Source organism: Rhineura floridana, chromosome 8 (genome assembly GCF_030035675.1).
Source record: "Rhineura floridana isolate rRhiFlo1 chromosome 8, rRhiFlo1.hap2, whole genome shotgun sequence".
NCBI classification, from domain to species: Eukaryota; Metazoa; Chordata; class Lepidosauria; order Squamata; family Rhineuridae; genus Rhineura; species Rhineura floridana.
In genome coordinates, this window is record NC_084487.1 from 36,828,044 (window position 1) to 36,888,922 (window position 60,879).

Here is a 60,879-nt window from a genome sequence, read left to right on the forward strand (position 1 = left end):
ACGTCTTTTGGCCTTCAACGTCCTGTTCCTCGTGGCGATCACCTCGGCGAGAAGAATCTCAAGAGTTGGAGGCACTGTCCTCGGCCCGCCATCTCTGTATTTTCCATAAGGACTCAGTGGTACTACGTCTAGATCCTTCCTTCCATCCCAAGGTCATTTTGGCATTCCACTGTAACCAAGACATTGTTTTGCCTTCGTTCTGTCTGGATCCTGTTCATCCGCTCGAGAAGGCCTGGCACTCGCTAGATGTCCAGAGGGCCCTCAAGACATACCTGTCTTGCACCCAGGACATACGGTCAATGGATTCCTTATTTGTATCCTTTCACCCGCGTACTCTGGGGCAAAAGGTGTCTAGCTCTACGTTATCTTGTTGGTTGCGTGCCTGTATTGCATTGGCCTGAGTCCCTTCAGCTGTCAGTGCCTCGTAACATAACGGCACATTCCACTAGGTCAGCTGCCACTACGGCTGCCTTCGCAACCAATGCTCCTCTAGCAGAGATTTGCAGAGCGGCTGTATGGTCTGCCCCAAATTCTTTCATAAGACATTATAAGATAGACCATTACGCTTCTGCTGATGCCTCATTCGGGAGGCGTGTTTTACAACAGGTTATTTCTGCTAAGTAGCCAAGAGGCGGTCCCTCCCTATTAGGGGCTGCTTTGGTACATCCCACGTGATGTCAGACTACCTAAGGAAAATGTACCATTGGTATCACCTGAAGGGTGATTTTCTTAGGTAGTCCGACATCACGGCCCTCCCTTTTTGGAGGATTTGGGGTTTTTTGCTACCTTACCACTTATTACTCTTCAGTGTTATAATATTTAAACTTTTTTACCAAGTCAAGACCAATTTGGACCTGTTTAATATGCTTGCAATCTTTGGGTCATGTTTTGGGACACTGTTTCCTTGCTATTAGGCCCGTTGGCCTTTTATGTCTTTTCAGATATGTCTCTCACTTCGGTCTCGTCACGAATGAACTGGAGTGGGAGGGGCTCGATGCCCCAGGTCTTGACTTTGATCCATACTTGACTTCGGACGCTAGATGGCGCTATATCCCACGTGATGTTGGACTACCTAAGAAAATCACCCTTCAGGTGATACCATTGGTATCACCTGAAGGGTGATACCAATGGTACAATTTCTGTACAATAACTGTTGTAATAGTTCTCTGTCCCTACATACTAGTCGCTGTATTATTGACCGTGTTTGTCTCCTTTTGCTTTCCTTCTCTCTTTAACCATTTTAAGAGTTTTGTCAGTCATCCACTGAAATCTTTCTTTTTAACTAGAGGTATTTTTTTGTCATATTGCAAACATATGTTGGATAATGAAACGGACCAAGGAATTTCAGAAGAAAATCACCCTGTGCTTTATAGATTACAGCAAAGCCTTTGATTGTGTAGATCACGAAAAACTATGGAATGCTTTAAAAGAAATGGGGGTGCCACAGCATCTGATTGTCCTGATGTACAATCTGTACTCTGGACAACAGGCTACTGTAAGGACAGAATATGGAGAAACCAAATGGTTCCCTATTGGAAAGGGTGTGAGATGGGTGTATTTTATCACCCTATCTGTTTAATCTATATGGAGAACATATACGGAAAGCAGGATTGGACCAAGATGGAGATGTGAAAACTGGAGGAAGAAATAGCAGTAATTTAAGATATGCAGACGATACCATACTACTAGCAGAAACTAGGAATGATTTGAAACGAATGCTGATGAAAGTTAAAAGGGGAAAGCACAAAAGCAGGACTACAACTGAACGTCAAGAAGACTAAAGTAATGACAACAGAAGATTTACGTAACTTTAAAGTTGACAGTGAAGACATTTAACTTGTCAAGGATTATCAGTACCTTGGCCCAGTCATTAACCAAAATGGAGACAATAGTCAAGAAATTAGAAGAAGACTAGGGCTGGGGAGGGCAGCTATGAGAGAACTAGAAAAAGTCCTCCAATGCAAAGATGTATCACTGAATACCAAAGTCAGGATCATTCAGTCTATGGTATTCACGATCTCTGTATGGATGTGAAAGTTGGACAGTGAAAAAAGTGAGTAAGAGAAAAATCTACTCATTTGAAATGTGCTGGAGGAGAGCGAAAAATACAAATAATTGGGTGTTAGAACAAATTAAACCAGAACTATCACTAGACGCTAATGATGAAACTGAAGTTGTCATACTTTGGACACATAATGAGAAGGCATGATTCACTAGAAAAGACCATAATGCTGGGGAAAACAGAATGGAGTAGAAAAAGAGGAAGACCAAACAAGAGATGGATTGATTCCATAAAGGAAGCCACAGACCTGAACTTACAAGATCTGAAAGGGTGGTTGTAATAGATGCTATTGGAGGTGGCTGATTCATAGGGTCACCATAAGTCGTAATCGAAGGCACATAACATACAAAAGATATCTGCCTTTCCACAGAATTACTAAACTGGTCTATCTAAGCAAAATCTATATATTGAAATTTTCAGGTAGCAGTCTCTTCTAGCCATGCTATGTAAAAATCTTAACCTAGAGACAGAGCATGCTGTAACATCCTCATAACAATTTTGGCCCATTTTACACAATTAACCCCATCCCCTATTTTCAAGCTCTTTTCTGATGTCTTGTGTCAGTTCAGTGGGCTCAGATTTCACAGTGTAATATGAAATACATTTTTATGCTCTGACAACTGTATCTAAACAGTTGTAGAGGGCATAAGGTTCTCTTTTCAGAATCTAGGACAGCTTAAACAGCCATAATTTCAAACATCCACACCACTCAATTTAGTTCAAATAAGATTTTAATCTAACATTATTACTCAACGGTTGTATTGCAAAATGTGAACCCTCTTGTTAACATTAAAACATATTTTAATAAACTAAAAAATCCACAAGGAAAAAAATCAGCTGAACTTTTGTTTAAAGCTGCCTCTGTTCTTACATGTTACTTGAATTTAAAACAGTAAACCCAGAATTTGGTGCACTACAGTATTGCTGGCCCTAGAAGCAACAATGTCTAATTGGTAAAATAATACAGACTATATTGGGCTTAGATTGGTCCTCTATATGAAGAAACATGCTGCCTTAATACCTGCTTTGCTTTCTAAGTTGCAGAGGTGCAAGTCAGTCTGCCTGCATCAAGGTCTAAAATAAACCCTGTAATCTGAGTACCTGCAGTTACTGTTGAGCAAGCCTTCTTTTTCATGTTGAACCTAGAGGAGCACTAACCCAACCTTGCAGATCAGCGCCAAAAAAAAAAAAAGGTTTTAGCTGGCTTGTGTGAATAGCTGAGACTTGGGGGGAGGTTAAGGCATACCACTTCCAGTCTACCTGCCATCTCATTTTTAGGTAGGGGTGGCTGCTTTACCGAATCTACAAGTATGGTCCCCACAATAACAGTAGGCACTTAGAGATTATCTAGAGTAAGCTTTTAATATTAAAGTATAAAAATAGATAATAGGAAAGTGTTTTATCAAATAGTTCTGTAAACTGCCTAGCTCAAAATAGTGTTCCTGTTATCTTTTTAGAAAGTACAACATAGACTAAAAACTTCACACAGAAGTGAACTCCTTTAACTATGAATGCCTGGTGAAGTCTCAGTAGCTTGCCAATGGTATAGTGGGTGGATGGGTGTGCACACTTCCAGTGACCAGGGGGTAGAACTTCACTGGCCTGTGTCACTCCTTGCCCCTCCCCACCAATAGTAGAATCATCAAAATAAGCAGGTGTGTACATTCACATAACTTATGCAGTTAAACAAATACACGCAGCTCTCATTATAGTAGGAAGTTCAAAGTAGGTGAACATTCACACTAGCTGAATTTCTAAAAACTACATGGAGTAAGAAAGTGGTTTAGCATCTCAAGATGCACACATATCTTGCATTAAATCTTTGCTGGTAGCCATCAGTTGATAATGTTCATTGTTGGGGAAGAATTACAGAAACAGTTTACCACACCAAAAATCCAGACCAAGTCCTCCTCTCATGCTATCTTTAAGTACCCATGTTAGATAGCTAAGAGAATCTAGGCTGTTATGTGCAACACCACTTCTATTTAAAGAAACTACAGCTCATGCTTCTGACTCCTCATGGCCATCTCCATGGACTACTGTGTTGTCCTCTTCTGACTGTTCATTCAAGAGCACAAACTTTCCATCATTGGTGAGGGGCACAGAGGACATTAACTGAGCTAGTGCTTCTGGATTCTGTAATGAAAATACAATGAGAGTCAATGGAAATAAGTTAGCCAACAGCCTCCAATGACCTGTCATCAGAAGTCTCAATTGTTTTAATCTGCCTATAAATTAATTCATGACTCTCTTAAGATAACACCCACATTGCTAAAATGTATTGTAAGCAGACTTAATAAATCCAGGTGAATTGACAAGGCTAGAGTAAAACAAGTTTCATTTAAGAATCCTTGTGGAATAAGTCCCTTGTGTGCTTTGAATTGGCAGCAGGGGTGAGGAACATCTGGTCTCTGGGCCAATTATGGCCTTCCAAGGTGTCCGATTTGGCCCGTGAGGCCATTTCCACCATATCACACCCACCTGCTGACAGCACCAGGCCAGGGTTTAATCCTGCCTTAGCTGTACAATCCTGTCCCCAGCAGGGAACAAAGATCACACAGCCAAGGCAGCAAGATTTAATCTTTGTGCGAAAGCGCCCTTTGAAGCAGCTTGCCCAAGTGAGCTACTTCAAAGAGGCTTTTACAAAGTCTTTAAGAGAGCTCCTGCATTCCCATTTGCTCAAACACTATTGTGGGAGCCTTCCTAAAGCCTTTTCCAAGTCTACCCTTAAGTCTCCACAGTTGGGGAGTTAAAGGGGAAGAGGGAGACTTGGAAAAGGCTTTTACAAGTCTCCCCTCCCCCTTTAAATCTTCAATCATGGAAACTTAAGAGAAGTGCAAGGGATTTGACATGTGGGTGCCCCCACCCACCTGCCAATCGTGATCATGATGCCATGTGATTGGCAGCTGGGCAGCCTTGCCTACCCGTCAAATTTGGCCCATGAGGCAGCTCCTGATAAGGATCTGGCCTGTGGAGCCAAAATGGTTTACCTCTAGGCTACAGTATGCTTCAGAAAAGACAAACTGCAGATCATTTTCAACGTACAGCCACTTTTCTAATTCCAGCCAAAATGGTATCAGTAAATTATTTTCACCCTGCTGGGTTGATGCTGCAGCTTTATAGATAAAGCAAGTTCGAGTAGTCACTGCATACATGAAATATGTGAAAAAACTATTAAAACATTTGACTTAATTGTATGTTTAAATAGATTTTATTTAATGCTGGTGCACAAACTAGGATGGCTTTCTCAATACATACAGGAAGAACTGAAATGTATTAGAACAAGTAACAGAGAAAACACTAATGAAAGTTAAGGCTCCTATTTGGATGGTAAGTTAAACAACCTAGGGCTCCGCTTTACATTATCTGTGCCTCCTCTGCCACAATATTTTCATCCTTATTAATCCCTGTCTCTCCCAATTGTTGTCAAGTTCTGAGATCCCCAACATAGCATGCATGGGCAGCATGGAGTCCTCAGGAGCTCACTGTGGCCTCCTGCCCTCCCTTTTTTTTACTTTCTTTTTAATCAATTTTCCCCCTGATTTTTGTTTTTAATCATGGGTGGTGCTGGACTGGCTGAAAAGCAACAGGCTTTCAGGCAACATTACAGCCCAGAGTTCAGGCTTGAGAGTGAGATTCAGTATATCAGAGTTAAGGTTATGAAATTAAGAACAGTGGAGTATTACCTTACGAGCCTCAATGATTTCCTTCCCCAGGTTTATTGCATAACAAATCTGCAGGAGAAGCAGAAATCAGCCTTAGAAAGTTTTTCTGTGACTGTAGGATACATATGAGAACACAGGAAAAGCAGGAGCAATTCCAAAACAGTAAGTTGGGACCAATAAATGGGCTATGTGGAAATTTGACGAGTGGAGGTATAGTGAGACAATGCAGCACAAGGTATTAGCTTCCAGAAGTGACTGCAAATTCTATTGATGGGACTTCTTAAGAAAATCTTAACAGTGTTTCCCTTTCCGTGCTTCAGCGTCTTACCTATCTGTGGATGTGATCACAACAAGGTTATGTGGGTGGGCAATGGATCAAGGAAATTGCTAAGAAACTGTGTGTGTGTGTACAGAATCTAAGCACAATAAACGAACTCAAACCACTAAACTGAGTGCCCTATTATAGGGTAGAAGGGCGGGATAGAAATATTTTAAATAAATAAAATAAACTCCTACTTAGACTTATAACTGAAGGCTACAATTAGAACTAAATATTTTTTTTTTAAAAAATCCAACAAAACCATCTCCAGACCTTTTCGCCTTCGGTGTTACTCTCAAATACATAAGCGCTCATGGAATCTTCGCCTGGAGACTCGGAGTCACAAACCACAAACCCAAACAGCCTCTTGTTTTCTTGGTGAGCAGCAAATTGTGTCACATTGGCAAGTTCAAACTGGAAAAACAGGTTTTAGAATTTTAAAGACTAGGTTGGTAAATATTTAACAACTTCCCAGCTGACAACTTAGCACTGAAAGCTTTGATTTCAGTATTCTGTACTGTGACAAAAGGAAGAATATACTTACGCTTGTTCTTGTAACTTGTGTTTGAGGATCTATTAATCTGTTATGAGTGTGAAGAAAAAAAATCAGATTAGGTCCTTCACAAAACTTAAGAGCAGAAAACTTATAGAGACTCTGATCTGGCTCAAGGAGGTTGGTCCTAAAGCTAGCACATCTTCACGAGTTACTCATGTAAAGCGGGAAAGTGAGTAGAGGGTGACTAAATGGCCATGCATTGGGCCACATTCCCATGGTTCCAGCCAACCATGCTCTTCCAGATTACTCCATTTCTGCTGGGGGGAGGGCGGATCTCTCCATTTTCCCTCTCCAACAAACGTTCTGTAGCTGCTGAACATGCTCAGTGATCACTGGTCTGGATTTTTTGACTGTGCCCCCCCATATCAGGATGTTTGATTCAATTAAGGCTGATTATATCCATGACACTCTTTTCCACATTGATTTTCACCTGGATTGTACATTGTGTTGGTCAGTGAAAACTAGTGTGATGTAGTAGTTAGAATGTTGGATTGGGTCCTTGGAAAACAGATCTCTTGGTCACAAAACTCATTGGGTGACGTTGGGCTAGTCACTGTCTCTCAGCCTAACCTACCTCACAGGGTTGTTGTGAGGATAAAATCGGGAAGGGGAGAACCATGTTTATATGCCACCTTGAGCTCCTTGGAGGAAAGGTGGAATATACATGTAATAAATAAATATAAATTACAAATAATGTATTATTACAATTATCACCAGCAGGTCCCAGGGCAGGTTACAACAATTTAAAACAGGTTTTAGAGCAAGGATGGGGATCATGTGGCCCTCCGGATGTTGCTGGACATCATCTCCCATCATCCCTGACCATTGGCCATGCTGGCTGGCGTTGATGGGAGTAGGTCGTCAATCCACATCTGGTGGCCCACAGGTTATCTGTTTAGAGTTTCTCTAACTAGCCCCTCAGTCCTACACATGTTTCCTCGGAAGTAAGTTCTACTGAAACCAGAGTGACTTGTGATATCTGAAGCTGGATTCAGTGGGACTTACTTCCAAGGGGAAAAGAGCCAAGGACTAAAGGTGATCTAGTCAGTGGGGACCAGGAGTTGAATCCAAAGGTGCCCTTCCATGACTAAAAGGACCTTTGATCCAGCAGAGGTTCCCACTGACAAGGAGGAAGCTAAGAGGTTATTTTTGTTAATACCTCCCACATACACACACAGCCCTCTCACATTGGTCAGGAACCCCCAGCTCCCATACCCTTTTAATAAGTGCAAGTCTGCTCATAGAATCAGCTCAAATCCAGGAACCTCACCTCAGGTTGGGCAAAAAAGGTGAGGACCCTCCCCCCCCAAAAAAAGAAAGTAGGCAAGGTAATTTTGCTTACTTCAGGTTGTTGCTGGTGACCAAGAGGTGGGATTCTGTCATACGGAAAATGTTGTGAATGGCCCGAGCTGCTAGCACCTGCCTCATTGCTTCATAGATCACCTCAATGGTGTGGTCGGATCGGACAGCCATAGATCCTAGAAAGCGAACTACAAATATCTGCTGCAAGAGGGAATCTGGAGAAAAGGAAATAAAAAGAGGAAAGGGAGTATTTTTCCTTGCCAGTTCATCATGCCTCTAAGTTAACAGAAAGCCGAATTTCACTGTTTATGTGCTACTCCAAGGAGAACTCTTTTCTTCAATATGAAAGTTCTAATGGCAGGTTCATATTATGGATGCTCATTGCTCAACCTCAAGCTGTGACAGCATTGTACGACTGCATCACAGAACCTGTGGCCATCCATATGTTGTTGGACTCCAACTCCCACCGTCCCCTAACAGCCATACTATCTGGAGCTGATGTGCAACAAAAAAAATCTGGACGGCCACAACCATCCCTGCTGTAGGTGCAGCATTCAGGCACAATGCTTTTCCAGAGGGCCATTCACCCAGTTCAGCCACAAGTAATCAAGCCCCAGTTGTGAAGTGATGCGCAATCAAGCCATGTAAATGCGTATGTGAACTGAGCCCACACTGTTCAACAGTTCAGCTTGAACTTATACTAACGTGTAGCTGCAAGAGCAGGAAGAGTGGCTTGCAACAATGTTATGAAGGCCATATCCTTTGACTGCCATGTACAGACCACCCATCCTTATTTATTGGATTTGTGAATCACCCTTCCTCCCAAAGGAGCCCAGGGCAATGTACAATAAAGAAGAAAATATGCATGCCATTGACAAAATGAAACAGCCAAATGTAGCTATATAATATCCACAAAATCACTTGAAGCTGTTGGGTATTGAAACAATCTGTGATGAGGCTGGAGGAGCTACTGAGGCTGTTCGCCTGCTTACCTGCACAGTGTGTACTAAAGATGGGTGTGTGTGTGTGGAAGAACAAGCAGGAGAGGGGCCAATTCTGCTTTCAAGCCACAGAGAAAGAGGGAAGACAGAGAGGAGCGAGGTAGAAACCCATCTCTGTGTAGGGTTTGTGGCATGGTTAAAGGTTTGTAGGTCCTCAGGTGTAACAGGGGGCTATGAATGCTCCAAGGCTCGGAGGAGCCTACCACACAACCTAAACCATAAAAGCATGGGTCAACAAAAATGCCTTCAACTGACATCTAAATGTATACAGTGAAGCGGTGCCACCACAGAGAAGGTCCTGTCACATGTCTCCACACCAAGAATCTTTATGGGGACCATGTGGAGAGTTACCCTCCCCTGCTGATCATAAGAATTTGGTTGACTAGTATTGGACAAGGCACTCCTGCAAGTGCTTGGGCCTCAAGCCATTTAGGGCCTTACCATTGCCTTGAATCGGGCCTGGCAGCACACAGGCAGCCTGTGCAATGCCTTTAGGATCTGGGTTGCATATTCTCATCTGAGTGCCCCATCCTTGTCAGGTTCGGCCTTATTTAAAATATTACCAAGTGTTAGGCAGACAGGGTTGCATCACTGTAGCTGGTTCTAGCATTCTAAACATATGTTGGCAACCATTGGTCTCTCCCAGTCCCACACAGACCCCTTTTCTTTTTCTAGCTGCCACATACAGAGGCAGCATGCCGCTGAATCCCAGAAGCTGACAACAAACAACAGGGAAGAAAGGATATCACTTTTTCATCTGCTTTTGAGCACTCAGAAGCATCTGGCCGCCTACAGAAAGGAGCAAAGCTCTGCACGATACTGACCAGGGATGAGCAAACCGGTGGCCCTCCAGATGTTGTATTCCCAACTCCCATCTGCCTCAGCCAGCATCATCAGAGATGATGGGAGTTGTAGTGCAGAAACATCTGGAGTGCCACAGGGTCCCCATCCTTGGTCTGATCCAAAAAGGCTCTTTCCTCTGTGCCAACCTGCAGCTTCGTTCTCTAGAGATGAGGCGGCATTTGTGACTGGAAGAGTCTACCCCATCGATCAAACTGAAATGGACCTTGCGATTTCAAGTTGCTTTCTTCTGGAGCTTATATACCAGTCTTCACTCTGCAGATACCTTTTGCAATAGCACACCAGCAATCTTTGTATGGCACAGCATTGCATAAGCTGCACAGAACAGATGAAACTGCCCTGCCTTTGCGACGGAGAGTTGACCCCAGGTGGCCTTTGGGCTCGGTCAGACTGGGATGTTTAAGAACAGCAAACCACAGTCAGTTCTTACCTGTCTCATCTTCTTTTTTGTCATCTTCAGACTCTCCAAATGGGTTTGTGCGCCTGTTAACACGCAAAGCGCAGGAGTTATTGTTATACAGCCCCCTTCTCACTGACAGTATCTTCATCCCAGTCTGCATCTGTATTGGAACTATTTTTAACTGTTTTTAAATGACTGGATTGTTTTTATATATGAAACTGTTTGTAATTGTTTTATATGTGGAACTGCTCTCTGTTTTGTTTTAAGGCTGTAACTATTTCATTTGTTGTTATAATGGTATTTTTTACTGCTATAACCCGCCCTGGGACCTCATGGTGAAGAGCGGGTAAGACAGCTAAATAAATAAATAAATAAATGGAATCGTTTAAAAATACCTGCCACCCCTGTTCTGATCTAGGAACTCTGTTGCAGGAAGTACAATGTCAAACTGAATGGGTGTTCCAGGTGCAATTAACTCTGTGGATTCTGGAATGCTGGCAGGCTCGTCTGGGACCGTCCTGTCATTCTGCATCTCCACATTCTTCACATCCTGGCTAAAGCAAAAGGAAAGCAACAGAGGGAAGATGGTCTCATATGAAAAAGGTGGTGCTGTGAGAGCAATTTACCAATGAGCATTCAATTAGTGTCTGACTAGACATTTAAAACCCTCATCACCATCATAAAAAGAGCCTGCTGGATCAGGCCTGTGGCCCATTTAGTCCAGCATCCTGTTCTCACAGTTCTCTCCAACCCCTGAGTGCAACCACATTCTCCCCTCCTGCGGTTTCCAGCAACCGCCTCTGACCATGGAGGCAAAGCATAGCCATCATGGCTAGTAGCCATTGATAGCCTTATCCTCCATGTTAAAATCATTGTCTTTTGGGATAGTTAAAAGGTGCTTTAAAAAGAACTAATTGTATTATCTTAAATATATGCCCTTCCAAATTTCAGATGAGAATAAGTATGTATTTATTTTAAAGGATTTCTATACAGCTTGGCTATAGAAAACCTCTAAGCGGTTTACATAAAACATTAAAATTATCAGCAAACCAGCTAAAAACAAGTAATTAAAAACATTGTTAAAACAATTAAAACAGCAACAGACTAAAAATATTTATCGTGTCTGTACTTTTATTAAGTGTTTACATGTTCATTATTATTAATAAGAAATTTTATACTGCATTCAATCTCAATCTTTGCATCAGTTATTGATGCAAACAACATCCGTATTAAAATCACCACAGCATAAAATAAAATATAAAAATATACCTCTGCCTAGGCTAAGATAAAATGAAGTGACATAACCTACTGGAATCAGACACCAGCAAAGGCCTCAGAACATGAGTACATCTTTAACAGGCGCCAGAATGTTATTAATGCTGGTGCTCCCCTAAGCTCAGATGGGAGACGATTCCACAATAAGGCCATTCATCCAAAGGTGGATTGCCTAAGATCCAGTTTTCACATGCCACTGCATGATGCAGGTAGCAGTGTCTACCACATGAAGATTAGCACGTAACAGTCAAACTATACTTTTTTAAACAAACACATGGCACAGCCTCCTATGGAATGTACCATTTCAGAACACATGTCCCCCATGTGAAAAAATCTTCCTGCTTGCAGAAAGGTAGCTTGTCAAGGGTCTAGCCTTCTCCTTGAGGTGCTAATTTCCAACTGCAGGGAGCATCCAAAACATATCTCCAGAGTAAGATGGCTAAAAAGTTACCTGGGAGATAGATTTTCCTGTTTTTTTTCAAAGCTTGTGATTGGGGTCACAGCTTGTAGTGCTGTCTGGTTCAGCCTGATGGCAACTGCCTGAAGTGAAACAGAGTTACAACCTTAAGGAAAATTGTGGGATATGCCCAAGCAAACAATGAATCATAGAGAGCTTATTGTATGCAGAGGGGGGATTTTTTTTAAAAAAAACCTAAAACATACTCACTTCGGGATTATCAGTAAGATAGATCTGTCGAGAGATGTTGTTGATTGCACATATCCACTGTAAAAGCCAAGCAAGAAGGAAAAACACTTGAAGTTCCAGATTCTTTTGCAGAATTAAAAGCATTAACAACATGAAATATTTTTTACCTCCTCATATTCTTTCTTGCTTTCTGCCTGAAGGGTTATGCCCCTATAAAGAAATTCACCAACATTATTTTCTTTCCTTGTCCCATTTTTTTTTAACAGACACATTTCCATTCATGCACAGGATGAGCTTGCAAAGCAATACAGCCAGAGAACCACCAGGTCCAAATTATACGACAGGGGACTTTGACTAAACACTAGGAAGAACTTCCTGACGGTTCAAGCTGTTTGACAGCAGAACAGACACCTCAGGAGGTGGCAGACTCTCCCCCATTAGAGGTTTTTAAGCAGAGGCCGAATGGCCACCTCGCAGCAGACATCAGCTGTTTGAAGTCCCTTCCAACTCATGAGTCTAGATGTCCCATCATGCTCAAGGGGGATTTTAACATGTTGTAAAGTCAGCCAGACATAAGGGTCTGAGGGTAAAGGCAAATGAACGGAAAGGAAAGGAACGCAAGGACAGGCATCTGATGGAACATCAAGCCTCAGCAATAGTTGGATGGCCAACTCTCCAGATCAATTCACAGGATGGGCACAGCAGCAACTGCCATCTCTAGCTGGCATCTTTGTTTTTTGTAACTAATACTTCTGTTCCAAGGGCATTTATCAAGTCTGGGGAACGTGCGGCCTTCCAGAAGTTGTTGGACTCCCATCAGCCCCACCAAGCATGGCCAATGGTAAGAAATAATGGGAGTTGTCATCCAGCACCATCTGGAGAGCCGCAGGTGTTCCCCATTCCTGAACTAGTATCTCATGCCCCCATGTTTTAGTATTCTATTTATTTAGTACATTTATATCCCCCATCCAAGGAGCTCAAGGCACCATGCGGCACCTACCCTGTGGAATTCCGTCCCCTTGAATATTAGGCAGGCGCCATCTCTCCTATCTTTTCGGCGCCTTTTGAAGACCTTCCTCTTTCAACAAGCCTTTTAAGTTGAGACCTATCCCAGTCTGCGTCTGTGTTGGAATTGCTTGTTAATATGTGTTTTTTTTAATAATATGTTTTTAACCCTTTTTTAAAATATGTTTTTAAAGCTTTTTTTAATGTTTTTAATGTTGTTTTGTTTTAATGTATTTTAAGGTCTGTTTTTATGATGTTTTAAAGTGTTTTTAGCATTTCTGTTTGCCACCCTGGGCTTCTGCTGGAGGAAGGGCGGGATATAAATCAAATAATAAACAAGTGATTCTTTACCTTCCACTTTTTTTTAATCCTCATAAGCCACCCCGTAAGGTAGATTGAGCTGAGACAAGACAGGGACTGGCCAAAGTTTCCCAGTGAGCTTCATGGCAGAGTGAGGCTGTGAATCTGGGCCTCACAGGTCCTAATCTGACACCTGAACTGCTACACCACACTGGCTTTCCAGTCCTATGCAGCACTGTGATAATGCAAAACTGCCACTGCCACAATCCTCTCATCCACACAGTCATAAAAGCTGTGTTAGAAAAGTACACAGGTTCATTATTTTAGATGCAAAGGTGGGATATGCAGAAGATGGCATTTGGGCAGGTTCCTAGTGTAATATGATGTTTTTGACACGCTGGTGTAATGGCCAGTACATTCCAATTCAAGCAGCTGTTGTTTGGCATAGCTGTATCTTAGGTCTGGATTATAAACCATAAAATTACATGGGAAAGCATTACCAAAACTGCCCCAGCTGTAATTGTTTATGAAATCCAGAGAAACTTACTTTAGATAACTAGAGACCTCCCCTAAAGGCCAAGGCTAGGCTCAAGGCAGCTTGGTCAATACAGCCAGCCTAAAAGATGCAAGCCCTCTTTCTGGTCGATAGTTGTTCCCTAGTAGAAGCCCTGAGATACATACGGCTTTCCTGTTGGAGTGGTGATCTGAAAGCAGTATCGCCGGTCTTCACAATCGACTGCCATCACAGAGCAGTTGTCCAGATCCTGGATCAGTCCCCCAGCTACAGCTCCCCTGGGTTGGCACATCAGGTTCCCACCTTGAGTGAAGAAGTACAACCTGTCCCATGTTGTAGTCACAAGGCCTGTTTTGCTGCAGAAAAGACACAGTTTCAAGGTCTGTCTCAAGATCACCATCATGCCAGCATCAATTAGCAAGGTCCACCTCCCCCCAATCACTTCCAAAACACACTTTTGGGAAAGAGGAACTGGGCCAATGTTCTCCAAGGCCAATTTCTCTCTCTCTCTCTGTCTCACACACACAAACACACACACAGCATTTTTCATCATCCCACAGTACAGGCGATGTCATGTTAGCAACTAGTTATGGCTTACATTGTCTTTTAGTTCTTTGGTGTTATGACACTTCTTGATGTACACTACAGGAAGGGACCACAGGCCAGTGGTGGAGCATGTGCTTTGCAGAAGCCAGGCTCAATCCTTAACATCTTCAGTTCAAAAACAGGACCAAGCAGCAGGCAATAGGAAAGATGTTCACCCAAGACCCTGGAAAGCCATTGCCAGTCACCAGCAGACTAGTGTTCTCAAATCTTGCTGGACTACAGTTCCCATCATCCCTGACCACTGGCTAAGATGGCTGGGGCTGATGGCAGTTGCAGTCTAACAGCATCTAGGGATCCAAACTTGAAGAACCCTTGAGAATGCTGGGATAGATGAACAAAGAATATGATATGGCATGAGGCACCTTCCTACAGCCATGGAACCTACTACTACCACCACCACCCACTTTTCACCCTGAGGTCCCAGGGTAGATTACAACAGTTTAAACTTAAAAACAATTAAAAACAACTTAATAAATGCTCCACCATTGGCCTCTGGTCCCTCCCCACAGTGTACATCAAGCAGTCTCATAACACCAAAGAATTAAAAAAAAGAGGGGGGGTCCTATTGAAGGTGGAAAGGAAACTCATAAATGTTAAATATAGGTAAAATATTCATCTTCCCTCTTATTTCTAAACTGAAATGTCAAGAAGGCTGCCATTCCACAGATCTTAAAGCAATCATGGGACATTTTTTTCAACTCAGATCTATTTGGCTTGAGGGTTATTACATTTTGGGCACAAAGATTAGATTTTCTGGATGAAGGTATAGTTAACAAATCCTCCAGGAAAGAAGCTCCTTTTATCAGCCTTTTATGGGTGCGGGGGGCACACACATTGATATAGTCAGAATGTGGCTTGTCTACTGGAATGTGGCTGCGGCAGGCAGCTCTCTCACGCACGGCTGGAATGGTGTTTCAGGCCATTGCACAGGCACCTCCACAGTAAACAGCTTTGGGTGCCCTGGAAGCACTGTTTACTGCAGATGCGTCTGCTCAAGTGTAGGGGAGGATGGCAGAGAGAGAGAGACAGGGTGGTGGCGATGGCTGCCGCTTGCCTGCCTGCTCGAGTGTACGGAGAGGAGAATTGTGCTCAAAGCTTTAGATTGCTATAGCAAGATGCTACATGATAAAAGAAAAGAGGCAAGGCAGGCATCCCTGGAAGCAGTCTGGAAGAAGCCTTTAAGCAGTCTCTATGCAAGGCTTACCTGACCTGGTTGTTTCATTTCAGACATGTGTATTGTTAGTTTTGAATAAAATTTTTGAAATATGTTGAACTGCTCTTGTTTTTTGTGGTGTAGGAACCTATCCCTATTATTTCCATGTTATTACTATCTCTGGTACCAAAATTTCTGTTAAAGAAGTAATGTCCAAGAACACATGTACTTCATTAACGGAGGTATTACTGTACACTTCTAAAAATGTAAGCAATTTCAAGAAAATGCACTTTAAGAATGTATAATTGTCACCATCCATCTAGCACTGCAATCTGCCAGCCAGATTAGAAGCAAGGCATGATGGCAACAACAATCCCGTTAGTCTCCATCTACTGTCTCATCAGAGATACAATGACTAAGTATGGTCAAGAGGCAATGTTATATTTATACTGGATCTTATCCTTTATTAAATCAACTGAACATCAGGAAAAACTTCCTAACCATTAGGGAACCAAGGACCTAGGGAGGTGGTGGGCTCTCCAACATTGGAGGCATTCAAGAGGCAGCTGGACAAGAACCTGTCGGGTCTGCTTTAAACTGGATTCCTGTATTGTGCAGCGGGCTGGAATCGATGGCCTTATAGGCCCCTTCCAACTCTATGATTCTATGAAATGTATACAGCGCTATACAGCTGACAGTCATTTGAGTGTAAAACATGACTGGGCGTTGATAATCCTGAGTAATCAAGTACGAAATACAGACTTGGATCCAAACCGCCCCACACTCCCCTTCCTGATGCAGCCCCTCCAATTCTGACTTTTCTCTTGGCACCCATATGCACCGCTCCATCCAGGCAAACAAGCGGCATTATTACAGTTCAGGGACACATTCCTGGCAGGCAATGGCACTTGAGGAAGGCAGGGAGCAGGCTGACAAGAGGCGTGGCCCAGCAAGAGTCTCAAGTGCCAGACAGAGAGGTGTGGAGGGCCACCTAAGGTTTCCCACCCCTGCATCAGATGTAGCATTTTACTTTTTGGCACTTTATGTCCACATTTTGAAAAACCAGCTAGAGTACTAACCAATCTACCAAGTTAAGGCAAGACTCATTCCCAGGTGCCTTCCTTACTTTCTAAGGTTAAGGTAGCCAGCCTTCTGAATCAGATTTCTGTTGATGAGAGGCGAGGCTGCGTCAAAGTCAGGCGTGTACACTGATTCACCAACTGAAAGCAGATCTTGCTGAGAGACCCGCATGGCTTCAGCCTCAGTATCCAATTCTTCCTGTACACTACCAAAAAAGAACAGAAAAAGCACTTCATTGTCATAGCTTACTTATATCCTACAAATGTATCCTACGAATGCAGAGCAAAAAGGTAGTAGTAATACTTTTTTAAAAAAATAAAAAATAAAAGGATTTATTAATTTATAAAACTTTACATGTTTCACCAGGCACATAAAAAGCGATAGGAAGAAATGCTTTCATGGATGTTTTTGAATCCTAGAAGCATCAACAGGGTTCTCCAGATACAGAACTCATGAGTGTGCACGCCACCCACACACCATCCAGTATTATGTTGGCATGAGGCCTAGTAGTTTTCCATCAAGTCTGAAAGTTTTGAAAGTAAAGAGGAGTTATGTCTTTGCCAGTCTGGGAACGGACAGTGAAGGCCGTTGTTATGGTAACCATCAAGATATAGACTGGGAAAGTTCTAACAGAGTCTGTGAGTTGTTCTTCTGCATCAAGCCTCTGACCTGAGAGGCTGTCTTACTTTTGCTTTTGAAGAGAAATGTGCTGTAGAGCTAGAGGGGGGGAAGGAAACTGCTGAAAAGCCTTAATGTCTTTGAATAAAGACTCTTAACATGCTCTAATGCTATGAAGAAGTTTCTTGCTCAACTTAACTCCAACGTAATGTATGCTGTTTCACGCAACAACGCACACACGCCAACAGGGGTTATGGGCCCAGATCCACAGCACATTACACGGGAGTAAGTTGCTGGTCTGAACGGCAGATGGAGTTCCAGAGAGGGCAGCTTGATTGATTGTACCAGACGGAGGTGAGCAACATGGCTGTAAACCTGTCTGGGGGAGGCTTACCGATGGAACGGCTTAATGAAAAGAATTATAGCAGCTGGAAGCCGAGAATGCGGGCTTATCACAGGCCTGTAATGAGCTACAATGGTTTGCAATGCTCATGCAGGAGATAGGCATTGATATGCAATTTCCGATTACTGTATATGAAGACAATCAGACCTGCATTAAGATAGCCACATCAGAAGCTCATACCAAGAGAACAAAACATATTAGTGTCAGATACTTTCACGTAAAGGATTGTGTGCAGCAGGGGTTTGTTAACCTAACATTATGTGACACTAACAACATGGTGACTGACATAATGACCAAGCCTTTGTGTGAGGAGAAATTTGGCAAACTGGTGACAAGGCTTGGAATGAACCAAAGTTTGAGTGAATAAAGTTTTGAACTGTACTGAGATGTAATTTTGAACTGTACTGAACTGAAAATGTATGATGCAATGTACTGAAATGTATTGCAAGAGGTATTGTAGAAATGTATTACTGTATGAAGATGTATTGTTGAGATTTCTTTGTAATTGACAGACATGATGAGAAAAAGGGAGGCTTGTTGGCATGAGGCCTAGTAGTTTTCCATCAAGTCTGAAAGTTTTGAAAGTAAAGAGGAGTTATGTCTTTGCCAGTCTGGGAACGGACAGTGAAAGCCGTTGTTATGGTAACCATCAAGATATAGACTGGGAAAGTTCTAACAGAGTCTGTGAGTTGTTGTTCTTCTGCATCAAGCCTCTGACCTGAGAGGCTGTCTTACTTTTGCTTTTGAAGAGAAATGTGCTGTAGAGCTAGAGGGGGGGAAGGAAACTGCTGAAAAGCCTTAATGTCTTTGAATAAAGACTCTTAACATGCTCTAATGCTATGAAGAAGTTTCTTGCTCAACTTAACTCCAACGTAATGTATGCTGTTTCACGCAACAACGCACACACGCCAACAATGCTATGGCTGCCAGGACTGGTGCCAGATTTCAGGGGGGCTCTGGCATGATGCTGATGATGGGCCCTACTCCCCAAAGAGGAGCCCTGTTTCTGGCCGCCACATGCTTTCACTGCCACCGCTTTGATGGCTAGGGGCACCACTCACTATCCTGCACAGGGCCCCCAAGCGTACTTTAGCAGTGTATCGGCGGCAACACTTTTGAATGAGAGCCAAGTCTTACTCCCATTCAAAAGTGGCACTGCTGACTGCTGTCACAACCAAAGGTTGTGAATGGGGGCATGGTCACTGAGGGGCCCTACCAAACCCCTGGGGCCTTTGGCCAATGCCCCAGCTGGCCAACTGCTGGTGCCAGGCCTGATGGCTGCTGCCAGACATTGTGAACTCATTCTCGTAAGCAGCAGCAAAAAAAAGCAAACACGCAAAAGCAAGCTGGAATGAGCAGTTACCTTTCAATCATGCTTGAAACTGAAGATAAGAAGCTGTCCATTTTTTTGGAAAACATCTCAGCTCCCTTCTTGAAAAATTTAATCTGAAAAATATACAAAAACTATCTCAGAAGATTGCTGTTGGCGAACTACTGTAATAACTCAGGGGGGAGCAGGGAAAGAGGAAAGGGAAAATGTGCTTTAGGTGATCTAGTGGGTTGGTGTTTAATATTGAGAGTCATGGAGTTGTTGGCTAGGAAGCAGGGTATATATTTTAGACGCTGAACAAAACAAGTGGGGCCCAAAACAAAATGTTGCAAAGTATGGGGTACTCTGTTCAGGGTTTTTCCAGCCAACCATGCCTTCTGACAGGATACTCCATCATTCCATTCCTCCTCCTGGTTTCCCTCCCCAAAGTAAGGCAACATTCTGTGCCCACCGAGCATGGTCAGTTCTCACTGGGTTGTTTGCAGTGACTCTTCCCACTTTTCAAGTTTTCATTCTATTTTTGGGGGGGGGGTACTTTGACAAGCCTTGGAGTTCTCCCAAGCCCACCAACACAATAGAGCATTCAGTAGTTTAAAAACAAGTTCAGCTGCAAGGAACGAGAGTTTGATCCACAGGATACCCTCACTTCCCAAGCTGCCGTGCTTAGGATGCATACCTGTGAGCGTGTGTATCCTAGCATGGGCTCCATCATGGCGATTCTCTTGCGGTATTGCAAAGCGTTCAAGGCACAGTAATATTGTAATGATGAGAGATGTTGCTTCCTCCGGGCACTGGCTACCTCTTTTGCAACTTCCGCCTTTAGCTGAACAGTAAAAAGTGTGCAACAGGGTTCAAAATAGGGTCAGCAGTGCAACGCGCAGGTAATTAAATGACACCTACTGTAAGCTGCACAGAAATTGCTGGAACTATAGTTTAGCATGCAAATTCCAGTGATTATGAAGGGACTTGGGTGTCAATAACTGCCTGTGCATCACACCCATCTCAGAACTGCACTTATCATGCAGAAGATGTATCTAAACCATTCATCACTGTATACGTGTGTGTGTGTATATATATACATACACACACGAGTGCATATATATCTACATGAATAAACCCAAAGTAAACAGTGATGATGAATGGTTTAGATATGTCTTCCCCAACTGTGCTCACTGGGATATCCAAACACTTGGATATTAGTTTGCACCCTTTTCCTAATCTATGCATTTGTATTCTTTTATCTCTCACTTCTGTAGAATGCTCTTTGGTCTTCATTTTCCTTCAGATCCACAGCCTGACCAATGATCCTTCAACAGTGGGGGTTTAATCCTGACAATTTGACAGCAACTTTAATGGTTCACAGGTGGAGGCTAATGGTAAGGTAACTGTGTCCTCGATATAGCAGCTTCTTTCATCTGTGTAAACTGGGAGTTTCTACAGCACAGAGGTTGAATACTTATGCAAGCAACATGTTTCAGTTTTTTATGTTTCTTACAAACATTTCCCAACATAAACCAATGTCACCTTACAATAATTGATTTTGAGTTTCAGTGTTTCAAAATAAAACAACATACAGAATGAAATTACAATGTACCATTTGTAATTCAGTAATGTGAGAGCATTGGCCAGGGGTCTGATTACTTTTGCAAGGCACTGTGTGTGTGCGTGTATATATGTAGAAAGATATAGAGAGAGAAACATTAGCTTTCTTCTCCCCCTGCCAAAAAAACCCTCACCAATCTAGTTCCATATTAGCATTTAGGAACAGGGCAGAGCTCAATGGCAGAGCAGGTGCTTGGCATGCAGAAGACCCAGATTCAACCCCTGACATCTCCAGGTAGGGCTGAAAGATACCCCTGCCTGAAATCCTGGAGAGCCTCTGTCAGTCAGTGTAGATAATACTGAGCTAGATGGGACAATGGTACAAAAAGTCCCACTGAGGATTTTTTATTAAATAAAATTCATTGTAGGGAATATGCCAACATATGGTATTTCTTACTTTCTCATTCTCTCTCTTCTTGGGTAACCTGCTGTACTTTGCCATGGAGACATCATGTTCTGCAAACATTGAAGGCACATTTTAGCACCATAATTCATGCAATCGTGCATGTCATCAGAAAATTGCAGTCAAATGAAAGACATTATCGTGAAAACATACCATTGCTGGCAAGGCTGAAGAGATCCTTTAAAGTGCTTACTTCTAGGAAAAAGCAGAAGATGAAACAAACAGCTTGCACATTAGCGTAAAGAATCAGTGAGATTACTGGAGATGTGCTGATTAGGCTTTGAACATTCACAGTGGTTATCTTCTAAAATTCCAAATGATTTGACTATGAAAAGAAATCTCATTAAGTTCAATTTCTTTCTTTCCTTAATCAGCCCCAAACTGCTTCAGACCATGTCCCATGCTGAGTATATTCAGCAGAACAGCATCTTACATGTCCTTTTTGCAGACACTTACTAGACTAGCAATCCTCCTCAAAGGGAAGAAGAGTGGAGCACCAAACAGATCAAGACGGAGAAACCTTTGACCCTCCAGATGTTGATGGCCTGTAGCTCCCATCAACCCTGACCATTGGCCATGCTGACTGGGGCTGGTGAGAGTCCAGCAACAACACCTGGAGAGCCGCAAGCTCCCCAACCCTGGTCTAGAAGCTGTCACCATAGCTCAGATCCACTTCCTTTTATTCTTAGTCCAAGAACATAAAAAGGGCCCTGGTGGATCAGGCCAATGGCCCATCTAGTCCAGCATCTTGTTCTCACCATGGCCATCCAGATGCCTGTGGGAAGCCTGCAAGCAAGACCTGAGTGCAACAGATGCAACCAGATGCACATGGGAAGCCCACAAGCAGGACACGAGCACAGCAGTCCTTTGCAATTTGCCGTGTCCACCAAGTTTGCCTGACTTGTTTCCAAATAAACACGCACAGGTTTGGACTTTTAAGTCCCAATGTGTTCAGTGTGGGTTGTCATAGGAAGTCTGTTTAAGAACGTAACCTTAATTAACTGTCATTAAGGATGTGAAAGCTGCATGGGAAATGGGGGGGGAAGAGTCCCTCTCTTCCTTTATTTCCTACTAAGAGCTTCCTTCTAGAAAACCACATAATAAAAAGATAACCAGGATAACAATCTAGAAAAGCATAACCAACATTTACCTGTAAGATCCTTTTCCCGAAACTGGATGATGGGGAGAACCATCGTGTCTGCAAGCTGTTTGGCCAGTTCAGTATGCAGAATATTAAGCTGAAAGAGAGAAAGGCAGCCTATTAGTTTAGAAGGCAGCGATACCATCTCCGTACCTTACAGGGAGAACTTGAGTTCCCCGTCTGAACTGAGAACCGGCATTGTTTAGTGGGCCAGATAGGAAACCGAACCTGAAACCAGCGTTCAAATTCAGGCTTAGCCATGCAAGTTCTAAAGCAAGAATGGGGAACCAGATGTTGTTGGACTACAACTCCCATCACCCCTGACCGCTGGTTGTGCTGGCTGGGGCTGATGGGAGCTAGAGTCAAACAAGGTTGGGAGAGCCACAAGTTCTCTGCCTCTGCTTTAAAGTGCCTTTCAAATGCTTTGGCGTGTCTCTCAGCCTCAGCTCACCATTATAATAAAGCAAGTTGCCTAAAGAGATTAAGGCTGCAATCCAGTACATGTTTAGTAAGCTCCATTGGGTTCAATGGGGCTTACTCCCAGTTGAGTCTGTATTGGATTGCAGCCTAAGCAAAGAACTTCACTATATTACAACACTGGGCCAGATCAACACTATCTAGGTCTGTCTATTAAGCTAGATTCAGTGTATTTAATAATAAAAAGCACTTATATATATATTTAAACAATATTTCCTTAAATTGTTAAAAGCCATTTGCTTTGAAAGCCAGACTTTTTGTATGTATGTTGCTTCTGCAACAGATTCTTTAATAACCTCTTAATAATTAACCCCGTCACCCTAAAAAAAAACAAACCCTTAAATAACAAGGTAGTACAAACATTGATTCCTACAAAGAATTCTTATGGGGAACTGGAATATCTCACACTGAATGGGTGTACTATATTGGGTACATGCTAAAAATCCAGAACTTATTCCCCTGTCCAGAAAAATTCAATAAGTGAAACCAAGTTTGTTTGTATGGAGATCAGTAATAATCTTAATATCTGTCCATGGAACACGGGTTTACTCTCACTAAAATTAGTTGCTGGACTGACAAATATTAAGGCTTCTACATGCAGCTTCAACTGTTGACCATTGAACCGCACTGTCACTGAGTTTGTTTTCCATCAAGTCTGAAAAACTGTAACTAGGGGGAGTTATGTCTTTGCCCAGTCTGGGACTGCCAAGGCCGTTGCTATGGTAACCATCGCGATAGACTGGGAAAAGTTCTAGCAGCTATCTGTGTTAAGCTGTGTCTTCTGTGTATTGCCTCTGAACTGAGAGGTTCTCTTCTGTGTTTACCTTTGGAGAGAGATGTACCAGAAGGGGGGTGAATGAAGAAACTCTACATGTATTTACTCTTAAGCCTTTGGCCGTAATGTCTTTAAAAAGACTCTTAACCTGATCTAATGCATCTGAGAAGTTTCTTGAGCAACTTAACTCCAACGTAACGTATGCTGTTTCACGCAACAACGCACACACCTCAACAGGGGTTATGGGCCCAGATCCACAGCGCATTACATGGGAGTAAGGTGCTGGTCTGAACAGCAGACGGAGTTCCAGAGGGCAGCTTGACTGATTGTACCAGACAGAGGTGAGCAACATGGCTGTAAACCTGTCTGGGGGAGGCTTGCCAATGGAAAGATTGACGGAAAAGAATTATGGCAGCTGGAAGCCGAGGATGCGGGCTTTGCTGATAACAGAGGATTTATGGGACATTATAGATGGACCACCCCCGGCGGTATTGACCGCGGCCTGGACGCACAAAGATCAGAGGGCGCAGGCGTTTATAATCTTGGCTCTATCGGATTCTCAACTGATGTGTGTGAGAGATGAGCCGTCGGCCAAACAGATGTGGGACGCGTTGCAGGATTTGTCCCAGGAATGGCAGCGGAGGCAGGAGGCGCAGAGAGCCGAGCTGATGGAAGCTGTCAGAAGCAAGGAGGAGAAAAGTGCCGAACCGGAGGAGGCAGCCGAAAGCAAACGGGATTGCAAGCATCAAAGGCTAAAGGCTTGTTATGCCTGTGGCACTTGTGGGCATCTCCAAAAAGACTGTGCAGTCAAGCGCAACTCCAGGGATGGAGGCTTGAAGCAGGGAAGTGTGAACTTTGTTTGTAAACAGAAGTCTCAAGATTTAGGACCTGTTAACTGGATTGTCGACAGCGGGGCGAGCCATATATTAATTAAAGACAGAAGTTTGTTTTATGCTTCAGAAGAAGTGCAGGATTTTGTGCAACTTGAGGATGGATCACAGAAAAGGGTGGAAGCCCGAGGACTGGTGAGATTTAATAAACTTGGGATAATGTCAGAATGTTTGTTTGTTCCAGAATTGGCTCATAATATTTTATCAGTTCAAAAACTGGTGGATTCTGGGTATTGTGTAACATTTGATAGAGGAAAATGTTTTGTACAAAGAAGAGGCAAAGTTGTCTGTCAGGGTTTTATGACACAAGGGCTGTTTAAAATGACCGTGGGTGTGAAGTGTGCTGATGCCTTGAGTTTAATGGGGCGGAAAGAGAATGACGGTCAGAGCTGTAAGAAGACAGCTGTTAAAAGCACACAGCCACAGTATTCATGTAATGCAGTCAGGCTGATGCCTGAAAGAGTGCATCGCAGCCGAGTTTACAAGCCACAGGGTAAGAGACGTGGCAAACGTGCACCTAGAGCACAAGAGAATGCGTATGTGAGAGTTTGGTGTCCAGAAACATAAGCACAAACATTTAAACCAGATCTTGACATAAATCTGAAAGGCACAAAGACAAAGGGTCTGGTTTTGTCAGGAGCAAAGACAGGAGGTCTTGAATGTTTTGTGGATGCAGATCATGCAGGGGAACTGAGCAGTCGTAAGTCAACCTCTGGCATAGTTGTGATGTGGCACGGGTCATGCATTGACTGGAGCAGCAAGAAACAAAATGTGGTGGCAACCTCAAGTGCAGAAGCAGAGTATGTGGCTCTATCACAGGCCTGTAATGAGCTACAATGGTTCGCAATGCTCATGCAGGAGATAGGCACTGATATGCAATTTCCGATTACTGTATATGAAGACAATCAGACCTGCATCAAGATAGCCACATCAGAAGCTCATACCAAGAGAACAAAACATATTAGTGTCAGATACTTTCATGTAAGGGATTGTGTGCAGCAGGGGTTTGTTAACCTAACATTTTGTGACACTAACAACATGGTGGCTGACATAATGACCAAGCCTTTGTGTGAGGAGAAATTTGGCAAACTGGTGACAAGGCTTGGAATGAGTTGAAAGTTGATTGAATAAAGTTCTAGCTAAATGTACAGAGATGTTCTGAAATGTACTGTAATGTACTGAGATGTAATTTGGAACTGTATTGCAAGGTGTACTGGAGAAATGTATTGTTGTTATTGTTGTAATGAGTTACAGACATGATGGGAAAAAGGGGGGATTGTTGACCATTGAACCGCACTGTCACTGAGTCTGTTTTCCATCAAGTCTGAAAAACTGTAACTAGGGGGAGTTATGTCTTTGCCCAGTCTGGGAACGGACTGCCAAGGCCGTTGCTATGGTAACCATCGCGATAGACTGGGAAAAGTTCTAGCAGCTATCTGTGTTAAGCTGTGTCTTCTGTGTATTGCCTCTGAACTGAGAGGTTCTCTTCTGTGTTTACCTTTGGAGAGAGATGTACCAGAAGGGGGGTGAATGAAGAAACTCTACATGTATTTACTCTTAAGCCTTTGGCCGTAATGTCTTAAAAAAGACTCTTAACCTGATCTAATGCATCTGAGAAGTTTCTTGAGCAACTTAACTCCAACGTAACGTATGCTGTTTCACGCAACAACGCACACACATCAACATCAACTGAGCAGGAAGTCTCCATTTCTCATGTTTAAAGAGTGTACTTAAGGCGAGGCTTTGAAGCAAGACTTAACTTTAACAATTATATTTACTCTGCAAACTTCAACTTCTCCCCCACATTGGACTACTTTTCCTATGTCCCACACAAAAGACCCAACTCTAACAATTTTCACAGCGGAGGGTGTCAAGTTTTTTAAAAAAATGTTACTGATGTTATTAATTGCCTGGATGGGAATGGAGGCAAGAAGATCAAAGGAGTGACTCCTAAAGAGTAGTCCCATTATGCATGCAGATTTCCAAACAGGAAGAAGGGGAAATGCTCCTAAAACAATACTTGGATACTCGAACATTTGACTCCAGTCCTACTACCATAGTGGCAAGACACAGACTTAGCTTCTGTGAGGGGAATAGGAGTCTCCTAACAACTCTCAGCAGCCTTTACAAACTACAGTTCCCACAATACTTTGCAAGGCAGCCCTGGCTGTTTAAAGTGGCATAACAGTGCTTTAAATGTATCGTGTGGATGGGGCCTTGATCAGAAGGCCTGACACATGTTAGCAGATGCCAGGTGTAGATAACCTTCTTCCGCCCGAGGGCCATGGTCCCTCTTCAGTAACCTTCTGGGGGACCATATGCCAGTGCCGGGCAGGGCCAGAGACAAAAGTGGGCACAGCAACTGATGCAACTCTTACCTTTGTATATAGGTTACATTCCAGCCACACAGAAGTCTACACTACACCTCTCGGTCCAGGCAAGCAAGAGGTATTATAACACAGATTGAGGACAAATTTCAGCTAGGCAAAAAGCATTCAAGGGAGGTGTGGGACAGGGACAATGGAAGGTGTGGCCTGGGAAGAGGCTTGAGAGGGCCATATCTGGCCTGTGGACTTGAGCTCCCCACCTCTGGGTCAGCCCCTCCCTCAGGCTGCCTTGTTTCAACACTATGAGAAGTAGCAGCAATAGTTCTGTTTTTTTAGAAAAAGCTGTAGGTAAAAAAGTACTACAGCACTTTATATCCTTGGGTAAGGATAAATTTACATCACAGACTTAAACTAGTTTAACGGTCTCTCCCACTCCTCAGAGACTTCTAGTTCTGAGAGCGATGTGGGGGTAGGGAAATCTCAGCACTCTCAAATCCCTGGATTCTTGGCACTACAAATCCCTGGATTCTTGGGGTGAAGCCATGTCAGTTAGCACTGGCATAAAATTTTGTATATAGTTTTAGTTTATAGAGTTTTATTTATACAGTTTAGTGTATTATTATTAACAATAATAATAATAATTGAACTTATCTTGAAGGAGCCCAGAGCGGCAAACATAAACAAAATAATTTAACAAGAAAAAGACACACATACTAAAAACAGTTTAAATCATGTAGATATGCTCTAACATCTCTTGAATTGCGCGTCTCGGTTGAGTGTGGTTAAACAATGGAAACCAGCTGGAAAAGGGTGTGGAAGCCTAAGAGGAAACAAGAAACTGTACCCTGGACTAATGAGGACTAGAGCTCCTGGGGACGGTGCAAATAGAAGAGATGTTATGTGCCTCTAGAGATGGCTGGAAAAAGAAAAAGAGAAGACATGCACACCCCAGCTGTCCCTGCAAAGCTGGATATATTGCATTATCAGTTTAAGAGAGGAGTGAGAAAAGCCTTCTGAGGGGAATGTAAGCCAAGAACTCCATGGACTTTGAATTGGCATTAGTACATTTGCACACTGACCAAAATGTTATTTTAAAGTGCTTTTGAGCCAAGAAGAAAAAGAACTATTGTTATTTAGAGAAGTCAGTTCTAAATACCGACAACTCTAAACAATGTTTACAACAACGGTTTATTACGGTCAGTGACCAGAAGAAAGAAACATAAAAATAACATGTATATTACATATCTAAAATATATAATTGGCTATACAGACAATATTTAAAAGGGGCAAATATAAAATGATTTAACAAATAACATAAAATGTAACCATCCATAGTTTACAAATATTTTACAGAGATCCATAGCAGCAGCAAAAAATTGTGCAACTCTGTATGTGATAGAAGGATCTAAGTCTGCAAATAAAAAACGCATATAGGAGGTTACATCCCTACCTGGCAATTTCTGAAGCAGAGGGGAAATAAAGCGACTGTGGAGTTTATTGTAAAATATGCAGTCTAACAATACATGAGTTGCCGTCTCAATGGCACCTGAGTCACAAGGGCAATAACAATCAGATCGTGGAATTTTATAATATCTACCCTCCAAAAGGGAAGATGGAAGAACATTGTATTTAACCAGTGTAAATGCCTTTCTCAATCTTGGGTAATGGAGAGAGATTAAATACTGCGCTAAGGAAAAAGGCTTTAAACTTAAAGTGCAAACAGAATTATTATCAACAAGAGATAAATGCTGTTGGAATTCCATATCAAGGATTCTCTGCTTGATATCCGTCATGGCCTTTGATGGACCTGAGGCTAGGATAGATGGAGGGGAAAAATCTAGGCGTGCCAGTTTATAAAATAGAGATTTCTTCCATTTTGATTGGTGAGAATCCAACAACACAAGGGGGGGCAATCCTACTGGAGCATAAACCAATTTAAACCAGTACCTGAATTTAAGTATCCAGATACGAGCCTCAATAGAAGGGAGGCCAGCCTCTAGACGGAGCTTCACATTAGAAACACATGGGGGAGTACCAAAAATGCTCCTAAGAAATTTAGACTGCACGGTTTCTAGGGGAGCATAGGAGCCATAAGTTGATGCATACTCGCAAGTTATTATTTTAAGTTTGCCTAGAATTATCAGAAGTTCAGCAACTTAACATGGGGTAGCCATGCTTAATTCTGTAGCAGCAAACACAACAGACTTTACTTCTGTTGCAGAAAATACACAAAACAGTATATTGGCACATTAAAGTCTAATTTATTATGGCAAAGAGAATTCATTTCATCAGATGCAAGTTACGTCCTCGCATGCCAGCCACGCACAAATACACACACATGTGCACACAACATTTGAGGGTGTAGAGCAGAGATGAGAAACATGTAGCCCCTCCAGATGTTGTTGGGACTATAATTCCCATCATTCCCGATCACTAGCCATGAAGACTGGGCCAACAGGAGTTGACATCCAACAATATCTAGAGGGCACCACCTGCTCCCCATCCCTGGTGTAAGAGAGAGAAAGTTGCAAACAGTGGGCCGAAAGGCCACACAACGTATTGTGCATCCAACAAAGGCAACTCCAACCCGCAAACGTTTATGCCAGAAGAAATGTGTCTGTTTTTAAGATGCCACAAGACTCTTGGCAGAAACTGAGCAAGAACTGCTCAATAAGATAGACAGCACTTCAGGATTTTTCCTCTCTCTGCATCATTATACTCTTCTGTGGCACTCCATAGACAGCTCAAAGCACAAACAGCTCACCCTTTGCCATCCTCCCTTTTGTAAATCCCAGGTTGGGCAACAGGTTCAGTGAAATAAACATACACCAGAAGAAACACAAAAATCTAAGAAAAAAAATGTCACTGGTAATTTAGATTACCTCATCCACAACTTTCGAAAAGTACTGAAGGGTAGATATCACTTCTTCATCTCCTTTACCTAGGGCAAAGTTCTGAAAGGGAAATAAAAATAAGAGGTTTGGTTTCCAGTGGCTCCCATAACTATGGGACAAAGTTAAAAGCAGCATGCAGTATCAGGCCCAGATAAGCAAACAGTCTATAAGCACCCCTTCCTCCCATTCTCTGGGGAGAAGATGGTGGGTCAGTGAGCCAGCACTTTGCCTTTTCTGGAGGGGCAATGATGTAGCCTTGTGAGGATTTATCAACTAAGCAGAAAATGAGGTTAGCATCCTAGTGTTTGGATGAGCAGTGGAGCCTCACCTGTCATAGGCTGCCACGCGAGATGAGGTTTGTTGGAAGAGATATTTGTAAACTGATGTTTCATTCAAGCACATGGACAAGCAACATGCTGTAGTCAACTATGATTCCTCTCCTGATGAGCACTTGAAGGATTTAGGCAGTCTAAATGGGACATTTGTAAACAATGCACAAATTGCAGAAGAGACATGCATTGCTCTAAAACCTGATGATAAACTGAGATTTGGACAGGATATCCACTCATGGCAAGAATGTGTGATGTTTCGTGTTTTTTTTAAAAAAAGTTCTTGGACATGTTTGTAAATCAACATGCTAACCTTTCTACTTATTCTTTTCGTAAGCTGCTTTGCGTACTTATTGCAGAAGAACAGGATCTAAGGTTCCATCTGCACTGTACGTTGAAAGCAGTATCATATCCTTTTAAACTGTCATATCTTCCCCCAAAGAATCCTAGGAACTGTAGTTTGTTAAGGGTGCTGAGAGGTGTTAGGAACCCTCTATTGCCCTTACAGAGCTACAGTTGGTTTAACATTCAATCCCTCGTTCCAGGGAACTCTGCAAATTGTAGCTCTGTGAGGGGAACAGGGGTCTCCTAACAGCTCTTGACAAATGAGTTCCCAGGATTCTTTGGAGAAGACATGACTGTTTAAAGATGTGGTCTTATTGTGTACCGATCTAGTGTTAAACAACAACACACACAGGCCAGTGGGCACAGCAGATGAGCAACAAGGAACCCATCCATGAAAGGAGTGGGAGGGAAGAACAAGGCGTAGATAGCGTTGCCCTCGTCTTCTATGGTAATTCACCTCCCCATGGCTATACTTCCCCCTACCTGTGATCACTGAAATTGGGGCAGCATCACCCATGCCCCTCCTTACTAAGACTCCTACTAAACACCTGATATGGACCCAACAAGAGCCCACCAACAAAACCTATCTGAGCCAATTATCCCAGTAGGCCTCTGCGAGAATTGGCAACTCAATATTTTTCACACAGGGCACATCTACTCCCCCTCTGTCTCACACCCAGGGAGGGCCAGCCTTCTGCCAATTACAGACTCTCACTCTGAAGGCATCTGGCAACTTTTTCCTATCATTCAGTTCACTGCACAGGCTCTCACCCTGGACAGGAACTACACAAGCCATATGCCCTCCCCACTACCAATCTCCCCCAGATAGGTTAGGAAAAAAAAATAGAAGAGGGTAGCGCCCTTGCCCTAGGGCCTCCCTATGGGCCCCCCTATGGGCAACTCCCTTTGGTGTCGCCCCTTTGGTAGCGACCCTGCCGGCAGCAGACCCGCCACCCAAGGGCAGCCGGGCTTATATGCCTCCTGACTCAGCCAGGAGCTGATGAAGAGGCTGCCACATTAACTGCAGCCTCTCTCTGGAGCCAGGGTCAGGCAGAGGGTCTCAGTCCTTGCAGCACTTACCAGGGACTTCAGCTGTCTCAAAAGACAGCAGCCCAGAGGAGCAAGCAGAAAGCACACAGATGCTCAGATACTCACTCCCAGGGCAGGTCACTATGACTATGCACAGGTTTTGCTCCACCCCAACAAACCATTTACTTTCCCCCATATAAGTAAATGGCTGACACTTGGTCCAATGAGGAAAAAGCAAAATGTTTCACTTGGATGCACTTGAGTATGCATTGGGGCAGGGGGAAGAGAGGACCCTGCCAACCATCCCTTAGTGAAATCTGGGCTATCCAAAGTAACAGGGAGTTTACTATTATTTAAAACATTAATATCCCACCTTTTCAAAAAGGTCAAGACCGCTAACAGAGAAAAATAAATATGATTTTGAAAAATACGGCAAAAGATATATAGATATATATTTTAAAAAATCTTTATTTAAGAGAAACAGAGTGGTAAAAAACAGAAATATAAAATAAGAAGTGCTATGAAAATCCATCAACCAAAGTTCACTAAAGTCACTAACAGCAAAAGGCCTTCCTAATCACACTGAGGCAGAAGACCACCAGGAAACAGGGCATGGCAGCTCTCTCTGTGCAGGGATTTGCACAGAGTCTGGATTTGGTTACTGAAAAGGTAATGGGTTTTCTGCCCACCCTTCTCCACACACACACCCCATTCATAATTCTCAATTGTGTTATGATTTATTGTCACTGGACTCCTCTAAGACAAGGATGGGGGAGCAGTGGCCTTCCAGATGTTGCTGGAACTCAACTTCCATCACTCCCCGACTCCTCTCCCTGCTGGCTGCGACTGAAGGAAGTTTGATGTCCAACATCTGGAGGACCAGAGGTGCCCCACTTTTCTTCTAGAAGGGAAGTGGGGGGAACCAACCAAGTGAAACACAGTGGTTTGAATTTCCAAGAGTGAACTCTGTGCAACATCTCAAACAAGCAGAACGAGTGTGTACTATTTAGCACATTTCTGATACTCCAAGGTAGGGATGGGAAAGCTGTGGCCCTCCAGATCTTGTTGGATTACAACTTCCTGGGGCTGATGGAGAGTTTTGGTCTAACAGCATCTGGACCCCTGCTCTAAGATATCAAGAAAAGTTTGCCCCATTGATATCTCCAGGATTATGACTAAGTAAATGCTTGAGAAACTTTTCATCGCTACCCTCTAATCTACTGAACATGGAGATTGTTCAGGATACAGATGGAGCATGAGGCATACCTGTTTTTCATATGCAAGAAGCTGCTTGGAGAGCTGTTGGGTTGCTAGGCACATTTCATTCTACAAGGAGAAAAGGGGTTTCATTACTGAATATCGTACCAAGTTAAAAGATTTGCAGTGCTATCCTATACAAGTTCATTTAGAAGTAAGCCCCACTTAGTTCAATGGGACTTAGTCCCAGGTTAAGTGTGTATCTGGCTGCACCTTTTGCCATTATCATAGGCACTGCAGTGGAGAGCAGTTGCTATCCCCCTGCATTTCAGATCATATATAATCATTCTTCAGGAGCACTAATATTGATGGTCAGCTTGCAGATTTTACACAATGAGAGACTTTGGGCTCGTGTAAGAGGTGTACATTCATAGTAAATTAATACTTAAATCAATACCTTGCTGCAAGTCAAGCTTATATATATGGAGCAGGAATCTAGACATTTCCAGATCTCCCTTTCCCTTCCTTCGAAATACACAGAAGTCCAAAATGGTGTTTTTTATTGTGACTCGTCAATTGCTATTTACATTGTAGATGCGAGGCAAGACCACAGCCATCAGGAAAATAAAATCCCACTATTAAGGAGCAGTGCTCCCAAACTAGTTTTCTCTCTCTTTTCCTCCTTTGCCTATCAGTGGCAGTGTTTGCACACCAAGGTTAATGGTTTACCATGAATGTGGGAATTACTCCCGCCTTGCTGCTCTTCTTAGTGGGAGCAACAAACCACAATCCCTGGCTTAGTGTTACATTGCTGGGTTGCGATTTGTGTTGCTCAAATAAACCATGACTTGGAAGCCAAGAATAAATCTTGACCGCACTGTGGCTTCTTTAGAATGAAAGAAACAAACCACAATCCCCAGTCAGGAAGATGCAAACCAGGATTTATATGCACATTCATGGTCAACCATTAACTATGGTTTACCATAACGTTTTAACACAGCCACTGTAATAGCACAGCAGTTTAGATTCATTCAGCAGATGCATGGAAAAACCCAACCTAAACGGAATACACAGTGACATTTACAAGCAACACCAAAAAGAAACAATTGTACACACAGCTTATAATTCAAATTCTGACAAACAGCAAACGTTGGCTGTGTTTAGACAGTGCAACTTTACAATGTATGTAGTTCTCTCTTATTCAATACAGAGGGCACCTTGAATCCGCCACATTTCAGGCAACACAACTGAGTCTAGTTTTGTTTAGAATGACAGCAAATTCTCCAGATCAAATCTTGCCAAAATGTTCAGTGGTCAAATTCAGATTTGTATAGCATTATTTGATTATAATACATAACCAGCCTGTTCATTTCTGGAAAAAAAAGGATTTTGCTGCCAACAGCTTGCTTGGATGGAGTTGCTTGTGATGTTTTCTATAATATCCCACCATCTCTCAACACAATGTAATCTAATTTGCAAATCAATTTCTTTTGCAAAAAGACCAAGCCCATTAGTATGGGCAGCCAGCCTTGGTTGCTGGCCTTTAAACAATATATAGCCTTTGATGTAATATACAAGGTTGCAGGTAAAAGTGAGTACACCTTATTTACAAAAGCCACGCTGTAATTTCATTCCCTATGATATCCTATGGCTATTTCAATGGAACTATTTATATACTCCCCATACACATAAAGTTGATCAGAAAGACAAATTAAATTCTACCTGTGCTGCAGTTTTGATAACTGGCAAAAGGTATCACACTTTTTCTGCATATAACAATTAATCTGCCTTCTCCACTTTTCTCATCTAACCACTGCATTAAGGGAATCATACTGAACTGAAATAGGCACCAAATCCCATCTCTAATTTCTAACATGTAAATAGACAGTACTTCTGATGACTATGCCACACCCACAACAGTTGGAATAAGCATGCAAATGAACAAGAATGCCAGGAAAGTTCACCCCATGGACTTCTGAGCTCCAGACATTCCATCGGGCATTTAGGTGGTGATGCAACACTTAGTAACAAGTGAAGCAGCCCAAATATAAACAGTTGCATGGGTTGGGCCTCTTGCATGGGATGGACATTTCTATGCACATGATCCCAAAGAAATGAGCGGCTGTGTTCATTTAAAGCAGGGAATGGGGATCCCAATGACCCTCCAGATGATGCTTGACTACAACTCATGCTGGATCGGACTGACGGGAGTTGGAATTCGACAGGGCTCACAGGGCATCTCCAATTTAAAGGGCTCTCCTGCAGATGTTGCTATGATTTCCTTCCGTAACATGTCCCTCAGGCCTGCCTGTCTTTATGGCAGCATAAATCTCTATCTATAGTATGCATACATATGGTTCCACTGGTTTCACCAATAACCTCCTACACACACACACACTCTCTCCCTCTCACAAGGTAATCTACACTAGTGAAGAAAGCTGTGACATCTAAAGGACCAAACTAGATGTGATAAGAACAGGATGTCCTGCAGTTTTCCACATATTAATATTAGTTGTGCTGAGATGTGTATGCATGCACAAATCAAATTGGGATCACAGTCCTGGAAGAAGGGGTTAAACCTCCCAAACCCCCTTCCCCAAATTGATTTTCAAGCTACAGACCAATCAACGTGTGTCCATCAATTAGAAGCTTTGCCCCCACTTTGGGGTTTATTAATGTGCTGTGTTAATTTGTCCAGTATTAAGACAGAATGTGGAAGGCAGAAACATATTTGGAAAATGAACCTGAAAGCTGGGATCAGCCAAATAAATACTAAGCTGTGGCCTTGTTCAGACAATTATAGCTTGGCTTACTAAGCCAAGAGATGCATAAATCTTTTGCCATGAACACAGTTCCTTTGCAGTGAGCTGCAATTAAACCAGGAAATCTCAATTTAACCAAAGTTTTTCATTTTACCACAACTAGGAAACTATGGTTATCCGCTTCGGAACAAGTTAGGATTTTAAACCATGGTTTGAAGATAGTTTAAGATCCTGGTTTGTTCCAAAGCTGGTAACCATAGTTTCCCCAACTTGGACAAAATAGGAAACAATGGTTAATTAGAAGGTCTCTGCTTTAATCAGTTTGCTAATGAAGGGAGGAGTAAGGCAGCTGCATAGATGGTCAAAAGACTTGTACATATCTCAGTTCAAATAAGCAGATATATGACCATATGAATTTTAGTCTCAGAAGATACTTTTTTCTGTGTTTTTTGCTATGCTAAGGGAACCAAAACAAAATAAAAGCAATTGGGCAGGGCAATTGTGATTGTTTTCTGCAGGGAAGTAGCGGGATTCTCTTTGTTGTCTTCTGTATTATCCATCATTAAAACTAGATAAAACAATGTTATTTTTAAGAGAGAGAGAACCCCCACCCACCCAAAAAAAACCAGATGGAATTATTTACCTGAGCCCCATAAACTCGCTGCATTGCTTGAAGTAACTGGTTGGTGTATTCTGTAAGCGTCCCTGCATCTTCTTCAAACACACTTAGCAGAGAGCGAGTCTGATAAAAGAGAAAGCTCAGCAATTTACTCACCAATGGAAGTTTACAATTTTTAAACAAATAGGTAGCACAACTGGAGCCAGCCAGTAGGAATCTCTCTATTAAGATAGTCAATAAAGTCGCCCCCACTGCCAGAAGCTCTCAAACCTCACCACCATCATGATCCCTTCTACAGAAGTGGGGAATCTGTAACCTTCCTGGAGTCTAACAACTTCTGAAGGACCATAGGCTCCCCACCCCAGTCCTTTTATGAAGAGACGTAAAATGAAGTAAAGACATTTGTAGTTATTTATTAGTTTTTTTCCTACTTCACCTTTCGTCGAACCAGACCACAGGGAAGTTTACAATAACCAATCCATAAGATACAACACCTCATAAAATATAATAAATTTAAAATCACTATTAAAACATGATATACAGCAAAAAAACCAACTCCACATTATTCTGATGTCCAACATAGCTCCCATCATTACTCCCTTAAAGCATGAATGAATAAAATGCCTTCAACCAACATCAAAAGGCCACTAAAAAGAGGGATGATAAATCTACCAAGTGGAGGGTGTTCTACAGTCAGGATGCCACTGCAGAGAAGGTCCTGCCTTAAGTCACTACAAAATGCATCTCCCTCATAGGCAGGACCACCAAATGGGACTCCCATGCTGATCATAAGGCTCAGCCTGGTACATATTTGTAGAGGTTTACATGGTGATTACAGTTCACTTAAAATCACATTATACCAAAACTCAAGGTGAACAGCAGCAATCCTCCCAAGTGTTCAGCTTTACAAGAACATATTAGCATCATTTCCATCATATGTGTGTGTGTGTGTGTGTGTGTGTGTATGCATGTGCACACATACATGTATTTTTGTTTTCATAATTTTCTTTTTACACTGTTCTCAGGTTTTTTTTAAAATGAAGGGTGATCTATAAATGCTTTTACTGAATACTAATACTAATAATACCACCCCCTCATTCCACAGGCATGTCAGGGGAATGGAAAGGGTTCAGATCCAGTGGATCCAAAGCCTCCAATTTGCCTCCAAATACCTCCTTTTTGCCCTTTCTACTAGAGAACCAATGGCGGACAAGGGACAGTTGCAAAGGTTTCCACAGCTACAAACAAGCCTCTGTGATAGCGATGTGAAGGCCTGGGGGGGAAATAAAGAAAAATTGGGGAGAGGGACTGTGTTTTTTTCTGCATTTTTTTGGAAAAACAAAACAGACTTGGGGGGAAATGGGGGGGGGCTTTTCCCCCTCAAATTTTTCTGTTTTTTTCCCTGGGCCTTCACACCATCACTCTGTGGTCAGACCATCTGCTCCACCCACAGATCTGCCTGTGGAGACAGAGATCAACAAAATGTTATTTTATTCAAAAGCATTTCTAAACTGCTTACTATTTTTAAAATCTATGTTCAGAACAGAGGCAATAGCAAAAAATGCCCTTTTTCAGATCGCTGCCTTATAATATAGAGTAGAGTGCTGTGTTACAAGTGCAATTTCCCCAGATGATCTATGCGATCTTACAGGTCTATATGGGTGCAGGTGGTCTTTCAGGTTATGGCCCCTGAGACACCCTCCTAGGGACCATAGGACCGCACCCCAAGCGTGTGTTAAAATTGTAATCTAAACTGATTAGATGTGGCTGGATCATATCACAAAGGTTTCAACCCTAAACACACATGCAGGGAGAATAAGCCCCATTGAACACAGTGAGGCTTACCTCCAAGTAAACATGTACTGAACTGTATTGTTAGTTGTCGTTTTTAAAGAATTCTTTGCTGCTATTATACCTCAAATAATTTCTGGTAGAAATGGATTAAATTTGTTTGGTTGAAGTCTTTCTTTACCCTTTCTTTGTTCAGCTGCTGTCAAAATACTGTTGAAATTTTAATACTCAAGGCGAAAGTGCAGCAGCCGGATAAACAGTGTTATATTTCCAGTATGCAGAGTTCTTTAGAAATTAACATTTACATTAGGGTATCTGAAGGGAAAGACTATTTACATACGTCTAGTGTGGTAATATCTGTCCCGCGTAAATTGTGGTTTATCCCTTGACAAGAAAAGGATGTGGCATTATTCACTAACAAGGACTGATTTCTTACTTCATGGGAGATGGCTAGCAGAAACTGAAGTGGAAAGGAAGTGGCTGTATTCAGAGCCAGACCTCTGGTCCATGTCGCTCAGTATTGTCACACTGACTGGCAGCAGCTACCCACAGTTCCAGGCAGGGGTCTCTCCCAACCCTACCTAGGACCTTTTGCATGCAATATGCACGTTCTACCACTGAGTCACAGCCCTTCACTAAGAGAATGTAGAGGATCCAATCTGAGCCCTCAAGGCCACATTAGCTTTGCAGACTAGCTCTCAGCGGCATAACTGTTGAACTGACACAACTTACACCTGAGTACTCACTCCAAAGATTCTACTGAGCTACGGTCCTGCAAATCAGCAACATTCCATATATTTTTTAAAAAGAGCCAGAATTAACATAATTCAGCTAAACTATCACCCAGCTAATAAACATCATGCCCACAGGCCAGCTAATAAACATCAGACCTGGCAGGTGGGGACTTCCCAAACCCCTGCAACACAGAAATTTTGATGCACGTCTGATGGAAGGGAAGTTCATCGTCATGAGGTCACCACAGAAAAGGACCTCCCCCTCACAGGAACCCACCTAACTGACCTAGGGGGTGGGCACACCAGGACAGCCTCTGAAGTATATCTTAAAGTGTGGGCAGAATGGTATGTGTGCAGACAGCCCAATAAATAGCTTGGGGTCCAGATAGGACTGAGTGTGACCCAACCTAAAAACCTGGAGAGCCGCTGCCAATCAGTGTAGACAGTACTGAGCTAGATGGACCAATAGTCTGACTCAACAGAAGGCATGTTCTAGCCATGCACTGTGGATGTTCATTTGCCTAGAAAAGTGGCCGAAAAAGATTTTTAAAAATAAAAATAAATAAAATGATCCTTGGTGGACGGAACTTGGGTTTGTCTAGTCCAGCATTCTGTTCTCAGAGTGTTCAGTCAGATGCCTTCGAGAAGCCCACTACCAGGATCCGAGCACAACGGCCCTCTCCCTCCTTATGATTCCCAGCAACTGGCATTCAGAGACATGCTGCTTATGAAACTGGAGGGACAACATAACCATAGTGGCAAGGACCCACTGATAGCCTTATCCACCCTGAATTTGCCTAATCATCTTTTAAAGTCATCCAAATTGGTGGCTGCCACTACATCCTGTGAAAGCAAATTCTATAGTTTAACTATGTGCTGTGTGAAAGTATTGGCTTTTGTCGGTTCTGAATCTTTCAGCTTCACTGGTTAGCCCTGGGTTCAAATATTATAAAACTTCTATCTACTTTCTCCAAACCATGCATAATTGCATACACTTCCATCGTGTCCCCCATTACTTGCCTTTTTTTAAAAGCTAAAAATCAAGCTAAACATAAAAAGTCAATGAAGTTCAGTTCTAAAACCAAAAGCCAACTTCCATACCATCATTCAAGGTTAGTCCAGATAACTTGGTCTCGGGGCCTGTTTATACATCAACATGATCAAATGGAAAATCTTTTTTCCTGGACTGTTACCACTGTCAACATTAGGAGTTGCTTGTTTCAATGATGTGAGAGGAGAGAACCATTCCTGGGTTCTGCTTCCTGCAGTTATTTTAGAGTGGGGAACATTCCAACATGTGATGGCTCACCTGCAGCCTGAAGTGGTACAGTCCAGGAAAAACGTATCTCTTTATTTTGTTGAATGCATAAGCTCAGCACTTCCAAAGGATGCCCAAATTTGTGCTTTGCCAAGTACACATAATGTGCAGTCAGGCCCCATAGCTCCACAGTTTTGGGGAGGTTCTGCATGTCTCAGTGGCTCTATCTTAAGGCACTTCCAGACTGTCACTATTGTCAGATAGGACTCAAGGACATGCTGAGAGATCTTGTGCAACAAACCTGCTTCCCCCAAAGACTGGACTATTTGCACAAAAAAAAGTGACAGGAAAATGCACTGGAAAGTGTAGGATAATCTTTGCTTTGATGCCGCGTTATCTAAATTCCCCAAGATCAAATCAGAATGAATGCTCAATAAACCAGTCATCTGGAAGTGCCTTTACTCTGAGATTCACAAAAGGTGGGCAGTCTTATCTAACTGGAAAATAAATTATTCTTTGGCTTATTGAGTTGGGGGGGGCAGAAGCCCTGAATGGAGGAGAGTGGGAGGCAGCTTTGATTCTGGTCAGGAAGACTGGCGGTGAATTTCTACACACAGTTACCTCACATGCTTAACTGCCAGAGAACTCAGTGGGGGGAAAAGTGCCCGCACAGATTAGCATCCCTAAATAAGAATGCCCTGAAAGTGAGCAGTTGTGCCCAAGATCTGCAAAGAGACAGAAAAATTACAGCCCTTTAAAAATAATAAAAAGTACTCTGCAGCCTCTGCAATTTTCCATGTGCTGCACAAACCAGCATCCAGGCTTGTTAAACCTCCAGGCCTTTAAAGCACCATCAGCTATTTAGATGAGTCACATGATCCCTGCATGTTCTCCACCAACTCGAAACAGTTCAATCTCCCTTTCTGGGAAAGATCCAAAAGCATCAGGGAAGAAGGAGAAGGGGAAGTTGCTTGATAATGAAGCTTCTTATTTAGACACCTCCTCCCTAGCAAAGGAATAAGGGTATACCTTTGCTTGTATTATTTATTTATTTATTAGATTTATATCCCACCCTTCCTCCCAGTAGGAGGCGGAGTCCAGGGTAGCAAACAAAAGCACGAAAAACACTTTAAAACATCATAAAAACAGACTTTTAAAATATATTAAAACAAAGCATCCTTGTAGAGGCAGCCCTTCATACACAAGTTGTTAACGACCTTCAAAATTTCACAGGCCTTGAAAAACAACAACAGCTAATCATACATACATACAGTCTTATACATTCTAATCATGGAGTCTTAGGCTGCATGCACACCATTCATTTAAAACACACGGTATCTCCCAAAGAATCCTGGGAACCGAAGTTTGTTAAGGGTGCTACAAATTGTAGCTCTGTGAGGGGTAAACTACAGTTCCCAGGATTCTTTAGGGGGAGCCATGTGCTTTAAATGTATAATGCGTACACAGCCTTAATCATTTATTTGATCTTAATTCTACACTTTATACTGTCCTAAAACAGTTGTTTTTGCTGCATTTTCAATGTGTTGCTACCAAAATGCAGCCTAAGAGATCAGGAACAAAAATCAAACAAATCCAATTAATGATCTTCCCCTTCCCCTAGATTTGAAGGGGATGTCTCTCGGGTGCAACGCCTATTAAAGGTGACCTAGATTGGTCATAGTGGAGCCCCATACCTTTGCAGTGATAAAGCTACTTCCTGCCTTCACCTCCTCCCTCCAAAGCTTATTAATATTCCCACAGTGCTTTATATAATAACCATTGTTTGAACACTTCCATGCTCACCTCACTTGTTAACCTGGAAACTAAGATGACATCATGTATATTTTCATAACATATTAAACAGCAGAGGTCAAATTATTATTTTGCTATGGAGACCCTTTTCCCTGTCATAGGGCCACATTTCTTTATACATCAGAGTAGTCTTTTTCACTCACACACACACACACACACACCCCTTGCACAGCAACACAACCCCTTTTTTCGGTTAAAATCTTGCCCAGCCTTTGCCAGCCTAGTGCCCTCCAGATGGTTTGGACTACAACTCCCATCAGCCGCAGCCAGCACATCTATGCTTACTGATCTTGATGGCAGCTGTAGTCCAAAACATATGGAGGGCACTAGGGTGGCAAAGGCTGATGATGAACTCAAACCCTTGTTCATTTCTTTGTGACTTTTTCAATAACAGTACCCTATTGTTGCCATTTATTTACCATTGCCTTTTATTTAAAAGAAACATCTGTTTCCCACTTAAACCTTGGACCACAATGTCGACCTTTCCAGTTTGACACCTTTGATTCTGTGGCAGAAGGGGCCCCTCCAAAATGCCTTTTTATTCTTTCTTTTTAAAGATTACACTTAACTTTACAGCCTGCTCGGAACAGCAACCCGTTTCCTGTATCTGCTTCGGAGCACCATACAAAAACAAAAATACCTCGTTCATAGGTGTGCTTTGATGCAGCCAGGAACCAGATCCATAACAAAAAGACGAACAGACACACAAAAGACCTGTTAGTTCGCCCAAATGCCTCATTCTGGATTACTGACAATTCTCCTTTCCCTCTCCTCCCTGGTTGCAGGTAACTTTCGCGTTTGCACACAGTTTGCTAGGACTGCAACATCCCTCCCCTGACCAGCCGCTCAGATGCACTCAGCTTTACTCTGGTACCTGCGGACTATCCTGCAAAGCCTCTTCCAGGCGAAGTTTGTCGACGGCGGGCATTGTCTGGCGAGGAGGCGATCGTGAATAATTCAGGCTGAGGTTAGTTCGGCCGCAAGAGCGGCGGCGGCCAAGTGTTCCTGCTGACACGTCTTCTTTCGATAGGGAAGAAGAAACGAGGCGAGTTTCGCAACCAGCCCAGCGCCAAGGTGTGTTAAACAGGTTGTCGTCGTCGTTGTCGCCTGTTGCATATCAAACCAGCAGGGCAATCCCGTAGGCAGGCAAGCAGCCCCGGACCACTCCTCCTAGTTCCTGTTTCTGGGAGGAAGTGGGACAGCTAGTGGAGAGGCTCGGGAAGTGCACCGCTGCGGCCCTTTATTCTGCTTCCATTAACTCTTTCGTTAGTGAAAGTGCATGTCAAGAAAGCCTGGGTCAGTCCGAGAGGCGATCTAGTCCAGCATTCTGTCCTCACTATGAGAAGCTCTCCAGCAAAACCTTAATTATAACCTCATACTGTATATATAAAACCATAGTTCGGGTGGTCACAACCTAACGTCGAAATCAGTTGTAAACACTTCATTTAAGGCTCCCGACTGGCCAGAAAAATAAAATGAAACATAAAAAGTGAAAAAATACTGGAATCAAGGAGGGATGGGCTATTTCAGAACAAGCAAGGTTTGATTCCATTATTGATCATTAAATCATATTATTTAACATGGAAGTTGGGTAAAATTGTGTGTGATGTGGTGACTGGTGATGCTGTTGTGATACCAGCTAGCTAATAAAAGACTTAGAACTATCAGAAATGGATAAATTGACTGATGTAATACCTGAAAGAAATTCTCAATACACACTATGTAGATCTAGCAGATAAATGAAAGCATTTTGTGAGTTAAAGACATTTGTGCCATGTATGTAGAGATTTATTTATGTGAATTTTAAAAATTGTATTAATGGTTTTATAAATCAGTAAAAAAATTAAATTCTAATTGTTGCTACTAAGACTATTGTTAAAGGGACACCAACAGGAGGTGGTTCAACAACCCGACACCTGTTCCATAAGTAGAAATCAAATATTCAGATTAAAATATATGGGCATTCAAATGGGTCATAGTTCAGTGCCATGCATGCAGAAGATCCCAGGTTCAACCTCTGGCATCTCCAGGTAGGGTCTGAAGCCCTGGAGAGCTGCTGCCAGTCAGTGTAGACAGTACTAAGCTAGATAGACTAATCATCTGACTCTGTATAAGGCAGCTTCCGGTTTCTGTGATTCCTGAGGGACCGTCTCCTTCCATACCAGCCTGACCACTCCCTATGCTTCTCTGAGCCCTCCAGTCACAGAGTTCGAGGACACATTGCAGCCAGGCAAAAACACTGAAGGAGAGTGCAAAGTAGGGCCAGTGAGAGGTCTGGCCTAAGAAGGTTGTATGTGTGCTGGGGAAAGGTTTGGCCTAGGAAGAGTCTCAAGGGTCAGACAGAAAGGCCTGGAACAGTGGCTCCCAAACATTTTTTTCCCAGTGGACCACTTGCAATCTGCTGATGGTCTTTTTTTTTTTTATCATTAATTTTATTCAAATTTTCAAACACAAAACAAAACAAAACAAAAAAGAAACAAATCAAACAATAAAATAAAATGTTGACTTCCGATTTGTCGCAGATCAGCCATAGGTCTATGATATATAACAAACCTGTCTCTTAACATATTACAAAATCACTTTCCTCCAGTAGTTATCTTAATTAATCATCAAATCTCATTAACATCACTTTATTCTTTCTGCAAAAAGTCAAAGAGAGGTTTCCACTCCTTGAGAAATATATCCATCGATTTTTCTCCAAATAAACATGTCAATTAATCCATCTCATCAAGTCTGCTAGGTCCAATAATTTCAATAGCCATTTTTCCATTATCAGTGTTAATTCCATCTTCCAACTTCCATCCTTGCACCCATAATAATCTTGCTGTCATAGTCATAGTCATATAGTAAGAGTCTGATGGGAATTTCCTTCATCACAAATATTTCCTTGCCATCAATTCTGAATGTGTTGCTGAAATATTGTTGTAAGGTCATATCTCTGTTCCTCTTTTTTACGAAATGCACTAGCACATCTCTTGAGAGTTTTTCCATTGTCACATATCTGGAATTAATTCTATAAATTTTCTCTATTTCAAGTTCCATCAAATCATTCCAGTCCAGAAATTCCATCGAAACATTGATAGCTTTATCTCTGATATCTTCATCAATTTCTCCAGAGACAACGCCGAACAGTAATCTTTATCTCCAGGATCCACAAACTCCAAATATTTTTCCAGTTCCACACTTGATATATCTGTTCCAATCTCCAGGACTTGCATCCTCCCTTCAATTTTTGCCATAAATCTTTTTCCAATTCCACATTTGATATATCTGATCCAATCTCCAGAATTTGCTCCTTCCCTTTAATTTCTTTTTCATCTTCTATTGCTTGTCCATCTGCTTTTTTTCTCATATAATCCTTTATTTCTTTCAGCTCCTGTTTCACTTTACCAAATTCAGTTGCCATCTCTTGTCTACTCTGTCCCAGTTCTTGTTTCGTTATCTTAATCTCATCCATTATCTTCTGAAACATATCCAGAGGGGAAAACCCTTCCAGGGGTATATCCAGGGTCTCTGCCACTTCTTTGATTGTCATTCTTAAAGCCGAAAAAAAAACCCTTCAAATTTCCAATATAACCACAATTCCCAAGCAAAGAGTAATTTGCTTCTTTTTCCAGCAATAAGGGAGTTAATATTCCAGGCCTGTTGACATCATCTGGCCAGCACAGTTCTTATCTCCCGCACGTCCAAGAATGCAAAACAAATTTGGTTCACAGTGCCGAACAATTAGTAACATACACGAACAGCAATCTGCTGATGGTCTTGGTGGACCACCTACTGACTTTTGTGCCTGTTGTAGCAATTGCAAGGTGCTGTGCTCTTGAATTCCATAGAATTCAGATTGGAATACAATAAAATACAATATAAAATAATAATTCAAAATACAACATAAAACATAATATAAAGAAGGAATAAAAATACGATTAAAACGCAATATGAAACATTTCATGGGATGGATGTGTCATCTCCCATGTTCAACCACATCCACAGACATGCCGTGGACCACTTGAATGAAGTTCTGTAGACCACAGTTTGAGAACACCTGTCTTGCAGAGTCACATTTTGCCCTCGGGTCTGGCATTCCCCACTCTTGACTTGGCCTACTTGATCATTGTATCCAGGCTGTGAAATACCCTGTGAGATTCTTTTGACCCTCTGTCTTATACCTGACTGGTTAAAACTTTCTGATACTGGCAAGCACTTGTCTCGCAGGGCAGACTTTATCGTGTGTGTTTTTTCTGCTGAGCCTGTTTCTATTTTTATGCTATTGCTTTATTTCTTTTATAGCCTTTTCTTGCTTTCAGTTGTTGCTGTAAGTCCTCTGGGCAATTTAAATGCATTGGGAGGACAGGGTATACATTTCCAAAATAAATAAAACCAGTTAAATCAGAAGGTCACCGGTGCAGGAAATGGCAATTGACCAGACAAAATTATGCTGCGTTTTATAAGCCACAGTAGCAAGTAAAGATATTTTGTAGGTCAATGATTCTCAAACTTTTTTTCCGCATGGACCACCTGAAAATTGCTAATGGTCTTGGTGGACTACTTAATGATTTTTCTGCCTGTTGTAGCAATTGCAGTGTGCTGTGCTGAATGCTGTAGGATTTTTAATTGTATTTATGTTGCTTCTTTTATTCCTTATATTGTATTTTATTGTATTACAATTTGCGTTCCATTGAATTCAATCAATGACGATATAAGAAATAAATGAAGCAAGAAAAATACAATTAAAATTAATACAGATAATTAATACAGACATGCCACAGACTGCCTGAATGAAGCTCACTGACCACTGGTGGTCCACGGACCACAGTTTGAGAACTCTTGCTATAGGTGACATATTACAGAGCAATCCAAGCCCCAGAGCTGTGGGGGATGAAATTAAACAAAGGGGTCTCCCTGCTTAGCTCTGCTGGGTGAGGCCCACTGGCAGTATCTCTGATGGTGGGGGCAGTGGAAACGGCATGTGGAGAAGGCGGGCTGAGCCAGCCCAGGGATCCACTGAATCCCAAGCCAGTCTTGCTGCAGTCATGCCACAGCACTGAGGCTGATCATCATGCTCCTCCCTCCAGTAGTGTAGTAGCAAATTCAGAAGTGCAGGGTCCCTTCATGATAGTCACAGCCATTTCCCCCGTTTTTGCTGCTGGGTTGAGAGAATGAGGTCCTTGTTAGTGCCTTCTCCCATGGCAAGACGTTCCCAGGAGCTAATCAGCATGAAAGGGGAGAGTGTTAGCTGCTAAAAAGAGTCTTCTCAGTGTCTGACTCACCTCCTTTCACTGTGATTGGCTCCAATCAGCGAAATGACAAGGAAGCATGTTAGAAGATTCTTCTCAGCGGCTAACACACTCCCCTTTCATGTTGATTGATTGATAGGATGCTGGAGAAATAGGGACCTTGATGGGACCCTGCTTACAAAAAATAAGGGGTCTAAGCCCCCCTGAGACCCTGGACGATTACACCCCTGCCTTCCTCCCTCCTTCCACCGCCACTGCCATGAGCAACTGGGCTGTGGATGCCATGGTGGCTCTGCCAATCCACAGATGGGGGCGGATTGGATTGCGCCCATAGTCTGTACAGCGAAACTACAAGGAGACTTATGACACCTTAATCACTTAACAGATTTGTTGTGGCACAAGTTTCGTTCACAGTAAGCTTTACGAGTCCGCAAAAGCTTGTGCCACAGAGAATCATTTCATCTTTAAGGTTCCGCAACAGCTGCCTTCATTCACATTAAATAGGCTCTTAGCTTAGCAGAAGAGAGCCAGTGTGGTGTAGTGGTTAGAGTGTTGGGCTACAACCTGGGAGACCAGGGTTTGAATCCCCACACAGCCATGGAGCTCACTGGGTGACCTTGGGCCAATCACTGCCTCTCAGCCTCAGAGGAAGGCAATAGTAAACCACCTCTGAATACCGCTTACCATGAAAACCCTATTCATAGGGTCACCATAAGTCGGAATAAGTCGGAGCATGTGCAGAAAGTCTTTCCCTCTTTACTAAGTAAGCACCACAACCCTCACAAATTTAGAAGTGGGTAGCAGAGCTTATAGATAAAAGGATGTGACTCTCGGCAAGCTTGTGTCCCAGAACTTCTCTGTACAGGAATTTGAGTGCTATCTTAACCTCTTTGAACAGCCTTGTTGAGGCTCACACAGTTAAATTTGGCAGCTTCCCTGCACCCCAGCAGAAGGTCAAAGCCTTTACCAGCTGCTTGATGAACAACTTTCTTGATGGACAGCTTCTCCACTATGGAGACACAATGATGTTTAAAATATCTATTGAATGGAGCATTCTAATCAGTAATGATTGGATGTAAAGAGTGGTTGCAAATTCAGAGTGATTAAAGTGGGTAGAGGACATGTTATTATGTCTGTGATGCTGATCCAGGCAAAGATTTCTGTATGTTTTAACAAAGTATTTTACATGCCTTCCAAATGTACCTGTTTTCTCACTATCTGGCTGATGTGTATGGTTTTGTTGCTCTTGTACATATACTTTTATAGAATTTGTTAATAATTTTTAAAAATCATCAGCAGATTTCAAATTAATCTGGAGAAGAGAAAGAAAGAAAATTCAAATGAGAAAAGTTAAACATAATAAATGAGTTTGTCATAAAAATATAAGGAGTAAATTAAAAGAAGGGGGGAGGAACTGCAACTGTTCTTAGGCAAAAAGGTAACAATTCTGCAAATATTCTCAAGAGTTCAATTTCTCCCACCACAAAGTATACAAATCTGAAATATCTTGTACTTTATAATTTCAGAATGAAACACACTCCATTACTTTATAAACTTAACTGTCATCCCTCTCTGGCCTTTACCGTATTTGTCAGCTTAATCATGTTTGCATTGTACCAAATGTGCACTGAATTTGCATGTACAGTAATCATCATGGGGTGTGTCCTCCAATTGTACTTATTTTGCTGCTACTGTTCTAGCTTCCTTATTCTTGTGCAAAAGATAGCAGCTAGGGTGGCCAGATGCAAAAGAGGACAGGGCTCCCGATCCTTTGGTAGTTGTGTAGAAAAGTGACATTCTGCAGTTATAGCTTGCACAACAAGCTGAAATCCTGCTGTTCTACACAACTAAGGTGCAGGAGTCTTTTCCGTTTTTAACCTGGCCACCCTAACAACAATGTTTTGTGAGGTTCCTTGTGAATAAATCCAGCTGGACTCCAAGACCATGGTGGAAGGACATACACAAGCAGATATATGGAAAAGACTTAACAAATGTGACACATCTGTATACCTCTATGTATTTAGTATGTTTTTTTAAAAAAAATGGCATGTTACGTATTTGTTTAGCCTCTAAAAATGAATAGAAATGGTTTTTCAAATAAAAAAATAATGTTAGGCAGGCTCTAAATACTTCTTTAAAAATGAATTTGCTTTTAGTTAAAAAGGGTATGGAAATTTTAAAATTTTGCATTCAGCTGCTTTTAGAGCTTGTGTTAGCACTGCTGGTCTTAAATTGTTTAGCCTTTATTTTTTATTTTTTAAAATATTTTTTATTATGGATGCATTTTTGTAATGTTTTTATAATGATTACATGTTGCACTAGAAAATTGGTATAGTTTGAAAGGCGGCATAGACATCTTTCAAAGGAATAAATGTTATGTTTTGAGCTACATTTTTATGAAGTAAACATGCTATTGAATGTCCCAAATTATATGAAATTAAAGAAATCACATAGGGTGAAATCCAACACTGTCTGCTGGATATGTTGATGGAAAGGATTTTCCTTCCCCCTTGGAGCCCCCTGTGTGCCCCTAAAATCTGCTCTGGAAGGATTTAGGGCACAGAGGGGAAGAGAAGAAGAGGATATCCTATTACACAGGTGAGAAATGTTGGATATTCCCATATCTTTCCTTTGCCTCCACTTCCCCATTTCCTCTATTGCTTTTCAGTATCTATTTTTGATTGTACGTTCTTTAGGGTCCTGTTCTTTGTAAAGTGCCATGGACATAAATGGTGTTATTTATAAAAATAAATAATATGGATCTGCAGGATCTATATGTAAAAACATATATTTTTAAATAGGTGATAGAGACAATTCCAAAATCCTCTGCAAACCATGGGAAACAGCTTACTTATTAATCACTATCCTGTTATAACTAACTTAATACAAAACTAGTGAATCTCTGTCAGAAGTTGGACAGTATGCTTTTACTACTTGAGATATATCAGTGTCTTAAGCCCAGTTTGGATGTAATCCTAAACTATGGTTTGGAGTTATATGCATGAGACCGCAAGAGTCTCTGATTCGCGTGTTCCTCCCTCTTCTGCTCCGGCATACCTGTGAAGAGGAGACTGGAAGCATCCATTTCCATTCTTGAATTCAAACTAACCAGAATTCCTTGTTATATTCAAACTTGCAGAACTCTGGTTTGTTTAAACCTGGGGTCCTCAACATGGTATCCTCAGGCAGCCCTGTTGGCACCTGCCCCTCCCAATTTTTATTTTATTTTTTAAAATGTATTATTTTGGTTTGTGTTGGGTTTTTTGCCTGTTTGGGGGGGATGCCTGCTTTGTTTGCCTTTTTAATCTGTGTTTTATTTGGTTTGGGGTGAGTGAAGTGTTCAGCCTGTTTTGGCTGGGTGGGTGGGTTCTGAGCATCACAGATTTTTCTACTGTAAATGGTATTTTGTGGTGTCCTCAACAGTTTCTTAAATTTCCAAATGCGCCCCTAGTCCAAAAAGGCTGGAGATCCTTTTTAAACAATGTTTTTAAAACTATATTTTAGTATTGCATTTTAAGTTGTGTACCGCCTTGTGATATTTTATATAAAAGTACAGTTTATAAATATTTAATAAATAAAATGGGCCAGAATCTATAGTTTGATCCCATTTCCTTGAACTAACCATCATTTAAATTAACCAAAGCTCCCCTGAGTTCAGACACAACAGGGAATTCTAGTTAGTTTAAAAGTAGACTCTTCCAATCTTCTCCTCACAACCAGAGGAGGAAAGAATGTATAAACCCGAGGCTTGTGCACATGATGCTAAACCATACAATACGGTGAATATTAATATGACAATCCCATTCATACTTACTTCAAAGTACACCTTATTGAACCATGAGCCATTTCTGAGGAAACATGAATAGGACTGGGATGTGAGTGAGATGTGTTGCTGTTATAAATAAATAAATAAATAAATTTAATTTCTTCGTCGCCTATCTGGCCGATGGCCACTCTAGGCGACTTACAAAATTGTTAAAATACAATTGATAAAATACAATAATACAATATAAAAACAATACATCTGCAGCAACAATATTAAAACTGGGCAGTGTTATTAACACTTCATAGATTTCGCAAATGAGGCTGGCAGGAGATGAGAGAATGACTTGCATACCTGTTTTCTCAGGAGACTGGCATAAGCCATGGCAAAACTAATAACAAATAGCAACAGCTATTACAAAGAACATACAGTGAAATACACAGGAAATACAAAGCATAAGATAAAAATTATTCTAACTATTCTAAAAATGATTAGAAACTCAACCAATTAAATATAAATATGTAGCAACACCACTAGATGTGCAATACTATTAGCATTGTAGCACATTAGACTGGATATCTTTGGTTCTACATTTTGCTATTGTTCAGCATAAGTAACAACTCCTAATGTAATTCTGCTGGGTTTTGTCTTCTGATAAGTAGAAAATATTTTGTGCAATTGTCACAAACTGCCTGCACGGGAACGTTTTGTCTGCTCCTAAGGTACAGGCCGTGCAATGTATCATACTTAAAGAGATTACAAGCTCCCTTTCCATGGACCCAGGGCTCGTTCTCAGCTGGGATTTGAAACCAGGTTTTGAAGCTGGCCAGCAAGCCTCAGTAGATAGAAAATCTTTTTTAATGTTAACCATGGTTAACATCCATGTTGATATACTGCTTGACCATGGCTGAGGCCAACAGGAGAAGAGTGGGAGAAAAAATTGTGCATGAGAGGAGAGGTTGTGGGGGAAAAGAATGGTATCCCACTGCTAACATCTAATTTCTTAAGCTTGGTTAACCATATACAGGCCCATCTAAGGAACCAAGGGACAATCAATGATGAGGCAAATCTTCAACAACACCTGTGCCATGGACCTGGGAAAGATAGTTGATTGTTTGTTTGAAGTGAAGGTCTTTAGGGCTTACATAGTTTTCACATTGATGAATATTGCATGTGAAGTTTGGGCTGTGACCATTTAACCCAGTGTGCAAAGCCTGCCTTGGCATGGCTCTGCCCTGCCAGTGCTATTCCAGTCTCTTAATTAAGATCCATAAACAAGATTGTTGCCCTCTCTTCTCTTTGCCTGTCTCAACAAAGAAAGGCCAGCTGGGCTTCCGCAACATATCAGCTCTAACCCTCCGATTCAATTGGATGAAAAAGACAACACTGAAGTGAAGTTTAAATGTTAGCACCCGTGGTTTCAGAGGGCTTTAGGAAAAGCAAGGATTTGACATAAAAACATAGTTTCTGAGAAAGGATCGAATGGATCATGTAGGATTCCTTTCCTTTGAAACTTAAAACACCACATTTGCTTTGGAAGATTGTCAGTGTTGTGGTTGATGGCAATGGTGCAATTATTTTATTATTTATTTATTATTTGATTTATATCCCGCCCTTCCTCCCAGCAGGAGCCCAGGGTGGCAGGTAATCACATCCTAATTAGATAATCACATCCTAATTGTTTAGCAGTCATGGCTTCCCCCAAGAATACTGGGAATTGCAGTTTACCCCTCACAGAGCTACAATTCCCACCACCCTTAACAAACTACAGTTCCCAGGATTTGGGGGAGGGAGCCATGACTGTTAATAATAATAATGGTACAATAGTGCTTTAAATATACGATGTTTTCACAGCCCTGAACAATTTAGTATCAACAGTAAACTTGGCTACCTCACTGCTTACTGCTCACCCCTTACTCTAGATTGTTTATGAACAATTTTAAAAGCACAGGTCCCCTTGGGGGACTCTACTTTCTACAGCCCTCCATTGGGGAAAATGTCCATCTATTCCTGCTCTCTGCTTCCTGCTACTTAACCAATTCCTGATCCACAAGAGAACCTCTCTGCTTATTCCATGACTGCTAAGCTTATTCAGTAGTCTTTGGTAAGGTGAACAAGCCTTTTACCTCTGACAATAGGGAGACATCTAGGTTAACCTAGAACCTAGGTTCTAGGTTCTTCTGTCCCTAGCATGAATCTCTAAGCTGATAGATACCCACTGCAAAGTAGGAAGGGGCCAGTAATTGGGAGGAGACATCTGAGCCAGTACTGCAGTGTATAATGCCTCTGTTCATCCTTTATTTTCAGTGGCAGTTTCAGAATTTGCATGTATTGAAAGTGATTTACACAGAAGAGCTGCAGCCACAGGTTCTGCCTTCCCCCAAGTCAATTATCTCATAAACAGTTTATGCTGATCGCTCAGCATACCAGTTGTCTGTGTCTGTTTTTACAGTGAAGAACATTTACATTCCAAAATACTTTGCAAACTAAGCCAACACCCATATATTTTCTTTCTCAGCTTAAAAGACTCCACGCTGTAGTTGCCTGGAATATCTTTCAAGTCAGAGAAAGAGAGAGGCATTCTTTAGTCTATGATTCAAGCCTGGAAGCCTATTATGCCAACTATAATCTCTCCTGTGCTTTTATTTGATCTGACTGGTTCTACTAGTTTTGGACAAACTGCACTCAGCACACTTTATCATTCAAATGGAAGCATAAAAGGCAATGCAGGGTTGTTTGCTAGTTCAGCACAAAATCAATATTTTTAGCATTAAGACCACTTAAGAAGGGATCAGCTGTTTAAAAACGAAACGTGGCAAATATTTAATGGCTGGCATAGTACAGTGGCTAAGGGCCGGTTCAGATGATAATCTAAACTAAATACAGGCAACTTCAGCTCTCCCTGTTTCAACTAGAGTTCATCCAAACTCTCCTCTTCAAAATTGGGAGATCATTTTTCTGACCCAAAACAGGGGGCTTGGAAATACGCCTACCCTCATCCCTGCCAATGTCCACCATTGCCACTAGCCCTTCATCAAACCCCCTAACAAATTTTCCCCTCTCTTAACTTAGGGCACCTCCAGACTGTTGCTATTTTTGGGTGGGATTCAATCACTAATGGGCAAATTCAGGTTGCACAATTCAACAAGATTCAATACATCTCACCTTAGTTGGAAAACTATGACCGGGTAATCTATGTGCCTGCTCAGTTACACCCACATCTCCAACAGAGGAAGCAGTGCAATTGATTACATAATAATTTCCCACCAGCTTCTGAACGTAATTGATAACTTCTCTGTGGGAACAAGACTAGATAGCGACCACCTGCCGCTAACCCTGTCAATCCAACTAAAAGAGAAAATTCACCTGCAGTTAATTTAACCAACAACTCATGCAGGAGATCTAATCGGTCTCCTCAAATAGCTTTTAAGATAGCAGCCTTTATCTCCTCCCCTTATGCCTTAGCCATTAAAGAACAACTAGGAAATCCCTCTAACACCCCATTGATCCTAAGCACTTATGATTCCTTGATAGAGAGTTTAAACTCTTGCTTAGCTTCCAATTTCCATAACAAGGTAAACCTAAGAGATGGCCGCCCAAGATGGTTTGATAAAGATTGCTTAATTGCTAAGAGACAACTAAAACAAATATATTTACAATATCAACAACATAATGTAAGCAATCTCCCTTTGGAATACTATACTATTAAAAGGAAATACAAGTCCATAATTGCCACTAAAAAGAGACAAGCACAGCATGAGGATTGGAAGTCACTGATGCAGCCAAGTCCAAAAATTCAAAAAAATTCTGGTACCTTGTATCTGGAGCCTTGAGACCTACCAATTATGTCACATGCAATATCCCTTCCTATATATGGGAACAATACTACATAGGTATACAAGAGGGTACTTGCATCTCTGCTTCAAAATACCCTTTTACCTTTGATCTTGCAAACTTACCAGTGTGGCCCCCTGTTTCCCAGAAAGAAATAACAGATCTAATCACTCGTTTAAAGACCGCAAAGGCACCTGGTTGTGACAATCTACCACCAGAGCTTTTGAAAAACCATCAAGAATGGTGGGCCCCCATATTGTCTTACTTGTTTACTTTCATTAACAATACCGGCCTTATTCCTGAGGCCTGGCGTGAGGCCATAGTTATTCCTGTGTATAAAAGAGGCCCAAGGGATGACCCCTCAAATTACCGACCAATCAGCCTGCTCTCAGTAATAGGAAAACTCTACGCCAGCTATCTGAAAGGAAAATTAGCCACCTGGATAGAGGAGGAAAATATCCTACGATGCGAACAGGTAGGATTTAGAAATGGACGCTCTGCCATAGATCATTGCATACTCTGGTATCACTTGGCAGAAAAATATAAGAATCAAGCGGGGAACGGCCTATTCGTCGCTTTTGTGGACCTAAAATCGGCCTTTGATTCGATCTCCAGGGATAAACTATGGGCCAAATTGGCAAACATAACCATTGAGAAAAGATTGCTTTTTCTTATATACAGCCTGCATCTGAACACCTCACTCCGTGTTCGTTGTGGTAGAGAGGGGGGTCTGACCAACACAATTCCCACAACGAAAGGGGTTAGACACGGCTGCGTCCTGGCCCCATTACTATTCAACCTCTTTCTGAATGATCTGAGACCAAGATGTACATCCCCGAACCTTCATGCGCCCAAAGTCAGTGAGAATAGATGCCCTATCCTGCTCTATGCAGATGACATAGCTCTTCTGTCATTCTCCAAAGTGGGCCTCAAACGTCTGCTGCGAGTTTTCATGGCATACTGCATAGATAATCATCTCACCATAAATTTTACTAAAACTAAAATTGTAATCTTCTCTAAGCGCCCCTCAGTCTCTGAATGGATAATCAATGGACAATCAATCGCCCAAGTTACTTGCTATAAATACCTCGGTATTACTTTTCATTCCACCCTCTCCTGGGCTGCACATATTCGCGCAGCGATAATGACTGCTCGATCCACAGCGAAAAACATCCAACGCTACTTCTACACCAAAGGTGGGCAATATATCCTTGCAGCCATCCAGGTGTTCAGAACAAAGATTATTCCCCAACTATTATATGGTGCCCCTCTTTGGATCTCTGCCTATAACCCCTCCATAGAATCAGTACTATCAACTTTTCTGCGCCAAATCTTCGGGATGCCAAGATGTGTCCCGAATGCTGCTCTCAGACTGGAAGTCTGTTTACCATCAACTGAATGCCAAGCATGGTCCCTCGCGCTCAATTACTGGGTCAAACTTTCTTATAATTGCACATCTGGTTATCTAGCATCCCTCTGGGAAGATTCTTATCTTTCCACGTGAATGAAAACCTTTCATGATAAACTACCTAGGTTAGGCTTCTCCCTAGATCATCTAGCCTCCGCAGACCCTACTGTCTTTAACCACTCCATCCGAAATAGACTTAAAGATATAGACCTCCAAAGCTCAACTGCAGCAGCTTCCAAAACCTGTTCACCCTTGCATCATAAGCTGTGCTTTGACCCTCTGAACCATGCTCTATATCTGGAGTTTTTAACAATTCCTAAATACCGTCACTCATTTGCAAAGGCTAGATTTAATTGCATATCCTCAGCAATATTAGAAGGAAGATATAAGGGAATAGCCTACGATCAGCGTTTTTGTCCGTGCAAAATGGGAGATCTGGAAACCCTCTTACACGTCTTTTTTGCTTGCCCACTATACATACAAGACCATGATAAATACATTTCTTCAACTATAAATAAGTATCCAACTAAATCTCCTGAAAGTCTGCTTCTTTGTTTTCTGAAAGGTTCAAATAAGTCTCTAACAAGGTCTGTGGCCAAATTTGTCTATGCAGCACAACTTAAGAGGTTAAAACTTTCTGTTTAAATTTTTCTTGCAGATTTTATTTTTACCCTACTTTATTTCCATTTTATTCTCCTTTAGTCTTATTCCATTTTATCTATTGTAATATTTTATATTTGTATTTTGTATTTTATACATCTTTTATGGGTCTTTGACCGCAATAAACCTTGATTTGATTTGATTTGCCTGCTCAGTTTGCTGTCCAGGTGCTGATGTGCAACTTCAAGGCCACTGCTGCTGTCCTAACGTAACTGTTTTTGTTTTGTTTCCTTTTGCTTCTTATTTTGTTTTTTCCCCAAGGGCCAGACTTCAAACAGAGGTTCAAACAGAGGACTGGCCTCTGAACCTCTGTTTGAAGTCTAGCCCTTAAAAAAACAACAAAATACTGTCCTAAAGTAGGACACGTGACTATCCCTAGGCAAATAACAAGGATGCCTAATGTGGGTATAGCACAGTGTCATGACAGTAAATGTTGTCTCCTCTCCATGCGCTGCGTAGTGTCTGCACCTGTCATCAGGGCCGGCCCCAGGCATGCCGGGGCCCTTGGGCATCAGCTTGCCCCAGGCCCCGGCATGTGCACATGCATGGGGGGGCATGCCCCCCACCTACCTGTCTCCTGTCTTTTAGCATTGCCATTAACCAAGGTGGCGGCCATGGTTTCCCTAATGGGATGAAGCCTCCGCCACCATCTTTGTTGATGGCACACGCGCATGCTACGTGCGTGCATCTCTGCCATCAACTAAGATGGCAGCAGGGGCTTCAGTACCTTAGGGAAACCTCAGCCACCATCTTCATTAAGGGCAATGCTAAAAGGCAGGAGACAGGTAGGTGGGGCGAGGGACTGGTGGGCAGGCGGAAGCTCCTACCCTGCGATCCATGGATGCTGCCACGGATCACAACAGGGGAGCAGAGGGGCCCCTGGGGGGCCCCCTGTAGCTCCAGGGGCCCTCAGCCAGTGCCCCACCTGGCTGCCTTTTAGAAACTGGCCCTGCCTGTCATCCTCACCCTATGCTAGGCCTCGGGGGAGGGTAAATGTAGCCCTCTAGGCCTCTTGATCCGGCCCTTGGGTCTCTCCCCACCCCCTCCCCCTCCCCTTAGGCCACACTCCTCACTGCTCCCATTTTGCCCTCCTCTTGAGTGTCTTTGCCTAGCTGGAACACATCCCTGCACTCTGGTAACATCTCTTATTTGTCTGAATAAAGGACAGAAAGGGTGTGAGAGTGCATGTGTAGAAACCAGCCTTCTGTACAAAGGGGAAATTTACATTCATTGCTCTGCCCACTTTTTTCTCTGGCCCCACCCACCACTGGTATGTAGCCCCCAGAAGAGAATGGGGCCCTCAGGTTGAAAGGGATTTCACACCCCGGCCCAACACACTTCCTGCACTTAGTGATGCCGCGAAGTAAACACACATATCCCCGGCTCCCTCTCTGAGATGCTAGTGCATCCTCATTCAAATGTCAGTTATGGTCTGAAGGCACATGAGGCCAACACCCTGCTGAAGCTAAGCAGGGTCAGGTCTGGTCAGTGCCTGGACGGGAGACCTCCTGGGAACCATACGTAAGCCACCTTGGGCTTTTATGATGAAAAGAAAGGCTGGGTATAAATCTAATTAATTAATTAAGAAAGAAGTCACTGGGTGGCCTTATGCTGTTGCTGAGGCATACTCTCAAGCAGTTGTATTTTCTCCGTAGCCAACTCAGGTAAGCAAACTGAGTGGTTCACCAGAAGCGCAGATCACTGGAAGCTGCTCTTGAGCAGAACGTTTGCAATAGTTGCTGGATATTGAAGGGAAGAAGATCTGTGTCCTCATCCATTACAGTGTCCACCACCAGAAGGAGGCCACAGCCTGAAAGCACCTTGGACAGCTCCATGAAAGTTTGGACTAAAACCCGGAGTGGATTCTACTGCCCCACTGATATGGAGCCACCAGCAGCAACTGGCCTCAGGCAAGTCCAGGGTTCTGGAGTCCTGGACCGAGACACAGTTGCTTGCTCCAAGTTCAATGGCTAGATTTCAGGACTATCAGCAGCAATCCTGCAGCTGAGACAGAAGGAGTAAATTGCCTTAGCACTGACCTGGAGCAACTGCCAGAGTTGCGTAATCTGGGATATGTTAAAGCCACACTTTCTGAGTGCAGCATCCAGCTAAAAGTCAAATACCAAGGTGTGGTCTGAACTAAGGCACATAAGACTAGCACCTCAAAGAAGCTATGCAGGTCTTGGACTCAGGACCAATCAGACCTCAAACATAAAGGGGTGGCCCCTCAAATTTAGACACTTATTGTCTGGCATTTGAGCATTCACAACTTCAATCTATGTGGATCAGACTAAAATGTGATCTGGTACTTCTGTCAGCTTCAAACTGAAGCAAATAAGAAATGTGATATGGTAAAAAATATTATTAAAAAAAAATAACTGATATAGATTTTGCCATTTTAAAGAGTTGAAGTGTACATAAATATTAATAAAAATATATCCGTTCTCATGGCACAGGCTTAGATCATGATGAAGGTGTACTCTCAGAGCAGCTAATTCTCTCTTTGTGTGTTTGTGTGTGTGATTATGTGCACTTACTGTGTCTTTATTTTTTATTTTTATTATGGCAAGGGGTCTCTCTGGACTTCTGAGAAGGCCTGCTGAACATACGTGTAGTGGCAAATTCAGAAGGGCAGGGTCCCTTCATGATAGTCAAAGCCATACCCCCTCCCCCTCCCCTCCTATTTTGCTGCTGGGTTGAGAATGAGATCGTTAATACCTTCTCCCACAACGTCCCTAGGAGCCAATCAGCATGAAAGGGGAGAGTGTTAGCTACTGAGACTAGTCTTCTCAGTAGCTGATTCATCTCCTCTCACTCTGATTGGTCATAAGATGCTGGAGACATAGGGACCCTGCTGGGACCCTGCTCCCAAAAAAGTAAGACGTCTAAGACTCCCCCCCCCCGAGACCCTGGACGACTACATCCCTGCTGCTGAGACTGGTCAGCTGGATGTCCACCTGTACCCTGCTTTGGGTTCCATGATGAATACAATTAAGAAAATAAATAAATACATGTTCCCAAGGCTGTTTCTTTTAAGAAACAAACAAACAACTGACTCTGACTCTTATGTCTCTAGAGTACACACCAGAGGCAGTGTAGTGTAGTGGTCAGAGTGTCAGATGAGGACCAGGGAGACCAGGCTTCAAATCCCCACTCAACCATGAAATTGGGTGACCCTGGGCCAGTCACTATATGTCAGCCTCACCTACCTCACAGGGTTGTTGTGAGGATAAAATGGGGAAGAGGGAAACCATGTATGCCACCTGGAGCTCCTTGGAGGAAAAGTGGGATCTAAATCTAATAAAATTAATAAAATAAAAATAAGCTTTCTAATAGCATTTCCTTGGGGGCTGGCAGTTCAAGCCATGGAACTGTTTACTTCAGACCCAGGCAGCTGACTGACATCCACCAGAAAAGAGACAACTGGTAAGGGCTTAAAAAAAAGACAGAAATAGGAGGAAGTGGATTCAATAGAGTAAGGAAGAAATGTGAGTTATGAACGTTCTGGAGTCACAAATAACCTTGATGTCTTAAGACATAAACATCAGAAGCTGCAAAACAATATATCTGCATCACATGGCTCTTAGAAATATGCTTTTTTTAGGGGGGAGGGGGTAATGTGAGATATACAGCAATCTTCTGTAAATGGTTCTTCTAAGAATTGATTATTATGCAACAACATGAAAAAACACATTCTATAAAGGGCAAAACATTGGAAGTAGGCTTTCTGCCGCTCTGCAAGTCCACAGTAGTGTGTGTGTGTATATATAAATTAATTCCCAATCTAATTTATTTATTAGATATATATCCTGCCCTTCCTCCCAGTAGGAGGAATAATAATAGCATGCTTGCTATTATTTTCTAAATCAAATCAAATCAATTGCTAAATCAATTGCTATACACACATGCACATGCATGCGCGCGTGCACACACACAGAATAATTGGACAGATGTTTTATTCTTATTTTTTATTCTTATTTAACAAAATAATGAAGAAAATTGAGCAGATGGTGCCTCTGTTGATCAATATTATTTGCACTTGTTGCATCACTAATAATATAAAGCTCAGAGGATGGCAACAAGGGAGAGGGTCTTCTCAGTGGTGGTCCCCAAATTATGGAATGATCTCTTTGATGAGGTGCACCTGGTGCCAACACTGTTATCTTTTTGGTGCCAGGTCAAGACTTTCCTCTTCTCCCAGGCATTTTAGCATGTATTTTTAAATTGCTTTTTAAAAATGTGTTTTTAAATTTGTATATTTGTTTTTAATGTTTTTAATTGTTGTAAACTGCCCAGAGAGCTTTGGCTATGGGGCAGTATACATAATCAATCAATCAATCAATAAAGGTCACTTGATGGAGAAGGAACAGCAGGGAATAACATCTTCAGACCCAGATTGTGACAGGTAACTGACCATTCATTATAGGAAGCAGAATGCTAGAATAGATGGACCTGGATCTGATCCAGAAAGGGATTCCTTATGTTCTTATTAACAATGA

At 42.2% G+C, this 60,879-nt stretch overlaps 1 protein-coding gene across 3 annotated transcripts; it reads right to left on the reverse strand.

The window, feature by feature from the left end:
- Nucleotides 1-2,781: 2,781 nt before the first annotated feature.
- On the reverse strand, nt 2,782-53,740 carry APPL2 (adaptor protein, phosphotyrosine interacting with PH domain and leucine zipper 2). 3 transcript variants are annotated; one of them, XM_061638916.1, is made up of 21 exons: nt 53,644-53,740; nt 35,911-36,009; nt 32,575-32,634; nt 29,594-29,665; nt 22,252-22,339; nt 21,255-21,296; nt 21,096-21,154; nt 19,773-19,919; nt 19,130-19,212; nt 16,792-16,950; nt 14,074-14,262; nt 12,255-12,297; nt 12,109-12,165; nt 11,893-11,981; nt 10,562-10,720; nt 10,197-10,249; nt 7,945-8,119; nt 6,591-6,627; nt 6,320-6,460; nt 5,749-5,796; nt 2,782-4,198 (listed from the first exon to the last, which is right to left on the reverse strand). In XM_061638916.1, the coding sequence occupies exons 2-21, from the start codon at nt 35,932-35,934 to the stop codon at nt 4,064-4,066; spliced, it is 1,860 nt and encodes a 619-aa protein (XP_061494900.1). In that variant the 5' UTR covers nt 35,935-36,009; nt 53,644-53,740; the 3' UTR covers nt 2,782-4,063. The 3 variants fall into 3 exon arrangements, with proteins under 3 accessions (XP_061494900.1, XP_061494899.1, XP_061494898.1); XM_061638915.1 differs by lacking the exon at nt 53,644-53,740 and adding an exon at nt 42,356-42,680 and having other exon boundaries at nt 21,255-21,293; XM_061638914.1 differs by lacking the exon at nt 53,644-53,740 and adding an exon at nt 42,356-42,680.
- Nucleotides 53,741-60,879: the final 7,139 nt, after the last annotated feature.

Excerpts from the sequence above, each read along its gene's own strand:
- APPL2 (XM_061638914.1), bottom strand. The coding sequence starts at position 42,409 with ATGCCCGCCGTCGACAAACTTCGCCTGGAAGAGGCTTTGCAGGATAGT. Across the intron at positions 36,010-42,355 it reads CTTTGCAGGATAGTCCGCAG|ACTCGCTCTCTGCTAAGTGT; the intron begins GTACCAGAGTAA and ends CTCTTTTATCAG. Across the intron at positions 8,120-10,196 it reads CAAAAAAGAAGATGAGACAG|ATTCCCTCTTGCAGCAGATA; the intron begins GTAAGAACTGAC and ends CCTTTTCTCCAG.